Source organism: Pan troglodytes, chromosome 15 (genome assembly GCF_028858775.2).
Source record: "Pan troglodytes isolate AG18354 chromosome 15, NHGRI_mPanTro3-v2.0_pri, whole genome shotgun sequence".
Lineage (NCBI taxonomy): Eukaryota > Metazoa > Chordata > Mammalia > Primates > Hominidae > Pan > Pan troglodytes.
In genome coordinates, this window is record NC_072413.2 from 14,707,995 (window position 1) to 14,780,083 (window position 72,089).

General features: G+C 39.6%; 1 protein-coding gene and 1 gene segment (V, D, J or C); both read right to left on the bottom strand.

Moving 5' to 3' along the window:
• Nucleotides 1-424: 424 nt before the first annotated feature.
• Nucleotides 425-44,730, bottom strand: LOC134808429 (uncharacterized). The gene is made up of 4 exons (XM_063793956.1): nt 44,650-44,730; nt 43,319-43,691; nt 10,403-10,748; nt 425-2,029 (listed from the first exon to the last, which is right to left on the bottom strand). Exons 1-4 carry the CDS (start codon nt 44,728-44,730, stop codon nt 1,996-1,998), a joined length of 834 nt encoding a protein of 277 aa, XP_063650026.1. The 3' UTR covers nt 425-1,995.
• LOC129138280 (T cell receptor alpha variable 24-like) lies at nt 29,043-29,624 on the bottom strand. The segment is given in 2 exon segments: nt 29,043-29,401; nt 29,563-29,624. Coding segments are annotated over 2 exon segments (414 nt in total).
• Nucleotides 44,731-72,089: the final 27,359 nt, after the last annotated feature.

Sequence of the window (72,089 nt, forward strand, 5' to 3'; positions counted from 1 at the left end):
AGTAAGTTTTTGTGTATGGTGTTCAATTTTATTCTTCTGCTTGTGGTATTACAATATGCAAGATATGGAAAAGAAAGATTACTGACAAATAAATAAATTGTGGTATATTCATACAATTAAACATTACTCGGCCTTGAAAAAGAAGAATATCCCGCCATTTGTGACAACACAATTGAACTTGGAGGAGATTATGCTAGGTGAAATAAGCCAGTCACAGATGGACAAATAATGCATGATTACACTTATTTGAGGTATCTAAAATAGTCAAATTCATAGAAGCAGAGAATAAAATAATGGTTTCCAGGGACTGGGGGGAGGGAGAAATTGGGAGTTGTTGTTCAATGGTTTTAAAGTTTTAGTTATGTAAAAATAAGTTCTAAAGATCTGCTATACAACATAGTGTCCATAGTTAACAATACAGGCTTGAGCACTTGAAAATTTATTGAGGGTAAATCTCATGTTAATTTTTCTTACAACAATAGCAGCAGCAATAACAACAAAAACAAAGAGTCACAAGGAAACTTTTAGAGGTGACAAACATGTCTATTGCCTTGATTGTGATGATGGTTTCACGGTTGTATGCATATGTCCAAACTCATCAAATTGCATATATTAAATATGTATAGTTTTTGTATATAACTTATACCTCAATAAAGCTGACTGTAAAAGAGAAATGAAAACTAGTTTCTTGTATCTTATCATATATTTACTATTTCTGTTGTTCTTCCTTTGTATTTGAAGTTGCAAATTTTCCTCTGGTATCCTTTCCCTTCAGCCTGAATAACCTCCTTTAGGACTTCGTTTATAGCAGGTCTGCTCACAATGAATTCTCTCAGTTTTCCTTTCGAGAATGTCTTTACTATAATTTCTTTGTGATATTTTCACTGGTATAGAATTCAGGGTTGCCAAAGTTATTTTTTTGTTGGTGTTTTAAAAATGTAACGAGAGATAGATCACACATTCCTACAGGTCACTGTAAGTACTTTGATGTTACTCTAAGAGAAATGGGAAGCTATTGCAAGGATTGGAGTAGATGAGTGACCTATCTATATTTGAAAGATCTCATTGGCTGCTGTATTAAGAATGTTCTGTAGGAGGACAAGCAGGGAAACCATTTGGAAGGCTACTACGGTAATTCATTGAGATGAGGGTGGCTTGACCAAAGAGATAGCAGTGGTCAAACTATGGGTCAATCTTTTAGTTAGGGCCAACTGAATTTCTTGATGGATTCAATGTGAATAGTGAAAGAAAAAATAAGAGTCAAAAATAACTCTGAGGCTATGGGCAGAGATTCTGAAAGAATGAGATGCTGTCGATTGAAAAACAAAAGGTAATAGAAGCAGCATGTTGGCAGTGAGAAGGAGAGGATCAGGAGTCCAGTACTGGTCACACTAATTTAAAATCTTGCACATGTACCCTAAAACTTAAAGTATAATAAAAAAAAACTTGACGGTCTTCAGTGTGGTATTTCCAAGCAGAAGGAGAATAGTCATAGAAGTCTGTCTCTTCTACGTCTTGTCTGATGTGACCCAGTAGTAAAAGAAGGAACGTGTTGAAGTCTCTGTTTCTTCTCTGGAGTCAAGCACTCCTCATGGCTCTGTTCTTCCACCTTTCTCACTTTCATCAAATGAGAGACCTTGCTACAAATAGGTCAGGCTGTGCCCTCGAGTTCCTGAAAACCTCAGTGTCTCAGGAAGTTTGTGTTCAGCTCCTCCTGCAGTCCCAGGCACTGTGTCACCCACAGCACAGAAGTACTCAGCAGCATCGCTCACATGGGTTGATGGTTTCCTCAGGTAGAAGGAGGTTTCACTCTTCTTAAATTCAGCCTCAAAACCTTTGATGCCTTTAACCTGGGTGGTCTCTGTTAGGTCTTTGAGGAGAAGCTGGAGGCTTTGGCTAGAGTATTGGACATATCAGAAGAGAGAAGGAACTCCACTATAGGAATAGTTGCACTTCAGTTCCAGAGGGGCTTCTTCAGAGACAGTGATGTGGCCATCAAGCTGGGTCACCGACTGGGCTCTGGTTCCTCCTGCAACATCAACACTCTGTTATTGAGACCAGAACAGATCTACCTGTAATGAGACAGAGTCTCTATTTAGATTCCGATTGGAACAATGTTCCTTGTATGGAGACGGGAGCAGGGAAACAATATTATTATACTTACTCAGTGTGAAAAACATTCCAAGCAGCAGAATGACCACTAAGAGCATGGCTAGGCAGTGAGGAAGCTGAGAGCTCTATTCTAGAAGATCTCCTGAGTGGGAAGGAATGTGCCAGAGGATGGTGAGTCCTTATAATGAGGAAAATCTAGGATTCAAGAGTTCCCTGCTTAGGTAAGGCCTAGAGACCACTAGTAAGAGCTGCTCTCTTGACAACAACCACTCTGGTGTTGATCCTACTCAGAATGTGCACCTCAGTGAGCTGTGAGATAAAGCCGCTCAGGAAGGACACAACTCTTCTTAGCAGAGACATTTCCGGTCTGTGAGACATTGCCCTCTGGAGGTCAAATGTGGAAACACACTGAGTCTTTTGGGTTTGGACTCCATTTCCTTGGTTTGAATTTCTTAGCAGAATAATCTGATGACAGTGTTTTCAGGGGTCTGCTTATGAGGAAGCTATTTTAATCAATTAAAGTAAATAATATTATTTAATCCTATGAAGTAAATACTATTATCATCGTCATTTTATAAACGGGGAAACTAAAGCATGGAAGAAAAGATTCAATTTGTCCAAGTCGTAGTAAGTGATAGTGATGTAGGTGATCCCTAAAACCAGCCCAGCAGGTTTCCTGGCTTCACACAGGAAAGAATTCATGAGTGAGCTGACAGAACAAAGTGAAGGCAAGTGTATTGGAGCTACAGAGTACAGGAAAGTGGTTGCTCCATAGACAGAGTAATAGCAGCAGCAGTTACAGCCCTTGTGGATTGTTGGCTAGCTATATATATGGCTATTTTTTGATTATATTCTAAATAATAAATAAATTCATGAATTACCTGGAAAAGGAACCCTAAACTGAGGGTTCCTCCCCTTTTAAACCATATAAGGTAACTTCTGGGGATTGTCATGGCATTTGTAAACTGTCATGGTGGTGGTGGGAGTTTCACTTAGCATGCAGATGTATTATAATTAGTGTATAATGAGCAGTGGGGCCAATCAGAGGTCACTTGCATCTCCATCTTGGTTTTAGCTGGTTTTGGCCACTCTCTTTGCTGCATTCTGTTTTGATCAGCTCCTGTTTTGTTCAGCAGGGTCTTGTGACCAGTGCTCAGAAAACAAGTCTGGCTGATCTGCTATCTCAACAGAATTGGAGTTTGTCTCATCGATATGATTTAATAATCCACATTATTGACCACTGATAACTATTGCACATTTTACACTATAGCCCTTTACAGTTGATCTTATCTATACTGAACAGATGGGAAATCAAGTCCTTATGAAGTTAAATAATTTGTCCAAGGACATGCAAGGATTAGAATCCAATTCTTTTCCACTGCAAGCTCAGTTCCTTGCCCACTATGTTATCTGTGACGTAGTACTACCCTATAAGACTAGATGCAATTTTACCAAGTCAAATGCTTAGAGCAAAATTTAGAAGAGAATAGGGACTTAAAACAATCCTCAAGGAACCCAAACACTGACGGGATAGATAATGGAAAAAGTACTAAAGAAACCTTGAAGCTGGGTGTGGTGGCTCACGCCTGTAATTCCAGCCCTTTGGGAGGCTGAGACGGGAAGATCATCTGAGGCCAGGAAGTCAAGACCAGCCTGGTCAACATGGTGAAATCCCATCTCTACTAAAAATACAAATAATTAGCTGGGCATGGTGGCTTGTGCCTATAGTCCCAGTTACTTGGGAGGCTGGGATATGAGAATCGCTTGAATCTGGGAGGCGGAGGTTGTAGCGAGCCAACATCGTGCCACTACACTCCAGCCTGGGTGACAGAGTGAGACTCCATCTCAGAAAAAAAAAAAAAAGAAAAAGAAAAGGAAACCTCAAAGGGTATCCAGGGAGGTAAGTGGCAAATCAGAAATGGCTGGATTTCTAAAAGAGAAGGAAAAGGAATTCTAAAAAGAAATGAATGGCTAACAGAGTGAGTGGTAAATAAATGTCTATAAGATGATAACTTTTCAATGTCTATTGATTTTTTATTGATGCGTAATAATTGTACATATTTATGAAATGCATGTGACATTTTGATACATACATACAACATGTAATTATCAAATCATGGTAATTGAGTTAACCATTGCTTCAAACATTTATTATTTCCTTGTGTTGACAACATTCCAAATCTAGCTATTTTGAAATATACAATAAATTATTGATAACTATAGTCACCATACTGTGCTATTGAACTACTGATTTTTTTAACAACACAAAAATCATGATTTTGGTCTTTTCAGCAAAAGGTCAACTGCTGTGGGAAGAGGCACTGTGATGAGACAAGGAAGAAAAAATTTGAATATAGAAATCTCCTTCTAGAGATTGCTGGATCCTCTAAAGAGGAGAAAAGAGTCATGGTGTTAACTGGATGAGGATGTTGAAGAGGTAATGGTAGGGTTTATACAAATTAGGGTATATTTACATGCTTTTGGAAAGAATGTATAAACAATGGATCAAAGTTTTGAGGAGACAGATGGGATTGGAATGTGGATTATGGGTAGAAGGACAAAGTTTTGGTAGGAGGAAAAACAGTTATTTTCAATTTTATTGAAATGAAGGAGAAAAGGATTACAGTAGTTTAGATTTAAGTGATACTTTGGAGTGTGAAGGTAGAAAGTGAAACACGTATTACCTTCTAATGGGGTCTTTTTTCTTGTTATACACAGAGATTAAATGTCTCCCAAGAGAGTGAATGGAGGAGGATCTGGGTTAGGAAGTCTGAGGTATGTGAGAAGTTTTAGAAAATGGCAGTGAGATGTGATTACAGAGAAGAAGAATACTTTCCTGGAAACATTGTGGGCCTAGTTAGTTTTAAAGGTAACAACATTTATTTATTTATTTATTTATTTATTTATTTATTTATTTGAGACAGAGTCACACTCTGTTGTCTAGGCTGGAGTGCAGTGGCATGATCTCAGCTCACTGCAACCTCTGTCTTCCAGGTTCAAGCAATTCTCCTGCCTCAGCCTCCCGAATAGCTGGGATTACAGATGTGTGCCACCATGCCAGGCTAATTTTTTGTATTTTTAGTAGAGACAGGGTTTTGCTGTGTTGGCCTGGCTGGTCTCAAATTCCTGGCCTCAAGTGATCCACCCACCTTGGCCTCCCAAAGTGCTGGGATTACAGGCATGAGCCCCTGCTCCCAGCTGGTAACAGTATGTTTTAATGACACCCATCTGCGCATCGGTGTACTCTGATCAGACAAGATATGCATTACAATAAGGAATATACAGATTCATGATTGGGAATTAATTAGATCACTGCTATGATGCAGAATTGGGATGAGAATAATATAGTCAATGACTAAAGATTGAAAGCAACAGGTAATAGAGTATAAGCATTATAGGTAAGAAAATAAAAGATAAGAAGCTTCTGAGAAATAAGGTGAAAATAAAGGGGAACAAAGCTGGAGGCATCATACGCCCCACCTTCAAACTATACTACAAGGCTACAGTAACCAAAACAGCATGGCACTGGTACAAAAATATATACATAGACCAATGGAACAGAATAGGGAACTCAGGAATAAGGCTGCCCATCTACAACTATCTGATCTTTGACAAAGCTGACAAAAACAAGCAATGGGGAAAGGATTCCCTATTCAACAAATGGTGTTGGGATAACTGACTAGACAAATCAGAAGATTGAAATGGGACCCCTTCCTTACACTGTCTACAAAAACTAAGTCAAGATGGATTAAAGACTTAAATGTAAAACACAAAAGTATAAAAACCTTAGAAGACAACCTAGCAATACCATTCTGGACATAGAAAGGGGCAAAAATTTCATGACGAAGACACTAAATGCAATTGCAACAAAAGCAAAAATTGACAAATGGGATCTAATTAAACTAAACAGCTTCTAAACAGCAAAAGAAACTATCTACAGAGTGAACAGACAACCTACAGAATGGAAGAAAATTTTTGCGAACTATGTATCAGACAAAAGTCTAATATTCAGCATCTATAAGGAACTTAAACAAATTTACAAGAAGAAAAAACCCCAACAAAAAGTGAGCAAAGGACACGAACAGACACTTTTCAAAAGAAGTTATTATTGTTGGCTGCATGTATGTCTTACATGTATGTCTTATACATGCAGTCAACAATAATATGAAAAAAAGCTCAACTTCACTGATCGTTAGAGAAATGCAAATTAAAACCACAAAGAGATTCCATCTCACACCAGTCAGAATGGCTATGAGTAAAAAGTCAAAAAACAACAGATGCTAGCAGTGTTGCAGAGAAAAAGGAACACTTATATACTGTTGGTGGGAGCGTAAATTAGTTCAACCACTGTGGAAGACAGTATGCCAATTCCTTGAAGATTGAAAAACAGAAATACCATTTGACCCAGCAATACCATTTCTGGGTATATACCCAAAGGAATATAAGTCATTCTATCATAAAGACACATGGATGTGTATGTTCAGTGCAGCACTGTTCACAATAGCAAAGACATGGAATCGACCTAAATGCCCATCAAAGACTGGATAAAGAAAATGTGGTAATATATACACCATGGAATCCTACACAGCCATAAAAAGAAATGAGATTATGTCCTTTACTGGAACATGGGTGGAGCTGGAGGCCATTATTCTCAGCAAACTAACACAGGAACAGAAAACCAAATACTGCACATTCTCTTTTATAAGTGGGAATGAAGTGATGAGAACTCATGGACACAAAGAGGGAAAAACACACACTGGGGCCTACTTGAGGGTGGAGGGTGGGAGCAGGAATAGGATCAGGAAAAATAACAAATAAGTACTAGGTTTAATGCCTGGATGACAAAATAATCTGTATAAGAAACCCCCATGACACAGAATTACCTATATAACAAACCTGCACAAGTTTACCTGTATAACAAACCTATTTTAAGTTCAATACCCCTGAACTTAAAACAAAAGTTAAATAAAAAAAAAAAAAGAAAAGAAAGGTGTCAAGGGACTAAATGACCAAATATAGTCAAAGAACAATTACAGTAAGAGTAAATGAGGGTAAGAATCTCAGGGTGGGAGGTTTTAGACTGCAGGTAAGATTTCAGAGGTGGAGCAGAACATTATCATAAGACCTGTCTAGATGGTGGCTATGGGAGTTAATGGCTAAAGGGGATTCAAATTAATGGTCTTTAAAGTTGATGAGTTCGGGCTTCTCACTGAATGGCTCGTGTATCCTCATAGCGAATCTAACTCATGTCCCTAGTATTTTATTGCATCCTTAGTATTTGCCAGTAAAAATTTTCAATTATAAATAAATATATTTGTTCAGTAAATATTTTCTGAGTACTTACTATTTGCCAGGCACTGTCCTAGATACAGAGGATGCTTCAGTGAATAAAAACCAAAAATACAGGCTTCAAACTTTTGTATGTTCAAATACAGGAGAGTAGAGGATGGTGTTAAACAAAAGGTAAATGAGATTAAAGACTGTGTGAAAGAGAAAAGGAGTGTGAATAAAGTGACTGTAAGGACGTTGAAAGTGATATGTCAATCTTTGGAAACTGCTACCAGCACATCTCACTGCACTTTCTAAGATTTGTGTGTAGATATCTGTTCCCTTATCTTTCACTCATGGAATCAAAGCAATTTCCAAGTATGATCATCATAGCAATTTACATTTATCTACCCATTCTATGGACCAGAAAAATTCCTCAATCTGTGTGAAGTTTCCAAGAATAATTGGAAGCCACTCAGATCCAGGATCAAACTCCTCTTTCCTACTTCCTTTGCTTTGTGTTCTAATTTCTTCAATATCCATTCTGCTTGGGAAACGTATGGCTAATAAAGAGCTGAGGATGCATTAGAATTCTTCCACAATCAAAACACCCATTTTGACTGCTATTTGAATGTTTAGGGTACTAGCATTACCTTTCTATAAGATTAAGGACCATTGATTTTCTCAACTCATAACTCGCAATTTCTACCCTGACATTCCGGACCTTTTGCTCTAACATGTGTCTTAGATGGCTACTATAATCCATTCCACTGATGCTTTATTTGACTCATTATTTTGGGGTTTTCTTCTTATGATTGCTTCCAGTAAGATGAGGTTAAACAATGTGTGTTCAGATTTTAGTGTTAGACAATCTCAGGTTTAAAAATAAATTTAAAGTTGATGCTAACTTATTAATACTGTGAATATTAGCAGGTTTTTAAATCTCTTTGAGACTCAGTTTTCTAATCTGTATCATACACCTCAAAATAATTCTCAACCAAATGGTAATAAATATTAAAATATGTAATATACTTAGGGATTTCCTATAAAGATATTGACCTTCAAGGCCTAAAGGAAAGGAATACTTGATAGGTTAAAATATGTAAAAATTTAAAATTATATTAGAAATAAGCAATAAAAAGGTAATGTTAGAATAAAATATTCAAACAAATAATGTATTATTTAAGGCATGAAACTAATTCTTATGAAGAAAAAGAGAAAAGAAGACAACTAAATAGAAAAATATTCAAAAGGTAGGAATAAGCATATTGCCAAATGAAAAAGTGCCAATACATGTAGAAAAAAGTTGCTCAAAAACACTATGAATCAGGAAAATGACTATCTTTGGATTATTAAAAACTGGGCTGGGTGCGGCCGCTCATACCTATAATCCCAGCACTCTGAGAGGCCAAGGCTGGCAGATCTCTTGAGCTCAGGAGTTTGAGACCAGACTGGGCAACATGACAAGATCCTGTCTCTACAAAAAGTAGCCAGGAGTGATGGTGTGTACCTGTAGTCCCAGCTAGTCAGGAGGCTGAGGTGGGAGGATTGCTTGAGTTTTGGAGGTGAAGGTTGCAGTGAGCCGAGATCCGGCCACTGCACTCCACCCTGAGTGACAAGAGTGAGACCCAGACTCAAAATAAATAAATAGAATAATTAAGTAAAATAAAAATAAAAGCCGCTAGTAATTCTCAATTTTTATAAAAACGTAAAATGAGTTCTTTCACCTACTGTTGTTTGGAAGCTATTTAACACATTATATATATTATATTTATTAATTATATAATAGTTATAATGGATACATTATGTGTATAATAATACATATATATGTATTATATAGAGTGTAGTTACATCATTTGGAGGGCAAATTGCCACTTTCTCCAAAAATTTTAAATGCACCTTCCCTTTGACATAGTAATTTCAGTTTCAGAAATCTCATTAAAATAAACACTTCCACATACACACAAACTAAGGTGAATCTATAAAGATGTGGAACACAATGTTCTTTATGACAGTGAGGCAGTAGGAACAAATATGCATCAAGAGAAAAGCAATTATATGACGGAATGTCTCAAAGTACTAAGCACCAAAAAGAATAAAGTGAACTTCTCTATTGATATAGAAAGATCTCTAGGACAATTTATTAAATGAAAAATAAATGGCAAGTTAAAAAATCTAATAAATCCAATTTACATGACAAAACTGTGTGTGTGTATGTAAGTCTGTGTGTGATTGCATAAAGTTATATGCAAAGATAGATAACTGAAATTAAACTGGCTATCATGGTATACCTTAAACTGTCAAAGCTAGTGTTCTTTGAAAAGAGTGGTGTGAGATAGGGAAGAATGAGGAAATGCAGCTAAGTCTTCCACTTTTGCTTTATCTGAGTCATTTATGGTGAGATGGATTGGTGTGCTTCTTAGGAAATAAAACATGATGAAGACTATTTAAAGATTCAAGACTTCAAGAAAAATAAAAACAAATTAATATTCATTTGATTTTTGTTTCTTTCCAAAAAGAAAAACCTTCATCACAAATATGCATGCTCTAGTAACTGGTGTTACTGCACTAGTAAGAAAGAACATTTCAGATTTTTCTTGCAGAAACATCAACTTGTTTCTGGTAATTGGAACAACTATAACAGCATGCATTTCAAAGCTTGGACTTGCCCCTGGATCCAGACGAAAAAAGCCTTTGGGACAAGCAGAATTATTTTGATTGTCCTTATCCATTCATTTTTACTAACAAACTGAAATGAATTTTTTTTTGACATGAAGAAGAGTCTTGAAAATTTTTAACCCTCTTCATTTTATTGCTATGTTCAAATTATGATTCACAGCCTCTTTATCATTTTTCTCAGCCGCATCAACAATAAAGTTCTTATTCCTATCTTTTTACCCTTCATCGTATCTCCCTTATTTACTTTACCTATTTTCCTCCTTCTCTCCTTCCCTTCCTTTTCCTCTTTTCTTGTTACTTTTGGTCTCCTATAGACATTTTGTTCTAGGTGAAGGCTACCCACCTCCTCACTTGCCACCAGGGAGATATTGCACAGGTGCAGCCCCATCTGTCCCAGTGTGCGACTCTGACGATGAAATAGTACACAGCAGTGTCTCTCAGCGTAGCGTGGGGCAGGATCAAGGTGCTGGACTTTCTGTCTTCGGTGATGATCAGAGAGGCCATTTCGTTGGTTTCATTGTTTTTTAGACCATGAATGATATACTGTGGCCCTTGGGAGTGAATCTGTCGATACCAATACACATACTCATTTCCACTGATGGTAGAGTGATTACAAGGCAGGTTTGCAGCTCTTCCTTCAGCGCAATCCATGGAGGTGGGCTGGGTGGTCTTAGCATCTATTATAGTTCCTAAGGGGTCAAGAAAATCAGATTAGCTCCTGACTCTCAAACCAATGTAATTCTGTGGATCAAGGATACAACACTCCCTTAACACTCCAAAACTTTTATGTCCTGCGAGAACACAAAAAAATATCATTGGTGTTAATTATAAAGACCAAAGATACATGCCAATAATCAGAGACCCTCTAGGCTGTATTCCATGGGCGCTTGACTTAGTAAACCCATAGATTTCTTAAAACCGAATACTGCCAAGGGCACTTCTGGGATTATGGTTATGATCTAGCCTGGTATGTAGATGTACGTACTTCCTAGACAAATGCACAGAACAGTTCTCAGTCATATCTAGTATGCTGGATAAAGCACAGGGAGCATAGAGGGCAAACCACCCTTCGGGGTCCCTTGTCCTCAGAAGCCCTCCCTAGGTAGACACAGAGCACTTACCAAAGGTCAGAAACACAGTTACTCTTGCCACCAGCCTCATACTTCAAGGACAAATGAGGATTGTGGACCCAGAGTTCAGTTTTTGTGTCTGATTCTAGGTTTAAAGAATTTCCAGAGAACAGAAGCAACAGCTACTAGTAAAGACTTGCAAAGAGTGCAGCTCTCATTGTGTTGTTGTCAGGATCTTGTCAGCCAATGATAGAGCAGTTGCTTTTCTATGTCTTCCTCCCCAGGTTTAGTCATGTTCCTGAGAAGACGGTGAGGATATCAACCAGACATCCTCAACTCAGGGGGTGTCTACTGAAATCATTTATGAGGTTTAAAGTCTAAGAGGCTGGCACACAATGAGGAAAACTGATCATAAGGATGTATCTATCCAGACCTTTTCTTCCATCATTTCTTCCTCAATGTACCAAATAAAGTTTCCTCTGCTCCATGGAGCTTGTGGAAAGTGTCATTAAATCCCAGAAACCTATAGTGAGCTCTGTGTTGTAAGGAGTTGGAAATTCCCATCTACATTCTAGAAAACGGAAGTGAGGTTCAAAAGTAGGAAGTGATGTGCTCGGGGGGGGGGGGAATAAAAATTAATAACATTGACACTGAAAGCTAAGTCTCCCCAAACTCGGGTTTTCTATAGAGGTCCCTGGAATCATGTGTCGACTGTTGTCTAAGTAGCCATTTCTCAATACATCTGTTCTTGATATAGTGACTAATGACATAAATGGTGCTGGCTCTCATCCGCCTTAAACTCATGGCCTTCATGTTCATTTCCTAATTTCTATGCCCATGCTTATGCCTACTGTGTGCACCAAGGACACTGAGGCGGAAAGAAAAGAGACCAGGAAAAGCAAAGAAGGTTGGGGTGGTGGTGGTAAGAATAGGTAAAGGAAAGGAAGAAGAAGGTGTAAGGAATAGGGGAGGTAAGAGATGATTAGGGAAGTGAAACTTGGAGAAAGCAGTGTTAAGGGAGGCGCTCTGAAAAGACTTAGTCCATCAGTGTAAGGGCCCCAGAACTTTTGAAGCCATAACACACTTAATAAGAGATCATAAAGTACAATTTGTCTAAAGAGGATAAAAGTGTATCTTTTGTTTCCTGTTTTCTGTGGAACTTTAGTGGAAAACATAAGCTTAGCATCCCTTCTCCAAGAAAGAAACCTGAGTTTTAAGGTGAAGCAGCCCCCTCTTGTGACTGACTGAATGAACTGTGTAGCTATAGTCAGGCAAAAAGTCGGCCAGCAATCTTCTGACTCTTTTATCAGGTTTGAAGGTAGGTATCTTAGTTTTAATACCTCTGTACTCATCTTTGTTTTATCAGTCCTCTAGCACTCCAAGAAAGGTTTTAACTATTTTTTAAATTACTTTGTTATTTCAACAATATTCCCATTATAATTCTCAATTGCTGACTTGGAGTTAATTTTTCTTTTGTTTCTAATCTTCCCATAATTAAAGGATGGTTCAAAAGCCCATACTATTCAATGTTTATAAGAGATATTGGCGGCCGGGCATGGTGGCTCACGCCTGTAATCCCAGCACTTTGGGAGGCCAAGGAAGGCAGATCATGAGGTCAGGAGATCGAGACCTTCCTGGCTAACACGGTGAAACCCTGTCTCTACTAAAAATACAAAAAATTAGCCGGGCGTGGTGGCACGTGCCTGTTGTCCCAGCTACTTGGGAGGCTGAGGCAGGAGAATTGCTTGAACCCGGGAGGCGGAGGTTGCAGTGAGCTGAGATTGTGCGATTGCACTCCAGCCTGGGCGACAGAGCAAGACTCTGCCTCAAAAAAAAAAAAAAAAAAAAAAAAGAGATATTGGCACAGAATAAGCACTCAATAATTACTTGTTTCATGAACGAGTAGATGAGTCATAACTGACAAATTTACTGAGAGAACTTATGCAGAGCAAATCTTTAAATTATTCTCTGTGCACTCTTTCAGTTTTCTGGAATAGATTTTGAACAAAAGACTACAAAGGGGTAAACACAGGGTCAGATTTGTAGGCAAAAATTCAATGATAGACAATAAATTTCCCCAACATGGGTGTGAAAAATCAAGCTACAAAGATATGGAGTAAAAGTCATAGTAATAATATTCCATTCATTTAAAAAATATTCACTAAGAGCCTACTCTGTACCAGATCATAAAGATGTAAGGTAACAGGACAGTACTGCCGAAAATATAAGAAGAAACAAACAATTACTTAAAGTAGGGAGGACTATATCATGTTGTTACATTAACAAAGGCAGAAGAAAAGTAATTAATGCAATTTCCTTTTTTGCTTTTGGTTTGTTCGCCTTTATTTTTTGGAAGACAATTGAGGCCACTAACAGGTGACTTTTTAATGGTATTGAAAAACCATTAAGTATTTTGCATAGCTCTAAAGAATAAAAAATGTATTTGTCCAATCTATTGAGTATTCGCAGAGTATCTTACATTTTAGAAGATTACGTGATCTCTAAGATCATAATGGGTAAGGTTTTCTCCTCCTTTGCTTGATGAAAAACCAAAATAATGAGTTCAACTTATTTTAACTTCTTTATGATTTACCACCATAAAATATATACAAATCTATTATTTAAAGTTTAAATTTATCAAAACTTACACACACAAGAGAATTTGATACAAGACCAATACCCTCACTTGATGAATACTCTCAACAATCTAGAAATGTAGAAAAGAGTCCTTAATCTGATAAAAGGTATCTAAAAAATATCCAAGGCTAACATTGTAATTAATGGTAAAATACTAAACATTTTTTCTCTGAGGTTAGGAACAAGACACATTATCACACTTCCATGTATTATCGCATTGGAATAACTGGCATCAAGTCAGGAAAGAAAATAAAATGCATACATTTGGGAAAGGAATAAGTAAAATTCTTCTTCTGCATAGATAACATAATTTGAATATAAAAAAATTTAAAAGAATCTGTAAAGAAACTACTAGAACTAATGGATGAATTGCACAGTGATTGAATAAGAAAATTCCATTGTATTTCTAGATTCTAGCTAAAAGCAATTGGAAAATAAAATAAAAATGCCATTTACAATGAAATAAACAAATGAATTTAATTAAGGATATGAAAGTTCATTAAAATGAAAATTATAAAACATTAATAAAAGGAATTAGAGAGGACCTAAATAAATGGAGAGCTATATTTATAAATCTAAGGAATCCATATTTAAATTATCAGTTTTCTCAACCTGATCATAAACTCAGCAAATTTGAATCAAATTACTAGAAATTTGTTGTGGTAGAAGTTTGAGAATCTGTTTTGCAATTTCTATGGAAATTTAAATCCTATAGCAAGCTAGACAATCTTGAAGAAAAAGGTGGGGGATAGTTGGAGGAATTGCATTTCCAGATTTCAAGACTTATGTGAAACTTCAGTAATTAAGAGAAAATGGTCTATTGGTAGGAGAATTGTTAAAAAGATGATTTAACAGAATCATGTCCAGAAATAGATGAACACGTATGTAATCACTTGATTTTCTCCAAAGGTGCCAATGCAATTCAGTGGGGGAAGAAATGGTCTTTTCAATATAAATGCCAAAGTAACTGTTTAATGATATATATAAACACACACACACACACAGACACACACAGACACACACACACAGACACACACACACACAGACACACACACACACACACATTCCAGATGGGTCAGACATCTAAATGTGAAGGGTGAAACTATAAAGTTTTAAAAGAAGACACAGGAGAACAACTGTATTATATTAGAAGTGGACAGCAATACCTTTAAAAGTACACAAAAAACCCTAACCATAAAGAAAGAAAAATAAATTACAGTGGTGACTACAGTTGACCCTTGAACAAGTTTAACCTGTATGGGTCCACCTATATGCGAATTTTTTTTCAATAAATATATTGGAAAAATTTTTGGAGATTTGCAAAAAGTTGAAAAAAACTTGCAAACACACAACGTAGTCTAAAAATATCAATAAAATTAAGAAAAAGATATGTCATGAATGTGTAAAATGCATGTAAATACTAGTCTATTTTATCACTTACTACCATAAAACATACACAAATTTATTACAAAAATTTTAAATGTATCAGAACTTAAGCACATAAACACAGAGTGTATGTGGTGGCACTTGGAGTCCAGAGAAATGCAAACAAACTTAAAGATGCAGTATCAAATCAAAACTGCATAAAATTAACTATAGTACATACCATACTACTGTAATAATTTTGTAGCCACCTTCTGTTGCTGTTGCAGTGAGCTCAAGTTTGTGAATACCTACTTAAAATGCAATGCTAATTCTCTCCACATGAGCAGTTCATCTCTCTAGCCATTTGTGCATTGCAGTAAAAAGTCATCTCTCACAGATCTCCCATACTTTTCGCTGTGTTTAGTGCAATAGTGTAAACCTTGAATAACACCATGGAACCCATACAAAATTCCACTAGTGATGCTGGAAGTGCGCCCAAGAAGCAGAGAAAAGTCATGACTTTACAAGAAAAAACTTTATTGCTTGATATTAAGCTGCAGCTGCAGTTGGAGTTGCCTGCAATTTCAGACAGATGATTCATCTTGTGAACAGACTACATAAACTTACAGAACTGCTATATACAGTATGGTACTGTAAACATATTTTTTCTTTCTTATGATTCTCTTAATATCATTTACTTTTCTCTAGTTTACTTTATTGTAAGAATGTGGTATATAATACATATAACATATAAAATATGTGTTAACTGATTTTTTATGTTATCAGTAAGGCTTCTAGTCAACAGTAGGTTATCAGTAGTTAAGTTTTGGGGGAGCCAAAAGTTGTATACAAATTTTTGAATGCTTGGGGGTTGGTGCCCCAAACCCTCATGTTTTCAAGACTCATCTGTACATGGGGACCCAGAAGTCCAAACCCCACCTGGCAGTTTGACGATCCTCCCTGCCCTCTGATGTCAATGAGACTGAATGGGGACCCTGGATTCTATCTCTACCAGGTAGTAAGGTGGTGTTCCCCTTCCCCTGCTGGAGTGGCATCAGAGAAAAGGAGAAAAAACAAAAATTTTAAATAAGATCCAGAGTTTCAAACACAATACTCAAATGTTCAGATTTCAATAAAAAAAATCACTCAATATACTCAGAACCAAGAAGATCTCAAACAGAATTTTAAAGAGACAATCAATAGATGCCAACCCTGAGATGAAAGCGATGGTAAAATTACCTGACAAAGATATTAAAGCAGCCATGATGAAAATGTTTTGAAGGGCAACTACAGACATGCTGGAAACAAATAAAAAAACAGAAAGCTTCAGGTGGAAATAGAAATCTCAGCAAAGAAGTAAGATACATAAAAAAGAACCAAGATATAAAATGGAAATTTTAGAACTTAAAAATATAGCTGAAATAAAAAGTCCACCAGATGGGCTCAATAGCAAAATGGAGTGGACAGAGAAAATTATTAGTGAACTGGAAGGTAGAACAGAAGAAATTACTCAATCTGAATAACAAAGGGAAAATAGAATGATTAAAAAATGAACCAAGCCTCAGGGAATTGCAGGACTATAACAAAATATCTAACATTCCTTTCATCAGAGTACTAAAAAGGAAAAGGGGTAGGGCTGAAAAAGTATCAAAGAAGTAAAAGCCAAAAACTTCTCAAGTTTGGCAAGACACAAAATACAGCGGTATGCTGAGTTTAAAAAGTCAATTCCCAAAGGTCATTTATATAACATATATGGAATTACAAAATTATAGAAATGAAGGACAGATTAATAGTTCCTAGGGATGAAGGAGGGGATGGGAGCAGAGAGGAAATGAATATGGCCACAAAAGGACAACAGAAAGCATCCTCGCGGTGATAGAAATGTTCTGTGCCTTGACTGAGTCAACGTCAATATCCTGGTTGTGATATTGTACTATAGTTTTACACCACTGGAGTAAACTGAGTAAAGGATACATATGATCTGTCTTAATTTTTAAAAATATATGTGAATTTATAATAATCTCAAAATTAAAAAGTTTAAAAATACATGTCAACAATATTAAGTACTAGCAAGGTTATGGAGAATTGAAACTCCTTTCCATAATGATATAACCTCAAAAATGCCTTGGAAGTTTCTAATAAGGTTAAAGATACGCCTGTCCTATGACCCAGAGATTCTACTGCAACAATAAAAGTTATATAAGAAGGTTCAACAATTTCACATGTCCACAAAAAGACTTACATAAGAACATTTATAGCAGTTGTATTCATCATAGCCCCAAACTGGAAACAACACAAATTTCTATTACCAGAGAAGTAGATAAACAAGATGGCATATTCATACAATGGAACAGTATTCAACATAAGAAACATATAAAATGTAATGCATGATTTCATTAATATGAAATTCAAGAGAAAGCAAAACTAATCTAAGGCAATAGAAATCAAAATAGTGGTTATCTCTAGAGGTGGGTATTGATTGAAAAGAGGAATGAAATAATTTCTGGAGTGGTGGAAATATTCTGCATCTTGATTGGTGGAGGATTATTACACAGGTATGTGCATAACTAAAACGTTCACAAACATTTGATGAATGTTCGTGCACTTTACTATATGCATATTATACCTCAATACAAAAACCAAAGAGATACGCTGACAGAACTAAATATGGTGACAACACAAATTCTGTATCTTTCCTAATATTAAGACCATCTAGGTTTCCCAGACATTTCTTATCTACTTTGCTGAAAGTCTTTCAGGCTTTTGAATCAATTCAAATAAAGTAACCACAGGCTTGTCCTTTGCTGTTGGGCATCGGAAAGCACTCAAGTCTCCTAATAATTTTATTTATGTATCAACCTATATGTATGAATGTTTAAAAAAACATGAGTTCAACCCCACTGGGTCTGCATAGATTTCTCCCTTCATTATTTATTACTTTTCCCAACAGTGAGAAATCTGGCTCTCATGATCTATGATCTATTATATATTTTACCTATACACATTTGTTCAATCCAAATGCTCACATAAATTACTTTAAGAATTGCTAGCCTATACCCCTTGAGAAACACATTTATTAACTACAGAATGGTATTTGTGTGCCATTCTTTTGCCTTTAGTCTTACAATATCTATTCAAAATACTGTTTTCAAAAATTATTTAGGTTAGTTATTTTCTTCCACATTAAAGACAGTGTCACTGTGTTTACATTATTCACTATAATATTGTTGGAAGCATTTGTTACACTTTCTATTTCTTTTGGGGTTCCACTCACATTCTAATTATTAAAAAATTTATACACAGTAAGATTTACTTTTTGCGGTATACAGGTCTATGGTACAGTTCTCACCAACCCTTTGATCTGTTTCCTATCTTTATAGTTTTGCTTCTACCCATATGTATTAATAATATAAATAAACTCACACAATATGTAGTCCTTTGGACTTAGTTTCTTTTATTTACCAAGACACGTTGAAGATTCATCCATGTTGTTGCATGAGTCAATATTTCATTTTTTTTGTTGTTGCTGAGTAGTACTCAATCATATGGATGAACCACAGTGTGTTTAACCATTCTCCAGATGAAGGACATCTGATCGTTCCCAGGTTTTAGTAATTATGAATTAAGCTTCTGTAAACATTCACATGGAAATTTTTATGTGAACATAACTTTTATTTCTCTTGGCTAAATACGTAGGAGAGGGATTAATGAATCATATTGTAAGTGTAGTTTAACTTTATAAGAACTGCCAACCTGTTTTACAAAGTGCTGATCATTTCTCTTTCCTATCAGCAATGTATGAGAGTTCCAGCTGATGTGTAGCCTAACCAGTACTGATATTCTCATATATTTGAACTTTATCCATTCTTACAGGTGAGTAGATGTAAGTTACTTAATATCTTGAGGTTTCAATTTCTTTCTTTAAAAGTTTGAAATTATAATACCTGCTTCATAAAACAACATTATCCTTACCTGTTTTTAATCTTATCTCCTGTGGGTGAGCAAGAAAAGCAGAGATGTGGACTAATGCGCCCCATTGCTGTAAAGGATAGAGAATCACTCTAATCACTCTAGACAGCATGGAGATACAGATTGGATGTGACAAAAAAAAAGAAAGAAAAAAAGAAAGGAAGGAAGGAAGGAAAGAGAGATAAAAAGGAAGAAAGACATGATTAATGCCTTCTGAAGGAGGTCTTTTATTTTATTTTTATTTTTATTTTATTTTATATTTTGAGATGGAGTCTCACTCTGTCACCCAGGCTGGAGTGCAATGGTGCGATCTATGCTCACTGCAACCTTGAAGGAGGTCTTTTAAGCAGACTCTACTGATGTGTTTTTGTACAGTAGTTAGGTGTGGTCTTTGAGAAAACCTTCAAAAAAAAAAATCCTATGAAGAAAGATTTTGGAGGAAGTAGCCAAACACTTCAATTTGACACTAGAGTCAAATTGAAACTGTCAGTCCACCCCTTGTTTCTGTACATGGGGTCTCCCAGACAGAAAATATTGGAGAATCAAAGGATGACAGCCCCTCATGTGTGCTTAATAAAAGATACACTGGGAAGAAAAGAGAAACAATCAGTGAGGGAAACCAAGAAATATCAGACCATATTCTCCTTAAATTTGGTAAAGAATCAAAACGAGATCCTAATTATACTGGTAAGGTGGTGTTTGTGGTTTTTGTTTTTTGTTTTTTTACTTCTGATGTGAATCATCTCTGGCAGCTGTTTTGATGGATGAAATCACTCCCCTACTGGCTGTAAAGGTCACTTTTTGATCTTTCCAGAATTATTTATGAGGCCTTTTATAATTCATGTCTGTTTTCTAGTGCTTGTGATTTTGTTAATTAGTATTATTTTTTACTTTGGCATGATTGTAGCAGAAAAACACAGAAAACGTATGAAAGAAAAAAAGAGAAAGGAAGGAAAACTTCGTGGGAGAAAGACCCACCTTCCCCTCCCCTCCCCGGAAAAAAAGGTCAGTTTGAGAGGATCCGTGTGCAAAAGGGCCAAGGCTATGACAGAAGAGGAGAAAATAATTTTTACAATAATTTTAACATAACTGTTTTTGGCACAACTCTGAAATAGCCTTGGAAATGTTATAATGGATGAAAACAACTACTAAATAATTACGGTGCTCTTAGAAATTAACCTAAACGTGCGTGTGCTCCCATCCATATTTTTCTATATACATATGTTATTTTGTTTTATAAGTGGCATAGTACTATTTTGTATTTGACTTTGTTCATTTGATAAATTAACTTAATTCCTATGTTACGAAATTTTCATCACAATAATTTTATGGCTACAAAACTTTTTATTAAAAAGGTGCAAAAACTTTATTTGACCATTTAGCTGACCAATCTCAGTTGATTTTAATGTTTAAACTCTCCAATACAGTTGTATTTTTATCCTCTCTTTCCCATGATAAAAATCTTTGTAAGTACTGAGAAATAAAGTAATTAGTCAAATCAGTGAACACACTTTGAAATCTATGGCTAACTTTTCCCCGTAGTTAGACCAATGAACATGGCTACCGGAACTTGAATCATCAGCTGCATCTGGGCTTGGCGAATATAATTGCAGTTGGAAGAGTGAAAAAGAGACCATGCCTAAATCTCTTCATGGGTCACCTTCCAGTTTCGTCTAAACTCCTCATTTTAAAAAGAGCTCTTTTCACTCAGTTCTCTGGAAAGGTGGTTACCGCCTGCATAATCTTTATGCTATGTTGGACTGCATTGCATTGAAGCAGATGAGTTCTGCAGAGGTGACTCTTCAGGGAGTTGGTCGTAAACTTCTTTTAAGTTTTGTGTACATAATGAAAAATGTTTAATTTTCAAATCTTCAGCAATACAATTGAGCTAAAACCTTAAAGAAACTGCTTGGAAAACTCTGCTACCACCCAAACAGGGGTCCCAAACCCCTGGCGGCGGGGAATCTGTACCATTCTGTGGCCTGTTAGGAACCTGGCCGCAGAGCAGGAAGTGAGCGGCAGGTGAGCATTACTGCCAGAACTCCGCCTCCTGTGAGATCAGCAGTGGCATTAGATTCTCATAGGAGCCCGAACCCTATTGCGAACCGCGCATGCGAGGGATCTAGGCTGCTGGCTCCTTAAAATAATCTAACGAATGCCTGATAATCTGAGGTAAACAGTTTCATCCCAAAACCATCACCCCACCCTCTCCGTGGAAAAATTGTCTTCAACAAAACCGGTCCCTGGTGCCAAAAATGTTGGGGACCACTGCACTGAAAGATGACTTTTTATATAAATATCTGTATCACAATTTGTTAAAATCCACCGATTCTTCCTAAGACAATTAGAATTCTTTGAGACACCTGTATAGAAGAAAACCGGTAGTTAAGTTTTAGGAACTAAAACTGCTAAACTCTTCCAGGTCTTAACAGAGTGAATTTCTACATGCATTCCTACTGCCATGGGGAGGAGTTGCTCGAGATCCTCACAGACATTGTGACTTTGGCTTTCTCTGGCGCCTGCTGTTTGGGGAGAGTAGGATGATCTGCTCCTGAAGACCCAGGGCAAGATTTGGAGACAGGCAGCAGGTGCTTGGGGAGCACTGTGCCCTGCACAGAAGTAGGTTCCTACATCTGTAGTCTGGGTGGCTGTGATGTGCAGGGAGCTGTTCTTTTTTGCTTCTCCAAACTGAAATGTCAGTCTTTTCTGCTTCTTCACTTCTCCACTCTTCACTAACTGTATCAAAAAAACGGGATGTCCACCAGGCCTTTGCTTATACCACTGTATATTGCTTAAAGTAGTTGAGGAATTGCAGTACGTGGTGAAGTCCTCTCCTTCTTGTACATGCTGGTACTGAGGAATTTGCATTACCTGTTGTCCATTCACCTCTGTTTAGAAAGACAATGGGAAGCATCACATAAAATCAGATTAGATATTTAGCTCCTGAGCTACGCAGGTCTCTCTCACTCCTCTTTTCTTTTTTCCCCTTTCTGTCCATGTCTCCCTTCCCATCTCCCTCAACCTTTATCCATTCTGTCTCTTTCTCTCTGTTTCTCTCCCTTTGTCTTAACTCTTGTTTCTCAAACAGAAAGTCCATTCCCTGCCTGCAGATACTTCTCTATCCTGTTGGATTTATTCTCTGGAAGCAGTCAGGGACGTCTCAAACTCACGTGACAATTGCATCCATAAGACCAACATTGATATGATGAGTAGCATCTCCCTCTCCTTCCTCTTCATCCAACTGCTCCTAAATGGGTTGCCTGGTACAAGCTTCTTCCAGATCAATAGAAATAGTTGCGATCTATTTTGGAAAGTAGATGTGTGCATTTTGGAAAGAAAGGGAAAGAGGTGACTGCAAATTGAGAAAACCAATCACACTATTTTGCCCACCCTCTCAGAGTCTATGTTTGCCGATGCTGCCCCCCTGTGGCTGGACTCAAACATTGTTGATTTGACAACAGATTATTTTATTAATAAAGCTGCTTTCTAATTTAGGTGGTATGTATGTGTGTCAAGGATTGGAAGAAAAGAGTTTACTGATGGTGACATTGTTCAAGGAGGAATAATTTGCCTCTTAAAAATGGAGTCTGTGATTTAAAACTAGGGCATCCGAAGAAAAGAGAAAGTTCCATTTTGTCACTTCCATCGTCACTAAGAATCATGTTGTGCCATGTAGCACATGCTTATAAGTGCCTTAATGGGACATATTAGGTCACAGACTTTTTAATAAATGTGGGAGACACTTGTGATTTATTGTTAGACAACCCTTTACCTCAAAACAGAAGATAAGAAATACAAATTTCTCTTTTGTCACCTGGATTTCCCTGGTAAACTATCCAATTTAGAGATCATGTCTGCCATCCCACTATGTTACTTTTACACATGCCAGCGTGATGAGGGAAGACATTAATATAATTAGAAAAAAAGTCTTATCTAACAGATAATCAATTTCTATTGGAAAGCTTCCATAAACAAAAGACTTGGATAAAGTAGCTTTCTGTTCTGATCTGGCTGATAAACATCTACAGTATGTGGTGGGAAAGGTTGGAAGATAAAAACAGAAAGTAACTTAAAAAAACTGTGGACTCCCTCAGAACTTCAGTCACACTTATCACAGTGTTTATACCTGTATAGCTACTGATTATCTGAGTTAGCCTTTTTGTACCTTAAAGGTGTGTACTCTATCATCTTCAAGAAATGCACTGTCTTATGTGGTAGCTACTAGCCACACGAGGATACTTAAATTTAAATTAAATAAAATTTAAAATTTAGTTTCTCATGCACACTAGCCACATTTCAAGTGCTGAGTATCCGTATGTGGCTAGTGTTTATGCAGATGCAGAATATTTTTACTATCTTTGAAAATTCTATTGGACAGTACTGCTCTAGAATATAGGGTCTATGAAAACAATGAGTTTTGTCTCTTTGGTTTGCTAATGGATCACTAGTATACTCCTGATATGTGGTAAGCCCTCAATAAGTATTTGTCTATTATTCACCAACATGTCCTACTCTAATAGCGGGTAAATTGTGGATACTCAGGTGTTCATTAAATGATAAAAAAAAAACTGTGTGTTTGTATATATACTGTGTCACGATTTAAACTTAAAATATTCCAAAAAATATTAAAATATTAGAACCATATCAATACCATATTCAAATGGTATTGGTTGAAAATGTGCCCTTCTATAAAAACAATCAAGGTTTGGTTGTAGCTATTTAGAAATATTACCTTTAGGAGATACTACTTTCCTAGGGTTGCCGTAGCAAACAAATTTGGTGGCTTGACAAAAATTTATTTTCTTTATAGCCCTAGAGGCCAGAAGTCTGAAATTAAGGTGTCAGCAGGGCCATGTTCCCTCTGAACGTTCTAGGGGAGGATCCTTCCTCATCTCTTCCAGCCTCCGGTGGCTCCAGGCATCCCTTGGATGTGGCTGCATAATTGCAACCTCTACCGCTGTCTTTAGATGGCCTTCTCATCTGTGTGCTTCTTTTTTCTTTTTTTTTTTTTCTGAGACAGAGTCTCACTCTGTTACCCAGGCTGGAGTGCAGTGGCTCACAGCAACCTCCACCTCCCAGGTTCAAGCGATTCTCCTGCCTCAGCCTCCCGAGTAGCTGTGATTACAGGTGTGCATCACCATGCCTGGCTAATTTTTGTATTTTTAGTAAAGACAGGGTTTCACTATGTTGGCCAGGCTAGTCTTGAACTCCTGACCTCAGGTGATTCACCCACCTCAGCCTCCCAAAGTGCTGGGATTACAGGCATGAGCCAACATGCCCGGCCTCATCCGTGTGTTTCTTAAAAGAACAGTTGTCATTGGATTTAGGGCCTGCCTGAATAATCCAGGGTGATCTTAACTTGATATTCTTAACTCAATTACATTTGCAAAGACCCTTTTTCAAATAACACCACATTCACTATTTCTAGGGATTAGGACATGGACATATCTTCTGTCATCATTCAACCCACTACAAGAAATCTAATGTCTTTAAAGTGTTGCCATGTAAATGTATTAATGGCGGAAATCTCAACATTTTGTGTAGGGTAAAAAGTGAATCTAAATCTGAATTACTGCATGAAATGGAAACAGACCAAGAAGCAGTTTTAGGATGTGCTGAAAAATGGCAAATCTCGTGAATTAAGATACACTTTTGAAATGCATGCCACTGGGATGCTTTTTTTCCTCCTTAGGAATACTGGATTTGGATCTCAAAATGAAGACAAAGCTAACAATTTTAAGGCAATAAGGACTCCTTCCCCATTCAAGAAGAGCAAGGAGTGTGCAAGGAGCACCTGTGGGGGCTTTAGAAATCCTCCTCTTCATCCACGGCAGCAGTACTGGTGCAGTTTACGTAGGAGGCATAAACCAAGACAGAGGAATCTCGCCTGGGTCAAGCTTGCCCTTTCCCAACTCGCAGCATGGTCTGTCTTGTAGCCTCTGTCTAGATCTTATGGTTGGTAGTGGAAATTTACTAAAGGAAGAGAAGGGAAGCTGGACATGCATTGGTTCAAGGAGTAAAAGAAATCTCTGCACTCTTAGACGGAATCTCTGCATTTCCTAGTAGGAAACATTTCCATTGAATATAAACATATGATAGCTCTCAGTGGCAAATATTTTTGTCAAAACAATTGTAAGAGACGATCAGATTCAAAAATATTTATAATAAGATGTTACAAGTGTTATTCTATGAAATCTCAGATTCTATGAGATTCTATGAAATCTCAGATAAAAAACAAATAATGCCTGAATTGGGCCATAAAGGGTGAGTAGACCTGTGTGCATATTACAATGGGAAAAATATATTCTGGGAAAAGAGGTCAGATTTAGGAAGGCCCTTAATATTCACATAAAGGGTTAGAATTTACATATACATATATAATATATAAATATATATAATATAAAAATATATATATTACATATATGAGAGAAGGATGGAAGATTAAAATAGAAGATAAACAGGATTCCGTAGATGGCCTTGTATTTTTGTTTGTTTGTTTCTTTTTGAGATGGAGTCTTGCTTTGTCACCCAGGCTGAAGTGCAGTGGCAATCTCAGCTCACTGCAACCTCCGCCTCCTGGGTTCAAGCAATTCTCCTGTCCCAGCCTCTTGAGTAGCTGGGATTACAGGAGCATGCCACCATGCCCGGCAAATTTTTGTATTTTTAGTAGAGATGGGGTTTCGCCATGTTGGTCAGGCTGGTCTCGAACTCCTGACCTCAGGTGATCCGCCTGCCTCGGCCTCCCAAAGTGCTGGGATTACGGACATGAGCCACCACATCCGACCGGCCTTGTAGTTTCAATACAGAATTTCAACTTTACAACTTCTAGTGGTTCCTCATTACCCAAAGGGAGGAAGGAAATGATCTTATTAGATACATTTTATAATAACTCTAGTTGCCATGTAGCAGTTAGATTCAAAGAGTTGAGAAAAGAGGCAGGAAGACAATTAGGAAGCCATTGCAATCATCCAGGTGAGAGGTGCTGAATGCCTAAATTAGGAAAGCAGTAAGCAATATAGAAATAGAGAAACAGATACAAGCAGTATTTGGAAGTTCAAATTGACATGACCTTGATAATTACTGGATTATCAAGGTCATGTGTTATGCTTCATTAGCACTCTGATATCTATCTGGCATAGGAATATGTTTACTTAGTTAGCTCTTGTGGGAGTTAGTATCCAAAGATGCCCCCAAAATCCTGCTTCTGATATTCATGCCCTTGTGTATTTCCCTTCTATGTTGACTCTGGGTTGGCTCCGTGACTCAATTTTAATTATATTTACAGAGGCCCCTTTTCCAAGTAATGTCACATTCATGGTTCTTATGTATGCATGAGAATGCAGTAGAAATAATATTGTGGCAGTTCTGACCTAAACATTAAAAAGGCCTGGCACCTTCCACTTTTGTAATATTGGAAGCCCTGAGCCACCAGATAAGTTGTACCCTAGAGATATCTTGAGGAGAGACCACATGCAAAGGCCATGTGTAATGAAAGCCCTGAGAATAGTTGGGATGAGAGACGAGCCCAGCTTTCCACATTCCCACCAAGGCTCCAGGTATGGAAGTGAGCTCCAGGGGTTCTAGTCAGGCAAGCCCCCAGAGGACCCTAGCTGCAGTCAGCATCACAAGGAGCAGAAGTATCTTGAGATAGTAAAATGGCACTTGCTTAAGTGAGTTGTACAACAGTTTGTTATTCAGCAAGCCACAAAAGCTCTGGAGTCCAATGAAAAATAGTCTTTTTGAGAACTTGTGAGAAATCAACAATAAAAATGTATGCTTCCTCTGGCTGATTTCTGCTAGTCTCTAATAGCTTGACCTGAAACATCTGCCTGTTTCACCAAACTTCTTTTCAAAAGCCATCCTTGTGCTTCTGCACTGGCACAGAAGACCTGGTGGCAATGATCAGAGGTAACAAGAGCTCTGTGCAGCCACAGTACAGGAGCAGGTGGCTGATTGCTCAGGTTGGGGCCCTGCAATCAACAGAGATCTGTGTTTCTTATTTAACATGATTTTTATATTTCACTCACTCTTCTCTTTCCATGTGTCTAAACTAACAAAATTTACAAGAACATGCCTGTCTGTGTCTCTATAAATAATCAGAATTTGACACATTATTTTCAATTTCAGATCAGTTTTAGAATCCAAAGACACTGAAAATTTTGGTCCATATTTACTTGGTTACATACAGCTTTCATAAAGATAGGGATATTTTTGTAAGGACCGTGCACCACAGATTTACATTTTTCTTGATTGTGTGTGTAGGAAGATCTCTGCCTCATTGTGGCTTAAGGCAGGCAGAGTTCTCAAGGAAGTTGGAGTCATGGGCTGGTTTCAAGCAGCGTCATTCCACACTGAAGTGTTGTATGAATGTAATTAATTTCTATGTGTGCCTTGACATGCGGGAGACTGTGAGGCATTGTGTTGCAGCCACTCACAAATGAGTCAGATGTTCATCTTTTATTTTACTCATGCCTTTTGATTCTACCAATTCAGAGTTAGTTCAAGCCTCAAGATCATTGCTGGAAAAATTAGAAATTCTTCCATTGATCTTTATGCCAATAATGGAGAGCTGGTTTGGGAATTTGACTAGCAGCTGGAACAGTGATCAGTCTTCTTTTGTGTAGTTCTTCTCCACCGACACTAGGGTACAATGAACCATAGCTTCTCCGCACTCAGTCCTGTGCTATACCCTTCTGATTCCATATATGTTCAAATAATATTACAAATTTAGCCACTTCTGATCTGGTAGTCAAATAGATTCATTACTACCTTGTGAATAAATTTTGAAAAAGTATTTCTCTCTCTATATATATATATCTCTCTAAATGGGTCCAGTCAGAGATTTGTATACACTCCATTATTATTTTTAAAATGTACCAGCTTTTTTCCCTAAATATGTGATAATAACAATAATATTTTTAAAAACATAAATCCACAAAAGAGAGAGAAAATGCAATAGCAGCATAATTTAGGTAACTGGACAGGAGCTGGATAAATAATTGTTAATGTAGATGTTTAGAGAAAGTTGAAATTCTAGCTTTTAGATGAGGAGGCCCAGAAGCAACTTACTTCATCTTAACAGCCCCCAAGAACGCTTAGAATTAGATGCCTCTAGAGTACAAGTGGGACCTTAAACTGGTAGGTTGTTTGGAAATCTGCAAAAGGAGGAGAGCACCAAACACTCAGCCTACTTAATATACCTGGAAATTACAAATGAAGAGACTTTGATAATAGAGTTCAGTTAGTCATCCAATATCACAATCACAGTACAAGCTGGGGTATAGACCACGTAAAATAGTGAAGGTCCTTCATCAGTGCTCCTTTATGATATTATCAGTGATATTTAAAAATGAAAATAGCCACATGTGAGAAGAAATAAAAATACAAATGTTCATGTGGGGGAAAAGTTGAACTAAAGCAAAACCAAAATCCCCAGTGGATTAAAGGAGGCAGCATCACCTGTTCTGGTATTAAACATGCATACTTCCAGGCCAGGTGTGTGAGGGAGGGGCATGCTGACATGCTCCTTTTGTGCTGTGATAAAGTATAATAGAAGAATTCGTTTTCAGGACATAGCAACAATGAGGGGGTAAATATCGCCTTTGTTTATCCAGATTGTTTTAGATAGATTTGAATAACTATTGGGTTCTTTCAGAATCATGCCAAAAGAGCAGGCAATGGGTCTGACTCCATGATGTGGTTAATGTGCTGTTGGGAGCTGGGGTTAGTATTGTTTAGTAACGGCCCAGTTACCAGGTCATGTGTTATGCTTCATTAGCACTCTGACATCTATCTGTCATAAGGAATATGTTTACTTAATTTGCTCTTGTGGTAGTTAGTTATGATCACTAGCATGCTTATTTTTCTATGTTTGCACAATCCTCTTAAAAAAAAACTGTAATTCAACGAACTTGTCTTTTCCATCCTACTCATGGTTCTTTGTCAATGCTGGTAACAGTGCAACACCAGACACAGGTTTGCGTATGGGCTGCAGGTGCCTGAACAGCACTGTGTAAAGGCACAGAGGTATGTGGCTGAGTCTTCAGGCTGGGATCCTTTGATGTACAAATAGCTGTAACCCTCCTTGGTATTAAGAGTGGCACTTATTCGTCCTTTCTTCTTTTCATCCCCATTTAAAGTCATTACAAACAAGGCCTCGGGGCTTTTTGCAGTTTCCCATCTGTACCAGTGTAAGGCATAAAAATTGCTGGAAGGGAAGCTGCAGGTGAAATTGGTGCTGTCTCCCTCCTGAACATGCAGTGACTGAGGACTTTGTTCCACGTTCAGTATGCTGCTCACGCCTGTTTTTTTTAAAAAGAGTCAGACATAGAAATTGGTCTCTCTACAGAGTTGGCATTTTCTTCACACATCCCCAAATAAAACCTAGAGTGTCTGACTGCATCCTCCTCCTTCCTCATCATCACCCCAGACTAAGAATGTCTCCTGTAACCCCTGGACTTACAGTCAAGATGAAGCCAGAGGATTAGTAATGGGGCTGCCAAAGGATTCTTCTCCATGTTTCCTGCTCACATACCCACAGCAGAGAAACGTTTTGCAGCCAAAATCTGTGGAAATATTCTGCTTCAGAAAACAGGATTCTGCATCTGGTTGCCTAGCCAATCAGAGACCAGCTCCCATAAATGTCCTAGAAACGCTCTGCCCTATGTTCAGTTTCCTGTGGTTCACAAAGAGGGGTCGAAGTAACTGCTTTCTTCAGGCCAACTTCATAAACTTTGAGGAAATCCCCCATGAGTGTGGAACACAACGAGAATTGACACCCTTTCAGAAGTGCACTGCCTAACTGTGGACTGCTATTATTCAAATTTAGAGGGAGTTACAGGTGGGATGGCATTTGTGGCAGGAAAAGCACTTTTCTTTGAATCTTCAAACGTTAAAAAACAACTTTTGAATCCCCCTCAAATTATAAATGTGCACACATCTAAATTACCTTTTTCTTTATGCACATTAATAAGAAAGTCATGCAATAGAGACATTACTGTTTCCAATTTACAAACAAAAAATAACCCAAAGCTCAAGGAGATTAAATAATTCACTCAAGGTCAATTACCTAAGTGGCATATTAAGAATTAGAACATATATCTGTCTAGCTCTAGACTTTATAATATTTGGAATCTGATATGCCACCTACATTTGTGATGCACCATGAATGTTTTACATGTTACATATGTTCTAAAAATAATGGAAGTCTAATTTGTGGATATTCTTTATTAAGGCTAAAAAAATGAGAACAACCCAAATGTCCATCAGCTGGTGAATGAATAAACAAAATGCAGTATGTTCATACAAGATGTGAATAATATTGGGCAACAAAAATAAATAAATAATAAATTAAATAAGCAAAAATGAAATAAATAAAATAAAACATAATATATGCTACAACACAGATGAGCCTCAAAAATACTATTTTAAGAAAAAGAATCCAGCCACAAAAGATTACATATTGAGTGATTCCATTTATATGAAATGTTCAGAAAAGGAAGATCTATAAAGATATAAGCCGGTTGCCTGGGGCCAGGGTTGGATTAGAGATTAACTATAAGTTTGGCATGAAGGATCTTTCTAGAGTGTTGAAAAGGATTTACAAATAGATTATGGTAATAGTTTCATAAATCAGTTATTAATTAAAAATCACTGAACCATACATTTAAAATGGATGAATTTATGGAATGTAAACATACTCCAATAAAGTTGTTTAAAAGTAAATAAGAATTATGCTGTCTTGCTTCTGTCACAGTCCAGATATAATGTTAGTTTGATTCAATATGCAAGTATTTTTTAAGCAGTAATTTTTGTGCTTTGAATTTCCCTAGGAGCTCTGAGGAATTAAAAATTACAAAGCTACAGCCTCATCTAGGGGAGAGGAAAAGAAAGAAAAAAAGATTACAAAGCAACATTCCCTAGTCCCTGTGAGCCCAAAATATAATTGGAGAAATAAGATATATCCAAGGGAAATTTAATAATATAAGATAGCATTAATTAATTTTTTTCAGAATATAAATTTAACCTCTAGGTATTTAGTGTATGAAGTGCCTTTAAAACCTTTCCAGTGAACAACTGAAGTAAGCAAAGGAAACAGCATGGGGTATGTACTAAAATCAGGGGACAGCACTTTCCACATATATTTAAATCACGTTCTAAAAAATTAGAACAGGATTAGAAAGTATCTCAATGGTTAACTTCTAGCTTTCCTTCCCAGGAAAGGAGATAAAGGTATGGGTAGTAAAGGAAATCCTGGAAGCCTCAATAATGACTCCTAGTTCAGAAGCATGAGGACTAGGGTTAGGGATGGCTGCTAGACAAACAAGCCATTCTTTTTTTTAAATTATACTTTAAGTCCCAGGGTACATGTTCAGAACGTGCAGCTTTGTTACATAGGTATACACATGCCCTGGTGGTTTGCTGCACCCACCGACCTGTCACCTACGTTAGGTATTTCTCCTAATGTTGTCCCTCCCCTAGTCCCCCATCCCCTGACAGACCCTCGTGTGCGATATTCCCCTCCCTGTGTCCATGTGTTCTCATTGTTCAACTCCCACTTATGAGTGAGAACATGCAGTGTTTGGTTTTCTGGTCTTGTGATAGCTTGCTGAGAATGATGGTTTCCAGCTTCATTCATGTCCCTGCCAAGGACATAAACTCATCCTTCTTATGGCTGCATAGTATTCCATGGTGTATATGTGCCACATTTTCTTAATCCAGTCTATCACTGATGGGCATTTGGCTTGGTTCCAAGTCTTTGCTGTAGTAGTTTCTTTTCTGTAGTTTCTTCTCCAGATGAATGGAGAAGATCATAGCATTCAGGTAACTTCATCATACGAGAGTGAAGTCATGGCCACAATCACTCAGAAAGCCTACATGCTGTGGAGCTCATTTCTGGTGAGAACACCGATCCACTGATAAATTCACCCACATGTTGGAGGAGCAGTGTCCAGATCAAGAAGATATACCTCTAACAGCAGGGAGAATTCCTCTATCTATAATAGTAGGACAGAATCCTACAAGGTATAGCCACACATTTGACCTGAAGTAAAGGCCAAGCCTGTTGGCAACTAAATACAGCCTTACAGAGAAAGTAAACAACGAGATTCTCTTTCTGGAAGAGTGCATGATCCTAGTTTCCTTCCTCCTCACTTTGGCCACAGGACAACTCAACTAGTAATATCAATCTTTATCATTCTTAACAGCCTAATATATCAGGGAGGATTCTAAATGTACCCACCCTGATAGTGAAGGGAAAGAAGGTCAATTTGCTTTCTCTGTTTTGAGCAAACAGTGGGCCTGTATATCAACTCTTATGCAAGGAGTGTGTGTGTCTGTGTGTGTGTGTGTATGTGTGCACACAGAATTTTTTAAAACATAAAAATATATACATATACATGAGTCCTCTGAAAAACTTTTGCAATATAAGAGATAAGATGCATGCACTACAGAGAAAAATGCCTCAGAATTTTTTCCACCTCATCTCCACAGTGAGTAAAGTGAGGGATTTATAGATAAAATTTTTAGTAAGATTATTTATTAATTCCCCCCAAAGTGCAAAAATAAACCAATGTAGATAAACCAAAGCTAGTATTCAACTATTTAGCATTTATATATTTAAATATTACATTAAGAAACTTACAGGATAGAAATCTTGACAATTCTGGATAAATAACACAAAGATTAATCCAGCTTAAACTTTTATATTAATATTTGAATTGCAAGGACTCTGGACATAACTTTACCTTTTGTGCATTCATTCAACAAACATGTATTGATTGTGTCTCCTGTGTGCTAGGCATTGTTCCAGGCATGGAGAACATGGTGGTGAAGAGATAGAAAAGGGACTAGAGTGCAATGAGAAGAAATTAAATAAATGAGTTTTTACAAAATAAGATAATTCTATACGGTGATAAGCTCTATAAAGACAATATAACACTGTAATGAGATAGAGAGTTATTCTTGGGGTGAGAAAATGTATCTGCTCTACATAAGGCATGGAGGGAAGGCTCAACTCTGACAGTTTGTGATGCTAGGCAAGACATTTAATTTCTCTCATATTCAATTTCCTTTTCTGTAAGTAACCAGTAGCTTTTTGTTGGTACTGGGCTAAGCATTGGCATTTGTCATTTTATTTCTCAAAATAACCCTTTGTAGTAAGTACTATCAATATCCACATTGTAGGGATAAGGAAACTGAAGCATAAAAGTTATTAAGTAATTTGCTCAAGATAATTCAACCAATGAGTGGTAGGTCCAGAAATGCAATCCAAGCCTATATAATGGTTATGCCATTACATTATAAGTAATGGAAAAAGCAGAAATTACTTTTACACCAACCGAATAAATCACCTAGTACAATAACTTCTGTATCTTAGGCACTCAACCAGATGCATTCAATATAGAAAATTTGGGGGGTTGGGAGACTCTATCCGAAATTGCAGTGCAATCTATCTACAAGATAAAATTCAGTATTTTTCCGAGAGGCATTTTGTAATTTGCATAGCACATTTTATGTACTGTAATACATATCCATGTTCTATCATGTTTCTTACTGTTAGTGGGAAATCAGTGGCATTATGATGCTGTATTGGGAGGTTGGGCGGCATATAATAACATGGAGAGACTATGCTACACTGTGTTCCCTACAATGGCTTACTTTTCTCCATCATTGACTCTTCTTATCACTTCTTAGGATATTTCTATACTACAGTAAGGGACAGAGCAGTAGACGAACTCTCACTTAATAGAGAAAAACTTCCCACCTTGTGCAATAATGCCAACATTTGTTTCCAAGGTATTCCATTAGCCTAAATCATCCCATATATTATATTTGCCATTTTGAAATCAATCACCCTCACATATTCAGGGAAAAATATTTTTAAAATAAAATTTTAAAAAATCCCAGCCAGTCCTGCTGAATCCTGTCTCACATGATTACAACAATGGGAAGGTTACTGACATTGGTTCAGAAATGTTAGCTCCTGTTGCAACCAGGCTTCACCACAGCTTAGCCCGTGAACACTGGAGGGCAGCAGGGAGGCCAGCATAAACCTCACCAAATAGTTCAGCGGGACACCAGGTGGCAGTGCTTCAGAACTTGGTGCTTTAGTTCTCAACACGTGGAATATGCTAGAGCCTGATTCTCAAAGAAGGAAAATACAATAGAAAGATTTTGATAAAGGCTTCACAAGGTGGTGACTTTTGTGTAAAGACGTAGAGGAGTTCAGGTACACCATGAAGTTTTGTGGGGGTATAGCATTGCAGGCAGAGTGGGCAAAGGCCTTGATATGGAAGCCCGCTTGGAGTGTTTAAGGAAAAGTATCTCATCTTTCCCTCTAGCCTCTTGTGCTTCATAGCACACTACTGTAGAAGAGACTCACTGATACATTCAGCACTCTTAAATACTTAGGCGGTGATTTCCTCCATCTGTTGATCCTGAGGCAATTTGTGCCTAGGTTTGGCATCTTGTCATCCTCACTGAGAAAGCCAATGCTGCTGCTTTGGGGCTATTTGCTTCTCCATAGTCCAAACTTTGATTTTTTAGGAGCCCTCTAAGATGTTACACCCTGGCTGACTTTAGTTAGAGATGCTTTTCAAAGTTAGGGAAAGTTGTGTCTCATTTCCCAAATATAAAAAATTGGAAGACTAAAACCTATCTTGTAGGGTGTATGATGCTTAAATTAGGTAATGAATTTGAAATGTATAAATAGTGCTTGACATATAGTACGGCCAATGAATACCAACTTTCTCTTTTCCTAGTAAAACCTGCTTTCCTTCAGTGTTCCAGTCTTTAGCCTGTTACTGCTTTTTCTTCTTCCACTGAACATGGTTCAATGATGGACATGTTAAAAGAAAAACTTTAGACGAATTAAATTTTACAGAGTTTAATTGAGCAAAGAACGATTAGAGATTCAGGCAGCCCCCCACCAGACCAGAACAGGTTCAGAGAGACTCTGGCACTGCCACATGGTCAAAGAATATTTATGGACAGAGAAAGTAAAGTGACTTATAGAAAAAGGAAGTAAGGTACAGAAACAGATGGATTGGTTAAAGCTTGGCATTTGCCTTATTTGAACATGTTTGAACAGTTGGCCACCTATGGCCGAAACTTAGGGATTGGTGGAGAGCAGACTGTAGCCTGTCTATGCATCCTGTTAGGTTACAGGGCACTATGTATGGAGAAACCTTTGCCCTGAGTTTAAAATAAATAAGGAGGCAGCTTTAGGCTAAACTTAATTTAACAGAAGTTTCTAGAAAACCTACTTGGCCATCCCTTCCCCTGGAAGTAGTCACTATTTTTCATTATCCTCTTGTGGTCATTTCCTCCTGGCTACATTAATAAAATTGGGGTGCTGAAAGGGCACAGGGGGATCACTCAATGGGGTTTCATTTTCATTTTCTTAATGAGTAATTATATTAAGTGCTTTTTGCATATGCTTATTACTATTAGATATCATATTTCTGAAGTGTCTCTTCAAGTTTTGGCCATTTGTATTGTTTTCTCATGGCTTATTGACTTGTACAAGTTTTTTATATATTCTGCATTTGAATCTTTTTCAGAAATATGCCAATGCAAATATAATTTCCCAATCTGTGCACTGACTTTCTACCTTTTTAACAATGATTTTTGACAAAGGGTTTAAAATTAGACTTTCATGTTCATAGGAAGCTAACTAGAGAGTTTTGTTTGTTTGTTTGTTTGTTTGTTTGTTTTATAAGTAGTCTAAAAATACTTTTTCCTCTTTGGCTTCTGTTGATTTTGATGAGAATTCAGCAATCATTCTTAAAGACATTTCCCAGAACATGATATATCAACTTTCTCTGGCTGCTGGCAAGTTTTGCTTTGTTTTAGTCCACTTAGACATTCTGAATATGGACTTTCCTTCCACATCTGCACTGCTTCTGGCAAAACCACAGTGGTGGACTTAGAGAATTCCTTACTCAACTTTATGGCATTCTGTATAACATTGCTCCTGACCAAGGAGCTTGATTTATAGAAAGTCAAGTGTACCAGTGAGTTGAGGTGCTTGCTGAAAACAGATTATGAAACGGGTAATGGAAGAGGTAGTTATAGAAACCAGCTACAATCATGTGACCATTTGTGGGAAAAAAGACTATACTGTTATAAACATTTCTTTTTCATTGTCATATGAAAATATTAAAATACACGTCAACCATTTTTTACTCTCCTCCCATTTGCCTATACATAATAGTGAAAGATATGTTAATAAGTTACTCTTATAGCTTGTTGTATCTCAGAAGCTAAACTACAGGATATCAATGGGAGAGTGTGACTCAGCTAGAAGAGGAAAGAACATCACCCAAAGATGAATAAATACTTTGTATTCTCTTTGGGGGAGAGGGTTAGGGTATGTGTGGTTGAATGAAGAACTGTGGCATCATATTGGCAGGAAGTATGCTTTTTAAAATTGCCTTTATTTGAAAGCTAAGTGCTATTAAAAGAGGTGCATATGGATGTGAAGTTTACAAGGTGGGGGTATTGTGGTAACTTCGTACTGTCTCATCGTAACTACCTGGAAATATATTTCTAAGAAAATCCTTCCCTATATTGTTCTCGATTAAGTTGAAAAAAATTGTGCAAGGCAGGTGCCAGGCTCCAGGCACTGTGGCAACTCACATATGTTGCTACTGATCTGCTAACTCATCTTATTGTTGATTCACAACTCCCCCACTCCCCCCAGATCTCCTCTTTCAGCTTCTCTTTTTCTTGGGCCAAGTACCCAGGGAGCATGATAACAAATAACACCATTTCTTCTGAAGGTCACCAACACTATGAGATTGAAGGAGGTAAGAGACAGACAAGTTTTAGTTTGTCCTCGTGGGTTCCACCTGTCACCATGGGTTCCAAAATGTCTTTACAAATCACAGCTTTTGCATGCTCTTGTCCATGTTCAACTCTCCTTCCCAAATGTGAGTCTAGCTGACCTAGAGTAAATTCAGGCTCAATACTAGATGCAAAGACAACAGCTTTGCATAGGAGTAAGAGCAGATTATGGCATTGTATCACATAGAAATCTGGCATGCTTATCACGACTTTGTTTTACACATGAAAAACATACCCAGCCACAGAATTTAACAAGTGAGACTGAATACTTTGGATTAATGGGATAGAAATGTGGTATCAGGAGAATTCTAGGACACATGATCTAAGAAGTACTATTCTATTTGTGAAGCCAATAGGACTGAATGTCCTGATCCTCTTCAGCCTAGTACATAAAACTCAGTGTCAGATTTTGAAAAGATTATATTTTATTCCTGTTACAATTTCATAACAACATAAACAACTAAGTAACTTCCGAGAGCCACCAGTTCCAGCAATTGCATGAGGTCTAATCCTTATAATTAATCTTATTCTACATCTTTCACGATGGTTCTGCTTCCCTGATTGTACCCTAACTGACATAAAGCCTAAGAGGAAAGGGCTAAGGAAATGATTTTTATGGTGATTCAAGATAACTAGACCCAGATTTCTGCTGTGAGCATCGTTAAGTGAAACTGCCACTTTAAGTTATTATGTGGAAGTCTTTCCAACTTTAGACGACTTTACACATTTTCTGTATGATCTATTTTAAGTAAAAATTGAAGTATTAGAAGAAAGTTGCTCTGAACACCTGTTTCCAAATGAGATAGAAGGAGGTTTTACTTGGAATTAAATCATCTGATCCAGACCACAGATTAAATCCACAGACCACAGTCACTACCCTCTCCTGCCTGAGATCTGCAGGTGTGCATTTCAGATTGGCTCCTGTAGCAAAGGATGGGGAGTAGAGGGGTTCTCTTATTGAGCCCTAGGGTTTTTGTTTTGCTTTTACTATCACTTCAAACACTGTGAGTTCCCAAAGAGCACAAAAGTACTTTGCTGAATCTTCTAGCTGTAAGGCTGAAATGGTTAAGGCGACGGATTTCGCTGCTTTCTTGAAGTTGACAGAATAGCGACCACTTTTTGCATTCTGTTCACCAGAACCCTGGCGAATAAGGAAAATCATCTCTTTGCTGGGAAGTTGCTTGTACCAAAAAATATAATATGACCACCAACTTGCTTCATACAGGCAGTTCAGGGTGACTGCTTTCCTCACTGGCATGGATACTGATGACTGGGCTTGAGTAACCTTCTGGGCCACACTGGATCTTGTGGAAAAATATCAGAAAACAGAGCTGATCCTTTGATATAGTGAATAAAATATCGTAAGAGCTAGACTAATTTAGGACCCAGAGACAAACCAAACTAAAATCATAATATGCTCGCTTTTTTACAATTTCTCCTTTCCTCCTCAAGTCAATGAGAAATACCATACGCCTGTTTGGAATCCTTCCACCCTTAACATTTTTACCCACACTTGGAACCATCCATACCAGAGTAGCTGAAGGCCACAAATACACACAGCAGGCTGGAGAACAGCATGTGGCATGTAGCTCTTTGCACAAATGTGAGTTGTGCTGCCTGAAGCTCAAAGTTCAGTGCCTACGAGGGCCCTGCGGTGTGTATATGTAGTTCCTGGGTTCTGATGCTATCTCCCCAAACAGGAAATTGAGTCTCATGTTCATAGACTACATGGCTATGCACAGATGAGGAAAAATGTCTGGCTCACCCCTGAAACTTTACTTTGTCTAGTTGTCTTTCCCTAGTCATTAGGATAGACAGAACCTAGAAAAGGGATATAAGAAAAGCAATTTGTATTGAGGGGAACTGCAGTTGAACCAGTTGACATACATTGATATTATTTATTTAGCATATATTTACTTTTTGCCATCAGAAACTAATTAAATTTAAAAGAAAAATACTCAGATATTTGACTTTCTCTGTGAAAGGCAGTCCTATTCTAAACAATTACTGCATCTCTTTCTTCCTCCTTACTGAGGTCTAGGGCCCTAGTTAAGTTCTATAATAAGTAAAGCTACTTCAAAATCAAATGATAAAAATCAGTCCTTCTCGACTTTCAGAAGCTGCTCAGTTTTTTATCTCTTTATGAAATTATAACGGCAATAAAATGTAATCATTTCAAAATCTGACACTAAGTTTTATTTACTAGACTGAGGAGGATCAGGATATTCAGTCCTGTTGCCTTCACAAGTAGAATTACACTTCTTAGATCATGTGTCCTAGAATTGTCCTGATATCACATTTTCTATCCCATTGATCCAAAGTATTCAGTCTCACTTGTTACATTCTGTGGCTGGGCATTTTTTTAATTTTTAATGATAAGCATAAGACATTGTTTGTCATGATAAGCATACAAGATCTCCTGTGATGCAAATGATACAATGCTATAATATACTCCCACAGAACGTGTTATCTGAAGGTTGCAAGAACTTTGTGCATGTCAATACCACAGAAGTTGGTGGCTGAATTTTTTGTATGCTGTTATGTGATTGTACAGAATTTAGATGTTAACCTTCCAAGTGATTTCATTGTCTTTTTTAAATTTTTAAATAGAAAAATTTTTATTTTAGAGTTGGGGTCTCTCTTTGTCACCCAGACTGAAGTGCAGTGGCACAATCAGAACTCACTGCAGCCTGGAACTCCTAGGCTCAAGTAATTGTGTCACCGCAGCCTCCCAAATGGCTAGGACTCCAGTTGCGAGCTACCAGGCCTGGCTAAATTTTTATTTTACTTTGTAGAGATGGAGTCTTTCTACGTTGCCCAGACTGGTCTCAAACTCCTGGCCTCAAGTGACCTTATCTTGGCTTCCCAAAGTGCTGGGATTATATGTGTGAACCCAGCCCCTAGTTTCACTAACTTAATGGACAAATTAATGTAAAGGGACCAAGAGATAGCTAAGAAAGAAAGTGCAGACAAGGTCTCTAAAACATTTCCAGTTCTTTTATAAAGGTCAAAATAGCATATCACTGAGTGGTGCAGGGAATAGTTTCTCATTGTTTGAGACATCTACTCCTTAGTCCCGTTTCACCTCTGAGTGCTGAGAGGTAGCCATGCTCTGGTTTGCAATTATTTGTACCTAAGTAGATGGAGACCATGAATACCCACAGTAGACTGGGAAGCAGTATGATGGCAGGATTTCCTTCCTGCTGAAATAGCCCTGCTCTGTACCCTGACAGTACAGGTGCAGGGTCCCTCAGTTCTGTATGGAAGCTGCCTCTGAAATGTGGTTTCTGGGTGGGTCAAGTGTGAATGTGCTATGATAATCCCTAGGCTGGGAAATTGGTTCTATCCTAAACATCGTTTTGCCCTTTCTTATAATTTAATTAACAAATGACAAAGGATTATATCTGGTAAAGGACATGCATGAAACAATATTGAAGGAATTCTTAAAAGGAGATTAGTCATTTAAAATTTCCAAGTTTAGGAAATTGATCTGTGATAAATCTGAGGGGCTTATCTGAAACCAATTTATTATGAATCATGGCTTTGATTACAAATATACATTCATATTTTGATTGTTCACTTGCTACCAACCTGAGTCAAAGGTGAAGCTACTCACCAATCCTTGGCTTTGACACAGGAGACAAACCAGAAGTCATCACCTCCCGTCCTTCCTACTTACCCATCAAACCAATGGAATTGGAACTTCACAATGGCAAAGCAACAGCTCAGACAAATGAGATTTTAAAAAAAAGACTCCCAGGTTCTGTATTTTCTCCAGTTGTGTGTTCTACTGTCAATAGTAACGGCAAAGGCCTATTATTTCTACTATAACTCTTTGCTTAATTTTATTAGAAGTTCTAGGATGGGAGAATCCATGGGCCCTCTGAATTCAAATCTTTAGCTATGCTGTTGCCATCAGTGCATGTGTACTGTTTGGTGCAATTCTATACTTTTTAATAGTTATCAGGAAGACAAGGCTGGATCCTGGGTCCTGTTTGGGGCGGCGTGGGAGAGGGGGCCGCGGGTGTCTCGTCCTGTCCCAGGCCCAAACCCCCAGGGGTCCTGTCCTCAGGACCTGCTTGAGCCGACTTCAACCGAGGGACGGGGAGCTTCAGGACGCATGCTGTGTTCTCCGGACTCCCGTTGAGATCCCATTTTGACCCTCTCCGAGTGAGATAGGATGGGCTCACCATATCTGGTGAGGCCAGCAGGGCCTGGCTGCAGCACAGAATGATCCCATAGGTCTCAAGGCCTAGTGTCAGCTGCGAATTCACTCATCAATCAGCCCTCTGCCTCCCTCCTCCTTTGAAAGAGCAGTGGCCTGCCCGGCTTGTAAAAGCCCTGGGGTTCCGGAAAGCCGACCGCGCTTTACAGGACACCTGCAATGAGGAACAGAGGTGAATCCGAGGGGGAGACCATGTGACCACGCATGGCACTGGCCAATCCCACAGCAGTTGGTGTTAATGTGTGTCACCGGAGGCATACGGGGCGACGGCGAAACAAAGGGTGGTGTCCAGGTATCTGCCGGTGGAAAGGGGAAACGGGAGACCTTTCCAACAATGCCAGGGAAAATCAAAGAACACCTGGGACCCAGGGGTTGGCCGGGCCGCCTGTGCCTCACCCAAACCACGTTTTCAAATGCCTACCAGAGGAGCAAAGAGGTTTCTGCAAAATTCGCAACACTCCCAATCCTGCACTGACCTGGTAGCCCTGACGCAACTTCGGCTGGCACAAACCCACAGAGAGTGGGAAAGAAACACACAGACTGTGAGACAGAGAGAGAAGAGAAAATGGGAGACACACACACAGACACATAGACACACACAAAACAACACACACACACACACATAGAGTCATACAGCAGAGGCATTGAAACACACACCCCCAGGCAACCCCTGAGGCTGCGGGGTCCTGCTCTGGAGGAGAACGGTCCTCGGGTGAGAGAGCAGCCCAGGGGCGTGCATGCCGACCCGTCCTCGAGATCACGGATGGCGGCACGAATTTTGGGGAGACTCACCCCAACCAACACCGTCAGTGAAGGCCTGAGGCTGGTATCCCGTGCTGCTTCCCCCTTCTCCGCCTGGGGTTTCATCATCATGGTCGGCCCATTGCGACTCCTGGCATCCGGAGACGTTCCCTTCGAACCGGGGAGAGGTGAGGTCTTAGCCTCAGAGCCTGGACACCCAAGCAATGCCACGGAGGGCTCCTACTCTGCCAAGCCTCGAGGCATGGTTTCTAAGACAACCGTGGGAACCACTGTGATGGGAGAAACCGCTCGCGCCTCGCGCATGCGCATTGGCTGAGCCAACTCGCGCTCCACTCCTGACATATAGGCTGCGTCCCCTTTAAATATCGCCACCGCCGCGCGGCTGCCGTGATGCTCCTGCTGCCGCCGCGGCGGCGGCTGGATCCTGGGTCCTGTTTGGGGCGGCGTGGGAGAGGGGGCCACGTGTGTCTCGTTCTGTCCCAGGTCCAAACCCCCAGGGGTCCTGTCCTCAGGACCTGCTTCAGCCGACTTCCACAGAGGTAGGGGGAGCTTCAGGACGCCGGCTGTGTTCTCCGGACTCCCCTTGAGATCAGATTTTGGCCCTCCCCGAGTGAGACAGGATGGGCTCACCACATCTGGTCTGGCCGGCAGGGCCTGGCTGCAGCACAGAATGATCCCATAGGTCTCAAGTTCTAGTATCAGCTGAAAATTCACACATCCATCAGCCCACTGCCTCCCTCTTCCTTTGAAAGAGCAATGGCCTGCCCGGCTTGTAAAAGCCCTGGGGTTCCGGAAAGCCGACCGCGCTTTCCAGGACACCTGCAATGAGGAACGGAGACGAATCCGAGGGGGTGACCATGTGACCACACGTGGTACTGGCCAATCCCACAGCAGTTGGTGTTAATGTGTGTCACCGGAGGCATACGGGGCGACGGCAAAACAAAGGGTGGTGTCCAGGTATGTGCCCTTGGAAGGGGGAAACGGGTGACTTTTCCATCAATGCCAAGGAAAAGCAAAGAACACCTGGGACCCAGGGGTTGGGGGTGCCGCCTGTGCCTGACCCAAGCCACGTTTTCAAATGGCTACCAGAGGAGCAAAGAGGTTTCTGCAAAATTCGCAACACTCCCAATCCTCCACCGACCTGGTAGACCTGACGTAACTTCGACTGGCACAAACCAACAGACAGTGGGAAAGAAACACACAGAGACTGAGAGGCAGAGAGAGAAGAGAGAATGGGAGACACACACACAGACACCTGCACACACAAACACACACACACAAACACACACATAGAGTCATACAGCAGAGGAGAGTAGCCCAGGGGCATGCAGATCGACTTCTGGTCGAGATCACGGAGGGCGCCACGAGTTTTGGGGAGACTCACCCCAACCAACACCGTCCGTGAAGGCCTGAGGCTGGTATCCCGTGCTGCTTCCCCAGTCTCCGCCTGGGGTTTCATCATGATGGTCGGCCCTTTGCGACTCCTGGCATCCGGAGACGTTCCCTTCGACCCCGTGGAGAGGTGAGGCCTTAGCCTCAGAGCCTAGACACCCAAGTACTGCCACTGAGGGCCCCTGCTCTGCCAAGCCTCGGGGCCTGGTTTCTAAGACAACCGTGGGAACCACTGTTACCGGAGAAAACGCTCGCGCCACGCGCATGCGCATTGGCTGAGCCCATTCGTGCTCCAGTCCTGACAGATAGCCTCTGTCCCCTTTAAGTACCGCCACCGCCGCGCGGCGGTGGCTGGATCCTGGGTCCTGTTTGGGGCGGCGTGGGAGAGGGGCCCGTGGGTGTCTCGTCCTGTCCAAGGCCCAAACCCCCAGGGGTCCTGTCCTAAGGAGCTGCTTGAGCCCACTTCCACCGAGGGAAGGGGAGCTTCAGGACGCCTGCTGTGTTCTCCAGACTCCCATTGAGATCCGATTTTGGCCCTCTCCGAGTGAGACAGGATGGGCTCACCACATCTGGTGAGGCCGGCAGGGCCTGGCTGCAGCACAGAATGATCCCATAGGTCTCAAGGCCTAGTGTCAGCTGCAAATTCACTCATCCATCAGCCCTCTGCCTCCCTCCTCCTTTGAAAGAGCAGTGGCCTGCCCGGCTTGTAAAAGCCCTGGGGTTCCGGAAAGCCGACCGCGCTTTCCAGGACACCTGCAATGAGGAACACAGGCGAATCCCAGGGGGAGACCATGTGACCACGCGTGGCACTGGCCAATCCCACAGCAGTTGGTGTTAATGTTTGTCACCGGAGGCATACGGGGCGATTGCGAAACAAAGGGTGGTGTCCAGGTATGTGCCGGTGGAAGGGTTAAACGGCTGACATTTCCATCAGTGCCAAGGAAAATCAAAGAACACCTGGGACCCGGGGGTTGGGGGGGCCGCCTGTGCCTGACCCAAGCCACGTTTTCAAATGCCTACCAGAGGAGCAAAGAGGTTTCTGCAAAATTCGCAACACCCCCAATCCTCCACTGACCTGGTAGCCCTGACGCAACTTCGGCTGCCACAAACCCACAGACAGTGGGAAAGAAACACACAGAGACTGAGAGGCAGAGAGAGAAGAGAGAATGTGAGACACTCACACAGACACCTACACACACACACACACACACACACACACACACACACACACAGAGTCATACAGCAGAGGAGAGCAGCCCAGGGGCACGCAGGCCGACTGGTCATCGAGATCACGGACGGCGGCACGAATTTGGGGAGACTCACCCCAATCAACACCGTCCGTGCAGGCGTGAGGCTAGTATCCCGTGCTGCTTCCCCCGTCTCCGCCTGGGGTTTCATCATCATGGTCGGCCCTTTGCGACTCCTGGCATCCGGAGACGTTCCCTTCGACCCCGTGGAGAGGTGAGGCCTTAGTCCCAGAGCCTCGAAACCCAAGCACTGCCACGGAGGGCTCCTGCTCTGCCAAGCCTCGGGGCCTGCTTTCTAAGACAACCGTGAGAACCACTGTGACGGGAGAAACCGTTCGCGCCTCGCGCATGCGCATTGGCTGAGCCGATTCGCGCTCCACTCCTGACAGATAGGCTGCGTCCCCTTTAAATATCGCCACCGCCGCGCGGCGGCCGTGATGCTCCTGCTGCCGCCGCGGCGGCGGCTGGATCCTGGGTCCTGTTTGGGGCGGCGTGGGAGAGGGGGCCGCGGGTGTCTCGTCCTGTCCCAGGCCCAAACTCCCAGGGGTCCTGTCCTCAGAAGCTGCTTGAGCCCACTTCCACCAAGGGTGGGGGAGCTTCAGGACGCCTGCTGTGTTCTCCGGACTCCCGTTGAGATCCGATTTGGGCCCTCTTCAAGTGAGACAGGATGGGCTCACCACATCTGGTCAGGCCGGCAGGGCCTGGCTGCAGCACAGAATGATCCCATAGGTCTCAAGGCCTAGTGTCAGCTGCAAATTCACTCATCCATCAGCCCTCTGCCTCCCTCCTCCTTTGAAAGAGCAGTGGCCTGCCCGGCTTGTAAAAGCCCTGGGGTTCCGGAAAGCCGACCGCGCTTTCCAGGACACCTGCAATGAGGAACACAGGCGAATCCAAGGGGGAGACCATGTGACCACGCATGGCACTGGCCAATCCCACAGCAGTTGGTGTTAATGTGTGTCACCGGAGGCATACGGGGCGATTGCGAAACAAAGGGTGGTGTCCAGGTATGTGAAGGTGGAAGGGTTAAACGGCTGACCTTTCCATCAATGCCAAGGAAAATCAAAGAACACCTGGGACCCAGGGGTTGGGGGGGCCGCCTGTGCCTGACCCAAGCCACGTTTCCAAATGCCTACCAGAGGAGCAAAGATCGTTCTGCAAAATTCGCAACACCCCCATCCTCGATTGACCTGGTAGCCCTGACGCAACTTCGGCTGGCACAAACCCACAGACAGTGGGAAAGAAACACACAGAGACTGAGAGGCAGAGAGAGAAGAGAAAATGGGAGACACACACACAGACACACACACACACGCAGAGTCATGCAGCAGAGGCATTGAAACACACACCCCTAGGCACCCCATGAGTCTGCGGAGTTCTGCTCTGGAAGAGAAAGACCCTCGGGTGAGAGAGCAGCCCAGGGGCATGCAGGCCGACCTGTCCTCGAGATCACGGATGGCGGCACGACTTTTCTGGAGACTCACCCCTACCAACACCGTCCGGGCAGGCCTGAGCCTGGGATCCCGTGCTACTTCCCCAATCCCCGCCTGGGGTTTCGTCATCATGGTTGGCACTTTGCGACTCATGGCATCCGGAGACGTTCCTGTGGACCCCGTGGAGAGTTCAGGGCGGAGACTCAGAGCCCCGACACCCATGCACTGCCCCAGAAGGCTGCTGCTTTGCCAAGCCTAGGGGACTGGTTTCTAAGACAACCCTGGGAACCACTGTGATGGGGGAAGCCGCTTGCGCCTCGCGCATGCGTATTGGCTGGGCTGACTCGTGCTCTGCTCCTGTCAGTCAGGCTGTGTCCCCTTTAAATACCGCCACCGCCGCACTGTGGCAGCGAGGTTCCTCCTGCCGCCGCGTGGCGGCGGCTGGATCCGGGGTCCTGTTTGGGGCGGCGTGGGAGAGGGGCCCGCGAGTGTCTTGTCCTGTCTCAGGGCCAAACCCCCAGGAGTCCTGTCCTCAGAACCTCCTTTAGCCGACTTCCACCGAGGGAGGGGGAGCTTCAGGATGCCTGCTGTGTTCTCCGGACTCCCGTTGAGATCCGATTTTGGACCCCTCCGAGTGGGATAGGATGGGCTCACCACATCTGGTGAGGCAGGCAGGGCCTCTCTGCAGCACAGAATGATCCCCTAGGTCTCAAGGCCTACTTCTACTGTTGTACATAATGTATATAATTGACTTTTATTCTCTCGACAAAATTTCCTAAAAATACATCCAAATGATTGCGTTAATTAATATTTTGTTCCTTTGATGACTGAATAGTATTTCATGGTTTCTGGTATAAATTCACCACAAATTAAACATTCACCTGGGCTTATTGACCTTTTCAACTGTAACAAATTAAGCTGTTGTAGACATTCATGAACAAGTTTTTGTGGGAACACAAGTTTCATTACTCCAAATTAAACACCCACAACTGCAATTGCTGGGATCTATGGTCTATGCATATCTGGTTTTTATTTTACTTTGAAAATTTTTTAATTATTTTCTTAAAAATTTTTGGGTACATTGAGTGCCCACAGAAGCTAGTAAGGATACTGGGGCATTGGAGAGGAGGTAGAGAAGGTTAATCAGCAGAAAAAAAATGTGGAAAGAATGAATAACATGTCTGTCTTTTTCCAAAACTGTCAACTATTTTTCAGAGTGGCTCTATTATTTTACTTTTCCACTAGCAAGGTATGAGTGATCCTATTTTTTACATCCTGAATGGCTTTTGCTATTTTCACAATTTTTAAAAGACATTTTGATAGGTGTGTAGAAATATCTCACTATGGTTTTGTTTGACATGTCCATGATGATTAATAATATTGAACATGTTTCATGGATTATTTGACATCTGAATATTTTTCTTGTTAAAACGTCCATTGATGTCTTTTGTCCATTACCTAATTGGATCGTTTGCATTTTTTAAAAAAAGTTGCTGTTGAGTTTTGTGTCATCTCTATTTATTTTTGTCGGTTTTGATAGATGTTTATCAATTGATTGATTTTTTCAATAAACCAGCTTTTTGTTTCACATTTTTTTCTGTTTTCAATTTCATGAATTTTTGTTATTGTCATGATTATTTTTCTTCTTCTGCCTGCTTTCAGTTTACTCTGTTCTTTTTCTAGTTTCTTGAGATACAAGTGTATGTTATTGATTTGAGATCTTTTCTCATTTTAATGAAGCATTTAGTACTATAAATTTCTTTCCCACCACAGCCTTGGCTGTATTTCCTATATTTTGATATGTTGTATTTTTCTTTCATTTGTTTAAATATATTTTTGGATTTTTATTTAAGACTTTATATTGAATCCATAGATCATTTGGAACTGTGTTGTATAGTTGAAATGCATTTAAACATTTTCCTGCTGTCTTTCTGTTACTGACTTTTATTTTAATTCCACTATGGTCAGAGAACATACTCTATATGACATAAATTCTTTTAAATGTATCAGGGTTTGTTTTATGGTGCAAGAAATCATCTAGTATTTTAGTTAATATTTCATGAGCTCCTGAAAAACTGTATATTCTGCTGTTTTGTGTGGACTGATTCTATATTTAGATATATATATATATATAATTGACATATATATTTATCTATATATGTGTGTCTGTGTGTGTGTGTGTGTGTGTTTGTGTGTGTGAATAAAATCTTGTTGGTTGATTGTGCTGTACAGATCTTCTACATGCTTGCTGATTGTTAAATTTTTGTCCAATAATTCTATCAATTGCTGAGATAAGGCCGTTAAAACCCACAACTATAATTTATTATTTTTTAGTTCTATAATTTTTCTCTTCATGTTGTTTAAGACTTTGTTATTTGGTGCATATATATTTGGAATTGTTATGTTTACTGGTGAATTGATCCATTTATAATTAGTGTTGCAGTCTCCTCACTCCTTAATTTAGTGAGGTCCAAGATCTTGTCCCACAACCAAGAGAATAAGGCACACAAATACCAGAGAGTGAGTAAGGCAAATTAGCATTCATTAAGCAACAGAAAAGCTCTCAGCAGCAAGAGGGGACCCAAACAAGCGTTGCCAGAAATGGGGCTGAGTTCTGATTCTTTTATGTGACAGAAACAAGGAAGTCCTTTGTGGGTCCTGCCTTAATGGAAGGGGTAAAATTCCCTGCTGGGAGTGTTCTGTCTGTGCATACCTAGGGTTGGCAGTAATGACTCCATCTTGATTATTAGGCATAAGTGCCTAAGCAAAATTCATGGGGACACCAAAACTGCAATGCTAATGATATTACAATTATCTCTGGATCAAGTTAAGGGCATTTAGTTGATTTATTGAAACATAATTGGGACAGTCCCTTCTGAGAGACATCTTGGTGTAAAAGGAAGTTGTTAACCACATTTCCACATTCTAGCTACACCACAAAGGTAGTGCAGGTTCATTCCCATGGGCACTGTCTTTCTCCCAAGACCCTTCCTCTCTATCTGCCTAGCCAGCCTCTGACTGCCTCCTCTGTGGTTAGTAATGTTCTTTGTAAGATTTTTTGAATCTAACTTCTAGATTATCAGATATTAATATAGCCACTTTTGCCCTTTTATTGATAAATATTTCCATGGTATGTATTTTTATATTATTTTACTTGCAACCTACTGATACTATTGAATTAAAGTGTATTTCTTACTATAGCAATAGTTAAGGTTGCATTTTTTTATTTATTCAGCTAATTTCTCTTTTGATTGGTGTATTTATGTCACTTATATTTAATGTAATTATTAATGTACTAAAACCTAAGCATTTCATTTTATTATTTACTACATATTCATTTGTTTTGTTCTCATTTTTCAGTTTTCCTTTTTTTTTGGACTTACTCTGTGCTACTCGAGTTTTAATGTTGCTTTACTTACAATGTTTGAATACATCTACAATATACACTCTTTGCTTTGGAAATTTGTATATACTTTTTATGCTACTCTTCATATTTTAATACCTGATTTAATATCCAATTTATAAAACAATATATAAATACCAATGGTTTTACCCTTTTGATTAAAGCAAGGAAGCTCAGCTTATATTTATTTTCCTTTATCTTCTATACTTTTAAGTATCACTTCCTTTAGTATCAAGTGGAGTTATAATTTTTGTTTCTATCATCAACTATGATTTATAATACTCACTAGGAAAACACATCTATTGGATGTATTCATATTTCTGCTAATTCTATTAATATATCTTCCTTCTTTCTTGATGTTCAAAATTCCTTTTTTTCTTTATTTTGTTTGAATAACAGTTTTAATAAACATTTAATGGTAAGCTTGCTAACAACAAATTTTTAAACAGTTCAAAAAATATAATTTTCCTTTACTCCAGAAGCATAGTTACAACATCTGTAGCATTCAGAGTTGGCAGCTCTTTTCTTTCACTACCTGAAAAATATTGTGTAACTTGTTTCTGACCTCCATTGTTTCAGATGAAAAAACGTATTTTCATTTACATTCGTTTTCCTCTATAGGTGATGTTTCACCTATAGGTGACTGTTTCTATCTGGCTGCTTTTAAGACTTTGTCTTTAGTTTTGTCAAGGACCTACATTGGGGAAAGGACACAATCTCCAATACATGCTTCTGGAAAAATTGGATATCCATATGCAGAAGAATGAAACTAAACTCCTATCACTCACCTTATACAAAAATAAACTCAAAATGGATTAAAAATTTAAGTGTAAGACATGAAAAATTAGACTACCATACACTGTTGGTGGTAAGTTAAATTATTTCACTTATTATGAAAAACTGTATAGTGGTTTCTCAAAACAAAAATAGAGACACCATATGATCTAGTGATCCCACTACTAGGTGTTTATCCAAAGGAAAGGAAATCATTACACTTAAGAGGCATCTGCACCTCCATATTTATTGCAGCTGTCTTCACAATAACCAAGATATGGAATTAAGCTAAATATCCATCAATGGATGGATAGATAAAAAATGTGGTATATACATATATCAAATTTGTATATACATTCATATATATATGTATTATATATATGAATACTATTCTGCCATAAAAAGAATGAAATTCTGTCATTTGCAGAATGATGGATAAGACTAGCGAACATTATGTTAAGTGGAATAAGTCAGACACAGAAAAATTAATACTGTCTGTCCTTACCCATATGCAGGAGCTAAACAAATTTGAGCTCATTAAAGTAAATGGTAGAATTGTGGTTATTAGATGTTGGGAAGGATGTGGGAGGGGAGGTTGGTTAATGGACACAAAATTATAGCTATATGGGAGGAATAAGTTCTGTTGTAGTGCTCTACAGCTGGTTGCATGGAAATAACTATAATTTATGGTATATTTTCAAAAAGCTAGAAGAGAGGATTTTGAATGTTGTCAACACAAAAGTATGATAAATGTTTGAGGTGTTTGAAATGCTAATTACCCTGATTTGATCATTATGCATTGTACACCTGTATCAAAATATCACTCTGTTTCCATAAATATGTATAATTATTGCATGCCAACTAACAATAAAAGGACAAGATAAAGATTCAAAAAATAGGAAGAAATATCATTTTTCAGATACAATTTCTTCTCGGTGTGCCCATGTTGTTTCATGATTACAAAGCGTTCTTCTAAGTGCTTGTAAAGTATTGTTTTCATGCTTCTTAAAATTGCTTCCAGAAGTAATGTCAAACTCATTCACCTATAGTTTATGAGATCTATCTTCCTTTAAAAAACTAGTACACTGCCCATTTCTTGTCTTCTAAAACTTTTACTATTCTCCATAATCCTCAAAGATATATAGAGCAACTTAAAAATCTCTTTCCTAAACTTTCTTATTGTTTTGGAGTGAGTTCTACTCCAATACTAGGGCCCAGAGCTCATAGTGCCTCTTCGTTAATCTTGAGATTTAATTAAAAGCAATGTTGAGTCTTCTCTTTTGGATCTAAAGATCTATTTGATGAGAAAGACTGAAGAAAAATAAAGATAAGGGTATTTCCTCCATGTTTTCATGGCACAAAATCTTTGTTTGCTAACTGTGATAAGCAGAATAATGCCCCCCCACCCCCCACAAGACTGTCCCTGTCCTATTCTCCATGTCAGGAAGGATATGCTATGTTATATAAGAATATATGATGTTACAATGCAAGAAAGTATTAAGGTTGCACATGACATTAAGCTTGCTAAACAGCAGAACTTAAAATAAGAGATCATACTTAATTATCTAGGGGGGGCCAATTTAATCACAAGGATCCTTTAAATGTCGAAGAGTGTGGTAGAAAATATTTAAAGATACTACATTGTTAATTGTACTGGAGGAAAGAACCAAGAGACAAGGAATGGGGAAGTGGACAAGAGACAAGAAATGAAGACAGCCCCTAGAAGCTGGAAAAGGCAAGAACATGTATTCTCCTTTAGAGTCCCCAGAAGGAAAGCAGTGCTGCTGACACCTTGATTTTAGCCTAATGAAAACCGTTTAAGACTTCTGACCTTTATAATTTTAAAATGATAGATTTATGTTTCTAAGCTACCAAATAAAAATATTTTGTCTTTAGTTTTTAAAAGTTTAATCAAAATGTTTCTTGAAATGTGTTTATTCCGTGTAGGGTATGTTAGGCTTCTTGAATCTATACATTTGTGTCTTCTGCAAATTTGAGGTTTTTTTGAAGCACTATTTCTTCAAGTATTCTTTCAGCCTCATTTTACTTCTTTTCTGGTACACGTAATAAAAATGTTGGATCTTTTGTTGTTGCCTCACATATACCTACATCTGTGTTCATTTTATGTATCAGTCTATTTTATTTATGTTTTTCAAATTGGTTAAATTCTACTATTCTGCCCTCACATTCACTGATTTTACCTTCTCGCATCTCAATGGCACTATTGACTCCATCCAACACATTTTTCATTTCTGTTACCGTGTTTGTTTGCTTTTATAATTTACATTTAGTTCTTTTTGTTGTTGTTTTTTTACAACTCAAGTTTGGTTAATATTTTGCGATTTTGTTATATATTTTAAGATAATTTCTATTTGATGTTGAAACATTTTTGCTAGATATTTTAAAATCATATTCAGATGATTCCAACATCTGATGCGTTTTGGTGTTGGTGTCAGTTAACTGTCTTTTTTCACTCAAATTGTTATTTTCTTGGTTCTTTGTATGATCGGTGATTTGTAATTATATTCTGGACATTTTGTCTATCATGGCAGAAAATTCTGAGCTCTATTTAAACTGCTCCTTTTGGCAGGCAGTCACACTGTTTAGCTTTAGCATGTACATCCTGGGTGTGGGGCAGGTACACTGTGTACTATTTACTAGCTTGTCTGAGTTCGGTTAAACAGAACACACTCATATGCAACAAATTACATAAAGCAGATGTATCATTTACAGACAAACAGCAAGAGACAACAGGTACCTATGTGAGCCGGTCCATTATGAGCCAGTAGCTCAAGGCTCAACAAAGTTGCCTGAAGTGGATGGAGTGCATGTGAAGTGCCTGAGGTGGATGCAGTGATTGTGCATGCCCCACTTGTACCACAGTTGAGGGGCCCCACAAGACAGCTTGCCCTAGGTTATACACCTCAGGACCAATGGGAAACTATGGCCTAAAGTTTTGAAGAACATTCTCTGTCAAGGGAGAGAGTAACAAGGCCTAGGCTGTTTCAGGCAGTTCTTCCCTGTCTCAGGATATTGCATTCTCAGCATATACTACAGTTGCTCTTGACAACTGCAAGCAAGAAAGAGGGGATAATTGGGTCAGTCTAAGGACACCTGGAAAGTTGACCTGCAGTCTCCTGCTCCAACCAAGATATTTCCCTTAGAAAAGCTGGTGTATTTCATATGCCCATTGACCTCTCCAGATCTAGAGGTGGAGGTTTGTCTTGTCAGATCAATGTAACACCTTGGCTGACTCTGTCTCAGTGAAACATCATTGAGTCATAGCCAGAATACATTTTACTAGTCCCAGGAGGACTACTACCACTAGCAGCACAGCCAGACCTCTCTGCAGTAGTAATCTAGCCCTGGGTCTCAAAGATCTAGGTAAGAGTTTGCCATAGAGGTTAAAGAAGGATTCTTCAGGTGGCCCCACTGTCTACAACCAATGGGTCAGCTTCTGGATCTCCTCTACCTATGTTTCTACAATACCTAAGATGTTTATCCCAATACAGTAAGAGGTGTTGGCAATTGTATACACTTCTCCAAGTTGAGCTAAAAGAAAGTCTGGAGGGCCAAATGTGGTGGCTCATGCCTGTAATCCCAGCACTTTGGGAGGCCAAGATAGGTGGATCACCTGAGGTCAGGAGTTCGAGACCAGTCAGACAAACATGCAGAATCCCTGTCTCTACAAAAAACAAATACAAAATTAGCCAGGAGTGGTGGTGCACACCTATAATACCAGCTACTCTGGAGTCTGAGGCAAGAGAATCACTTAGACCCGGGAGGCAGAGGTTGCAGTGAGCTGACATCATACCACTGCACTCCAGCATGGGCAACGAGAGTGAAACTCCATCTCAAACAAAAAAGTCTGGAACAATTCTGTTGTTTAAAATAACTTTCTGGGTGGATCTGGGAGATGTTTCCTTGGCTTCTAAGACAGTGGCAATGGAGGAGGCAATATTTGCCATGGTTTGGGGCAGGTTTCTTTTCATTTTTTATGAGCAATAACTCCTATGAATGGTACCAAAGATCTCATAAAAGACATAAACCCAAAGTCAGTTACACATCCAGTCAGGTCTTTGGTAAGTCTGGTATACAGCATTAGGCTCCTGAGTCAATGGAGCACTTCATTTTGGGGGTGAATTCTAGGAGCATCCCTAGCACACTCAATGGGGCAGGACCTGTAAGTTTTCCAGGCATGACTTTGCCCACCCCGCATTTGAGTCACCCCAGATTGCCCACAGATAAAGATGTAGCCCTCTGGCACACACAGACCCCCTGTGCTAGTATTATTTATGAGGATGAAGGTATTGGCACTCACTAGCTAAGTCTCATTGATGGCAGTAGTTGCCTGAGTTTTCCTCATACAGTTTACCCCATACAATCCTGAAGCCTCTACGCAGAGGGCTAGCACTCTCTGATACTTGTTCTCTTCATCATCATGAACACACATCTTTGTAATTAAAGGAGCCTGGTGCATCAAAGCACCTGCCCACCAAAGATTCGTTAGTTGTGGTCATGACATTTTTCCACAAAGTTATTTAAGTTAAAAGATAGCACCTTTGAATTCTTCCTATGTGGCATGTGCTAGGTCCTCACTCAGTAAGCTAGGACTTAGGGTCCATTACTGTACTCTGTGGCATTAGGAGTGCTGGAGTAGTTAACCACTGGCAAGATGAAAGGATCATTCTAGTCAATGAGAGAACGAGGTCGTGGATGGAGCATCCAGCACTTTGTCAGGTTACCCATGGTGTAACCATGGCACTTTGGAAGAGGCCACTAAGGCATTATGCTCACAGGCCTATAATGCCCCATCCTTGTGGAAAAGCAGACTGACAGTTTAATGCCCACCTCTCACCCTTTCCAGGGTCTCAGATGTTCTCTACCTATTGGATAAGAATTAGGCTGAGTTGGTATAGCAACCCGGTCTGTCTGTTTTAGTCCCAAGCTACTTCTGCAGACACCCATTGCCCTTGTTGCTTGACTCAAACCTTTCTGCCTCAATCATCCACTCCAGTACAAAGTTGGCATATCTCATAACATCATCCACCCAAATGGAAGGATCAGAGGTATCCAGCATCATTAGAGGGATTCTAGCAGTCTGTCATTCCTTAGTCCTGTCCTCCACCCCTGTGGAATCCCCTTATAGGGGAGGTACCCAAGGGAAGTATAAACTCCAGATTAGAGACAGGGTGGCCTCTCTGGGGTACTATGGCACCCTGAACTGCAATTCATCCCCAGGACATGTACTCTATAGGGGAAAAGGAAAAAGAATGGTTGAGAACACAGACTGAGACTTCACAGGCACAGACAGCCTAGTCAGGTGGGTTTCTCATCCACCTCCAACCCAACCGAGCTCAGTGTCCCTCAATATGCACTGCAGTGCTGTTTCCTTTGCATTGGTGCATAGTGTTTAGTGTTCCTATTGCCCTAGTCAGATGGGCTACCCCCTCACTAGCAGGACATCTTGATGTTCTTTCTTCAGTTGCTCTGTGAGTTCTATTATTCAATAACTCTATTGGCCTGAGGATGACAATGTATTTAAAAAGCCCACCTTTTTTCACTAATGTGTACCCATTATCTAGTTGCTTGAATAGCAAAAAATATTCCTTGGTCCAGGTAAAATCCCATGGGCTATGTAAAAGGATGGCATAAATTCCTCTCAAGTGTGGCTATAGTTGCCTCAGCACCCATATGATTGACATATATTTGTCTTTTTCAGACAACAAGCTGTTTTTCTTAGTCCTTGTCCTCACATGGAGATCCTCTAACAGTCCAATCCTTCCATTGTCATTGTCCTGATCAGATGGCTAGGCTTTTGGCAATGGCCCATAAGTCACTGAAAATATAGCAAGATATGCGATAGAGGTAGCCTGCATGGCCATCACCACTGCATTTAGTTTGGCCCATTGGGTAGAATGCCCATGTCCAGTCTCAGTCAAAAGATAGCCATCCACTGGCTGAATGGTGGTCCAGTGCATGTCGTCTGGCAGAGCTATCAGTAAACCATGCCTGTCAGGCCTCTGAGCCCAAGCTAAGCCATCATATCCCCTGTGACCTGCACGTATACATCCAGGTGGCCTGAAGCAAGTGAAGAATCACAAAAGAAGTGAAAATGGCTGGTTCCTGCCTTAACTGATGACATTACTTTGTGAAATTCCTTCTCCTGGCTCAGAAGCTCCCCAACTGAGCACCTTGTGACCCCCACCCCTGTCTGCCAGAGAATAACCCCCTTTGACTGCAATTTTCCACTACCTACCCAAATCCTATAAAACGGCCCCACCCCATCTTCCTTCACTGACTCTCTTTTTGGACTCAGCCTGCCTGCACCCAGGTGAAATAAACAGTCTTGTTGCTCACAAAAAGGCTGTTTGGTGGTCTCTTCACACTGATGAACTGATGCATGACAATGCCATGCTGTCCGTAAGCATGTCTCTGGGTCCTGGGCCCCAGGTCACTACAGGAGAATCCAATGGATTCTTACAGGTTGCTTAAAAGGGATAGTTTGTTGTAATCCTGAATTAATAAAGTAATGTCCTGTTATCCACTTACCATGTAGTACTGCTTTTGTTAAATAATCCACTGGGGCTTGGGTAGTTTAGGTGGCAGACAGGATATGCCCCACTGTTATGGCTTGAATTCTGAGTTGTCAAAGAGTATGTCCCCTCAGGTAATGGTGATTTTTGTGCTACAAGAAGTTGGGGGGTCAATGCCAATAATGCACTCACAAGTGAGAACCATGGTCACTGACTTCCAATATGGACCAAAGCCATATCACAGGTAGATAAGCACTACTGGTCAATGCATTCATTCTAAAACCTTCCAATGTCACCAGTTTTTCTCCCTAACAGGACCTGGAAATATTATGTGGACTCCTGTATCAAAAAAAAAAAAAGTCTGAATTTCTTTCTTTTCTCCTCTTACCTTGACAGAAATGTAAGGCCTTTGGCCTCCATTTGGGGACCCTGAGACCTTGGTCCCATTTCTGACTCTGCCATTCAGCCCAAGACATTGGATTTGCAATGTCCTTTCATCAAAGAAACATACCTGGCCTTTCTCTATATCTGTCCTTTAGATAATGAGTCTCCCTTTCTGTGAAGGCCTTTATCACATGTATTGATTCCTTCTCAGATGCCTCAAGGAAGATCTGAGGACCCCTTTCTTCTTTCCCTCTCAGGTGCCTTAGTGTCTGGCTGAGTACACACTTCCCTCATTCTCTGCCCCCATGAATGACAGGGTAATTAAATAAATATCCCCAACCAAGGGACCTATGCTCCCCTATTTCCTCATTGCCTTTTGTTTGCCTTGATCCATGCAGCCATCTCATTCACATCTGTGGGAAGTGGCAGATCTATATCCCACTTATCACCCTTCCTTCCTCTGAAAATATTCAATCCCCATGCCCCCAGGCTGCCGTATTTCCCCTGGGCTGGGTACTAGGAAGTATCACCCCTCCTGCTTCTCAAATAAGCTATGATTACATTAGATGGGGCCCTGCTTGCTGGACACATTTTGTGTATTAGGTTTGCTGTGTGCTGCTTACCAGCTTGTCTGAGTGCAGGAGACAGAATACACTCATATGCAACAAGCTACACAAAGCAGATTTGTGACTTACAGGTAGGCAGCAAGGGACAAAAGAATGCTAGGATCTATGATGAGCTGGTTCCTGAAGACTCAAGAAAGATGTCTAGGGCACATTGAGTCTCAGCTGTGCATTCCCCACTTGCACCACAGCTGAGGGGCTCTTTTTTTTTTTTTTTTTTTTTTGAGATGGAGCTTGGTTCTTGTTGCCCAGGCTGGAGTGCAATGGCACGGTCTTGGCTCACTGCAACCTCTGCCTCCTGGGTTCAAGCGATTCTCATGCCTCAGCCTCCCAAGTAGCTGGGATTACAGGCGCCTGCCACCACGCTAAGTTTTTTGTATTTTTAGTAGAGACGGGGTTTCACTATGTTGGCCAGGCTGGTCTCCAATTCCTGACCTCAGGTGATCCACCCACCTTGGCCTCCTAAAGTGCTGGGATTACAAGGCATGAGCCATCACGCCCAGCCAGGACTCTTTAAGACAGCCTGTTCAGGGTTATATACCTCAGAGCCAATGTGAAACATTGACTTAAATCTTTGAGGGACATCCTGCTTCCAGAGGAAAGAGCAACAGGCCCAGCTAGTCCAGTCAGCCCCTCCTTATCTCACCATAATATATTCCCAGCATAATCTACAGTAATTATTAAGACCTACAAGGAAGAAAGGGAAGAGAACTGGGTCAATCCAAGGCCACATGGAGAACTGTCCTGCACTGGCCAATTGTTTTGGCTGTAGTTTCAATACCAACTTAATGTTTAGAGCTTTTGCATTGTGATTTCAGACTCTTTGATTAATATGGTGCTGCTGGGAATTCCACTGCTCCCTGTTAGTGCTGCCTATGGCAGTGGAAGCAGTTTCTCCAGGTTAGGCTACCAGGTGTCTGAGGTATGTTGTGAGGGGTGTGGTAGAATCCCCCAACCAATGTCCCCTGGCTACTCTGGGGTCATTGGGAAGAGAGTCTTAGGCCTGCAGGGACAAAGCAGCTTCTTAAGCCAGGCCACTTTCTCTACTAGGTCCCTCTTCCTGGTTCTATTTTCCCACCTTTGTGCTTCCTGGTAGAAAAGGAAGCCTCAAGCTGTACTGGGAAGGAGAGCACCTCTCTTAGCGTTTCTCCTAGCTGCTTCTCCTGGATGGTGGTGGGTGTCTCAAGCTAGCGGCTCCTGATTGATCCAAGGGAGGAAGGAGCTTACTTGAGGTATCTTCTGTTGCTAGATTGGGGGATTAGGAAAAATAAGTCTGAAGGCCTTCCTCTGTCCAGTGAGGATACACAAGATGCCTTGCTGTTGTGCTGTTTCACCATTCCTTGCATATCAAACTAACTCTTCTTCTGTTTACCTCCATCTCTTAGAGCTTTTTCATGTTAGTCATATGTGTCATTTTCAAAATATATAGTTGTGCATAACAAAAAGAGGCGGGAAAAACATGGATCTGTGCCATATTGTCTGAATCCGAAGTTCCTTGCATACTTTATACTAAATAAGCTTTATCTGTGAGCTATATTACTAGTATTTTCTTTGCCTATAATTGTTTCAGGTGTCACATTTAAGAGTTTGCTTGATTATGATATTTAAATATTGCAGAATGTATTTGCAGAATATATTTGCAGAATAACAATATTCTGCAAATAATGCCCTTGATATTCAAATTGAAAATCACTTTCCGTAATAGATCAAGGAAATTAGAACCTAATGATTTAATGGTGTACACAATTGCAGCATTAGTTTTCTATTCAAAGCAACATAAAATAAATGACAAATTGAAAGAAAAATAGGACTTTATTTACTCTATTCAAATATTAAAATAAGTAATAATATGTCTATTGAAATGTCATAATCAGGATATCATTTATTCCAATTAATTGATTAAATAAGTAATCAGTTAAATGTCATAGATTTTATTTTTATTTTTATAGAGAGAAGATGTGATTCTGTCACCAGGCTGGAGTACAGTAGCTGGATCATAACTCACTATAACCTCAAAAAAGCCTCCCAAGTATCTGGGATTACAGGTGTGAGCCACCACGATAGGCTAATTAAATTTTTTAATTTTCTATAGAGATGAGGCTCTCCCTGTTACCCAGGCTTGTCTTGAACTCCTGGGCTCAAGGGATCCTCCCACCACAGCCTCCCAAAGTGACAGGTATAAGCCATCATGCCTGGCCCTAGAATTTTTAAATTAATGGTGGTTGATACACATATTTACATTGTATTTTAGCCAGATTTACTGAGGTATAATTTACTTATGCAAAATTTACTTATTTATTTATTTATTTATTTATTTTTTGAGACGGAGTCTCGCTCTGTTCCTCAGGCTGGAGTGCAGCAGCGCAATCTCGGCTCACTGCAAGCTCCGCCTCCTGGGTTCACGCCATTCTCCTGCCTCAGCCTCCTGAGTAGCTGGGACTACAGGCACCTGCCACCACGGCCGGCTAATTTTCTTTTTGCATTTTGAGTAGAGACGGGGTTTCACCATGTTAACCACGATGGTCTCAACCTCCTGACCTCGTGATCCGCCCGCCTCGGCCTCCCAAAGTGCTGGGATTACAGGTGTGAGCCACTGTGCCCGGCCGAATATTTCCATTATAGCATATACTCGAATGCGTCTTAAAGTATTTATAAAGGTAATAGTCATTGTATTTACTTATATGACTTTTTAATTAGATTATAAAATCCAGTTACCTTTTAGTATGCTCAAAATTGTGTCAAATAATTCTTGAGTTAATTATGCATTATAAATTATTGTCTCAATAAAATTTCATGTACACTTTCACTCTGTAAAGCTGGAATGCATGTGGAGTTGCTTCAATTTTTCTTTTTTTTTGTTTGTTTGTTTGTTTGTTTTTTTGAGACAGAGTCTTGCTCTGTCACCCAGGCTGGAGTGCAGTGGTGGGATCTCGGCTCACTACAAGCTCCGCCTCCTGGGTTCATGCCATTCTCCTGCCTCAGCCTCCCGAGTAGCTGGGACTACAGGCGCCTGCCATCGCGCCCAGCTAATTTTTTGTATTTTTAGTAGAGACGGGGTTTCAACGTGGTCTCGATCTCCTGACCTCGTGATCCACCTGCCTCGGCCTCCCAAAGTGCTGGGATTACAGGCGTGAGCCACCGCGCCCGGCCTCAATTTTTCAATTGTATTTTCACTTTTCTCTTTTTATGCCTACCTAAATTTGTTCCTATAATTGAATTTATCATTTAGGAGTGAACATTTGTTTAAGAAAATGTAATCTTTTTCATCAGCATACTCAATATTTCAATTTTCCATTATAGATTATAAGAATAAATCTTTAGGTAATATAGGCAAACAAAATTTAATATATAGAATTAGTTTCTTAGATGATTGGAGAGTTGGTGGAGCAGGTCTTGGGCTGATCTTCTAAATGATTGCTAGAACTCCTCCAGAAAAACGACAGAGCTGGGACTGTTGCTCCTTTTGCCATGACTGAGAAGCTGGGGAATCAGGATCTCCTGTGCAACCACTGGCACTAAAATTATGCTAACTTTGCTATTTGTTTTTTTCCCAGTTTCAAAGTTTATCTTATTAACTTAAAATTTAAACAAAATTGTTAGTCTAAACATCATTAAATGTACTCATGGGAAACATATTTACATAGAGAATAATAAAATAATTTTTTGTAACTTGAGGCACATTGTCCATTTTACAAATGTACTTTTAGAAAAACTGCTTTGAGAAACAATATTTTTTCTGTCATCCTTCATAAAAGCTAGACACACATTTCTAATGCAAATTTCTTTTTTTTTCTACATTGATGTGGAAGCTGGGAAGCTCGAATGTTTACATTTTAATTTAACAATACAAAGAAAAATTTCATCTGTTTCTCTCTACATTGTTGGCCTTAGACTTACTGTAGCAGCCTCCATTCATATCTCTTACAGGGGTACCTTATAGTTTCATATCAGGTCATTCCTGTTCCTCTTTCCTTTTGTGATGCACCTCTTCTTGCTAAAGATTTTGGTCACTATCTTTTGTTTTGTGTTTACTTATTTCACCTTGTATATAAGTTCTGTTCTACACAACATTTCTGATTTACATGGCAGGAAATGTGTGAAACAGTTTGCCACCTTCCTGACTGATCTGGGCCTAAACTGTGCCCCTATACTGTGAATAAACAGTTGCATTCTCTAACACATATTTTATTTGATCCAAACAATACATTAGTCCAACTACCAAACATACATCTTAGATCCTCTGTAGCTATAACATTTTCAACAGTCATATTTATGGAATCCATCTCCCTCTGTTATGTTTTTATTGTTATCCAAATAGAGGAGATAGATATAAATGAACTCACTCTGGTCAGCCAGGGACCACACAGTGGCTTAAAATATCTTAATCCAGGTATCTGCAGACTAACCCTAACCTAACAGTGAGTTGCAACCTTTGTTTTTTTTTCGTTTTTTTTGTTTTTTTTGTTTTTCTCTAAGCATTAAAATATTTCAGTCATAGCTGCTTGCTTCTTGATCATAGGATCTCAGCCATGGTTCATATTTGAATAACACAGAATGTTGGCCACAGAACTAAGGACTGGACATTTGGTCCTTTGTGACTGTCGTTAGAGGAAAGTAAATGGTTTTGTTACACTGCTTGTCAGGAAAAAGAATAGGAAGGCACCTTCTATCTCAGGCTCTTTTCCTTAAAGAAGGTAGGTTTAATGTAAAACCTGAATTGTGAGTAAGCCTGGGGATATCATTTTTAGCTGTTCCAAATTGAGCAAGTACTTAGTCAAACTACCAGAGTTTTGGAATATGCCTGAGTAAGCCAGTCTGAAATAGCCGATGGTCCAGCTTAAGACTATTCAATATCCATGCACCTGCCTTTTCTAAAGCTTAAACTTCAAAAGAGTAACAGTAACAAGTACATGATCCTGTCAAATATAATTCAAATATATGTTGCACAAATTAAAATGCAGTGGTCCTATCCAAAATAGGTATCCATGTTATTCACTCCTCTTCAGATTGAGTCTCAACTATGTCTTAATATCCTGAAATAAGAGAATAAATTATGAAGTTATTCAAACCAGCCTACCCTAAAAATGGTGGGAAAAATGGAAGATAAAATAAGACAAACAATTATATACATGACAATGCAGAAGAGAAGAAAACCCAAGAATGTATTACATACTTAATTTTATAACTGATCATGGAACTGTGGATGGTATTTGTACCATTCTTTTTATATTATTCATTCCACACTTCTCTATAGTATCCTAAATTATCCAAGTTTCCACAGCAAGAGCCCACTCTTCATGAACAGTGCCCTTAGTTGTTTTGTCAAATTGGAGTTGTTTTAATCTTCCATTAATATTTACCACTTGACAGAAAATCCAAAAGGCATTTGAGGAGTCCAACTCCAGGCAGAAACCCTATGTGTAATCTTTCAGGCCTAACCATAGGCCATGACAATGGCTTTACCTGGCAGGCCTCACTAGAGAAAGATACTCTCCCTATACCAGAATTGGCAAACAGCCAGTGCATTACAATGTCTAATGGGAGCGGCAGTCTAGGACTCATTCCCCACTAGCCAACCATCCTCCTGTGCATGTCTGCCATTCAAGTCTCAGGCACCCCCATCTGAGCTATCCTTATTAGGGACCCTCAATAGAAAACCTTTGCAGAGAACTCCTTATGATAGGAGGAGAGGGATAAGGGAGAGGAGAAAGGGGAAACCTTGAAAACATTATTCTCTATTCTGAATCAGAACTCAGTATTTTCCCATTCTTAGCCCTTCCTCCTCTTTCTGTCCCAAGGACCTAGGTCCATAAGATGAAAGGAGCTTTTTGTTCATGGCTCCTTGGTCAAAAGATCCTTGCTGAGAAAATTCCCACATCTGCATTTGTGCTGATCTACATGACCTTGGCCTGGAGCTGTTTCATGGGACAAAATGGAACATTGGAGGAGCTAGCAATCTTTCCTCTTTAGTTTCTTGCTTAAACTATCTCAGTTAGTAAAGATTTGACTGTTACTGTCATTTTGGCTTATTGTTTTAATTTGCTATTTCAACTCCATGGCAGCTTAGCTCTTGACAGCATTCTGGAAAGTACATAGGATTCTAGACATTTTTACTGCTTTTGTTATATGAATTACATGTCTTCATAATAAGGAATTAAGGCTGGGAGTGGTCACTTGTAATCACAACACTTTGGGAGGCCAAGGCGGGTGGATCAACTGAGGTCAGGAGTTTGAGACCAGCCTGGCCAATGTGGTGAGTGAAATCCCATCTCTACTAAAAACGCAAAAATTAGCCAGGCATGGTAAAGTGCTCCTGTAGTCCCAGCTACTCGGGAGGCTGAGGCGGGAGAATCACTTGAACCCGGGAGGCGAAGGTTGCAGTGAGCCGAGATGATAGTGCCATTTCACTCCAGCCTGGACGACAGAGCAAGACTCTGTCTCAATAACAATAATAAGAATAATAAGGATTTAATATCCAAACCATTCTTGTAACATATTTAATATTGCCATTCAGTGGTAAATAAAAATAATATACAATCATGCCCTGCCTAATAACAACATTTCGGTCAATGATGAACTACCTACAGAACAGTGGTCCCATAAGATTATAATGAGCCAAACAATTCATATATATATATGGAGAGAAGAGAGAGAGAAAGAGTTAACCATTAAACAGCCTCAGACAGGTCCTTGAGGAGGTATTCTATAAGGAAGCATTGTTATCATAGAAGATGAAAGTTCCACCCATGTTATTGCCCTGGAAGACCTTCCAGTGGGACAAGATATAAAGGCAGAAGACAGTAATATTGATAATCCTGACCCTGTGTAGGCCTCAGCTACTGTATGTGTTTGTGTCTTATTAATAAAATGTTTTAAAAGTAAATAATATAAATTTAAAAACTTTATTTTTCTTTTTTTATTTTATTATTATTATACTTTAAGTTTTAGGGTACATGTGCACAATGTGCAGGTTAGTTACATATGTATACATGTGCCATGCTGGTGTGCTGCACTCATTAACTCGTCATTTAGCATTAGGTATATCTCCTAAAACTATCCCTCCCCCCCTCACCCCACCCCACAACAGTCCCCAGAGTGTGATGTTCCTCTTCCTGTGTCCATGTGTTCTCATTGTTCAATCCCCACCTATGAGTGAGAATATGTGGTGTTTGGTTTTTTGTTCTTGCGATAGTTTACTGAGAATGATGATTTCCAATTTCATCCACATCCCTACAAAGGACATGAATTCATCATTTTTTATGGCTGCATAGTATTCCATGGTGTATATGTGCCACATTTTCTTAATCCAGTCTATCATTGTTGGACATTTGGGTTGGTTCCAAGTCTTTGCTATTATGAATAGTGCCACAATAAACATACGTGTGTGTGTGTCTTTATAGCAGCATGATTTATAATCCTTTGGGTATATACCCAGTAATGGGATGGCTGGGTCAAACGGTATTTCTAGTTCTAGATCCCTGAGGAATCGCCACACTGACTTCCACAATGGTTGAACTGGTTTACAGTTCCACCAACAGTGTAAAAGTGTTCCTATTTCTCCATATCCTCTCCAGCACCTGTTGTTTCCTGACTTTTTAGTGATTGCCATTCTAACTGGTGTGAGATGGTATCTCATTGTGGTTTTGATTTGCATTTCTCTGATAGCCAGTGATGGTGAGCAATTTTTCATGTGTTTTTTGGCTGCATAAATGTCTTCTTTTGAGAAGTGTCTATTCATGTTCTTCACCCACTTTTTGATGGGGTTGTTTGTTTTTTTCTTGTAAATTTGTTTGAGTTCATTGTAGATTCTGGATATTAGCCCTTTGTCAGATGAGTAGGTTGCAAAAATTTTCTCCCATTTTGTAGGTTGCCTGTTCACTCTGATGGTAGTTTCTTTTGCTGGGCAGAAACTCTTTCGTTTAATTAGATCCCATTTGTCAATTTTGGCTTTTGTTGCCATTGCTTTTGGTGTTTTAGACATGAAGTCCTTGCCCATACCTATGTCTTGAATGGTAATGCCTAGGTTTTCTTCTAGGGTTTTTATGGTTTTAGGTCTAAGGTTTAAGTCTTTAATCCATCTTGAATTAATTGTTGTATAAGGTGTAAGGAAGGGATCCAGTTTCAGCTTTCTACATATGGCTCGCCAGTTTTCCCAGCACCATTTATTAAATAGGGAATCCTTTCCCCATTGCTTGTTTTTCTCAGGTTTGTCAAAGATCAGATAGTTGTAAATATGTGGCATTACTTCTGAGGGCTCTGTTCTGTTCCATTGTAGAAAAAAGCTTATATAATAAGGGTATAAAGAAAGAAAATATTTTTTGTACAGATGTTCAATGTGTTTGTGTTTTAAACTAAGTGTTATTGCAAGAGTCAAGAAAATTATAAAGTAAAAAAGATACAGTAAGCTAAGGTTATTTTATTATTAGAGAAAAAATAGTTTTTAGAAATGTAATTTAGCCTAAGTGTACAGTGTTTATTAAGTCTACAGTAGTGTTCAGTAATGTCTAAAGACTTTGCTTTCTCTCACCACTCACTCACTGACTCATCCAGAGCAACTTCTAGGCCTGCAAGTGCCATTTATAGTAACCATCCTATACAGGTGTACAACTTTTTATTTTTTATACCATATCTTTTTATTGTATGTTTTCTATGTTTAGATATAAAGATGTTTATCATTGTGTTTCAATTGGCTACATTATTTAATATAGTAACCGGACGTAAGGGCTTGTAGCCTAAAAGCAATAACTTCTACCTTATTGCTGAAGTGTGTAGTAGGCTACACCATCTAGGTTTGTAAAAGGACACTATGATGTTCACCTAGGGAACACATTTCTCAGAATGAATTCTCATCATTAATCAACTCAAGACTGTACTTATAAGTGAATCCACTGTCATTACTATAGTTCAGGTCACCTTACGTTTCTTCTTGGACTTGCCAATGAACTGTGGAATTAAGAAGCTCTCTGCCTACAGTCTTGTTTATCTATTGTAATCTGTTTCTTGTAGTCCCTATTTTAGATCTCATTAATGTCTTGTCACTTCCATTAGAATAAATTATAAACACTTTGGATGGCCTGAAGACATTTGTAATTTATCCTAAACTCATCTCTACTCTCATCGCTTGACATCTCCCACTTCTACCCACACATATATATTTAAGCCCATGTAATTACTGCAATTACCCCAAATTCTGTACTTCTCACCAGTGTCTTGCAAAACCCACTCCATCTAACTAATAAGACTTTTCATTTAACTCTCCAGTTGTAATTGATATTCTAGTTTCAAACTCTATTTTCTGTGTGAAGGCTGTACTGATATCCCAATTTTGTTTCTTCAGTGTGAGCATTGGCAGCCTGTGGCCTATGGTTTTGGTACAGCCTGCAAGGTAATAATGGTTTTTAGAGATTTAAATGATTGAAACAATTTTTTAAAATAATATTTTGTAGCATATAACAATTGCCTAAAGTAAAAACTGTAGTGTTTTCATAAATAACAAGGTTTTTTTTGGACCCAAGATCATTCACTTACATGTGGTCTATAGATGTTTTCATGCTATTATGTCAGAGTTGAGTGGTTGCAACAGAAACTGTATGATTGTCAAAGCCTAATATACTTAAAATCTGACCCCTTGTAGAAAAAGCCAACACTTGATCTAAAGTTTTCTGTAAAGATACATCTACATTATGTTTATCGTAATTTATATTTATTTGTCTGCCTACTGGTTGCAGTTTTGAAAAACTATAATCTTCCAGAAAACAGAAACTATAATATTTTTAATTAGACCTCAAGCAAAATTATTTTAAAATGCGGTCTCAATTTTTAAGAAAGTGGGGAAGAATGCTTTTTTTTCTTTTGTTAAACTTCTTTGCTTCCAGTCCAAGAAGTGACTGTCATTTATTTTTATCTTATTGCTTCCTTTCTCATATTAGCTTTATAAAAAGTAATGAAATAATATTCAGGTTTCTTAGTAGAGTCATGTTGTAAACATAAGCTTTTTTTTTCTAGCCACTCTCAAAAAATGGAAAGCCTCTGCTTTATGAGTCACCTAATTAATGACATTGAATTATCTAGTAAGTGGACTCTTCAGGTTAATTAAATATCTTCATTAACTTTTTCACTGCTTTTAAAAATAACATTTACACATTTATGCAAATAGGTTCATCATGTGTCCTTAATCAGTTATTTTGCTTTGGTGCAGAGTTAATAATTCCAATATTTGTTCAAACTGAAGAAAATCCAGGACTCAAAAAAGAAAGGATATTTTTATTCAGGTTTTGAGAAAATCACAAGTAAAACCCCCAGTTTATTTATCAATAATTGTATGTTACATACATTTCCATATTTACAATTTTGATAAAATAGTTATAATTAATATTTATCTTTAATAATTTAAATATTAATTAGTTATTATGTATTTATTGGCTCATATTATTTAAATTATATATATTTATATAATTTGCAGTCTGACAATGCAATAGAAAAAAAAAAAAACATTTTCTGTGAAGAAATTCAAGCCAGCTGCAGAAATGTGCATAAGTAACAAGAAGCCAAATCCTAATCATGAAGACAATGGGAAAAATGTCTCTAGGCCATGTCCTAGGTCTTCACAGCAGCCCCTCCCATCACAGACCCAGAGGCCTAGGAGGAAAAAATGTTTTCTGGGGACAGGCCCAGGGCTCCTCTCTGTGTGCAGTCTAGGGACTTGGTGCCCTACATCCCAGACACTTCAGCTGTGACTAAAAGGGACCAAGGTACAGCTTGGGCCATGGTGTCAGAGGTCACAAGTCCCAAGCCTTGGCAGCATCCATGTGGAGTTGAGCCTGCATGTGCACAGAAGTCAAGAAGCAAGGCTTGGGAGCCTCAGCCTAGATTTCAGAGGATGTATGGAAACACCTGGATGTCCAGGAAGAAGTTTGCTGTGTGTGTGTGTTGGGGGGGTGATCATGGAGAGCCTCTGCTAAGGAAGTGGGGAAGGGAAATGTGGGGTTGGAGCCCCACACAGAGTCCCCACTGAGGCGCTGCCTGTGTGAGAAGAGGACCACTCAGAGCTTGCATATGCACCTGAAAAAACCTCAGATGCTCAACACCAGCCTGTGGAAGCAGCTAGGTGGGAACTGTACCTTTCAAAGCAACAGGGGCAGAGCTGCCCAAGGCCATGGGAGCCCACCTCTTGCATCAGCATGACCTGGATGTTAGACATGGAGTCAAAGGAGATCATTTTGAAGCATTAAGATTCAACTGCCTTGCTGGAGTTTGGACTTGCATGGGGCCTGTAACCCCTTTGTTTTGGCCAATTTGTCCTGTTTGGAATGGGTATAGTTACCCAATGCCTGTACCCCCATAGTATCAAGAAACTAACTAACTTTCTTTTGATTTTACAGGCTTATAGGTGGAAGGGACTTGTCTTGTCTCAGATGAGACTTTGGACTGTGGACTTCTGAGTTAATGCTGAAATGAGTTAAGACTTGAGGAACTGTTGGGAAGGTATGATTGGTTTTGAAACTTGAGGACACAACATTTAGAGGGGACACAGGCAAAATAATATGGTTTGTCTCTGTGTCCCCACCCAAATCTCGTCTTGAATTGTAGCTCCCATAATTGCCATGTGTTATGGAAGGACCTAGTGGGAGATAATTGAATCATGGAGGCAGTTTCCCCTATACTGTCCTTGTGGTAGTCAATAAGTCTCACACGACCTGATGGTTTTATAAGGGGTTTCTGCTTTTGCTTGGTTCCCATTCTCTCTCTTGCCTGTTGCCATGTAAGACATGACTTTTGCCTTCTACTATGATTGTGAGGTCTCCCCAGTCATGTGGAACTGTGAGTTCATTAAGCCTCTTTTTCTTTATAATTTACCCAATCTCAGGTATGTCTTTATCAGCAGTGTGAAAACAGACTAATACACTGTCTTAACATTTTTTCTATTGTTTTGACCTTGGAAACTGATGATTATTTGTCTTCAAGATGATCTTTTTGTGGAGTATCTTACTGAAGTTCTCTGTATTTCTTGAATTTGAATGTTGACCTCTCTATCTAGGTTAGGGAAGTTCTCATGGATGATATTTTGATCCACGAGATCAAAAATATCAAAAGTCAACTTTTGCTAAGTTGACTCCATTTTCTCTATCCTTTTTAGGTACACCAGTTGTAGATTCAGTCTCTACATAATCCCATATTTCTCAGAGGTTTTGTTCATTCTTTTTCATTCTTTTTTTCTATTCTTATCTGCCTGTCTTATTTCAGAAAGCCATTCTTTAAGCTCTTAGATTGTTTCCTCCACGTGATCTATTCTGCTGTTAATACTTATGATTACATTGTGAAATTCTTGTAGTGTTTTTCAGCTCTATCAGGTTGGTTATGTTCTCTATACTGGCATTTTGTCTGCCAGGTCATGCAATGTTTTATTGTGATTTTTAGCTCTGTTGTATTGGCTTACAACATACTCCTATAGCTCAATGAATTTCATTACTGTTTATATTCTGAATGCTATTTCTGCCATTGCAGCCTCAACACTGTTCTGAACCCTGGCTGGAGAGATGACGCAGTTATGTGGAGTTAGGAAGTTACTCTGGCTTTTTGAGTTTTCAGTATTCTTGCACTGATTCTTTCTCATCTTTGTGCACTTGCCTAACTTCAGTCTTTGAGATTGCTTACCTTTGGATGGTATTTTGTTTTCTTTCATCCTATTTGATGATGTTGAAGATTTGTTTGTGTTATAAGGTAGATTCAGCTGACTGGCTTCATTTCTGGGAGATTTTATGGCACCAACACTCAGCTCCCAACTTCTGGACTGTGTGCTCTAACTCTGGGGGACTTGTATTAGGCCCCAGCTTTGTTCTCCTGTGTAGGGTCCATCCCACAGACTCTGGCTGAGCGACAAATGAAAAAAGTGTTCAGACACAGTTATTTTGCCTGAGAATGCAGCTAGGGGACTGCACTGCTTAGCATCGCCAATGAGAGTACAGTCCCACTAAGCCAGAGACCTTTGTATTAATTTAGTACAGATTTGAAGACAAAGGCCTGGAGCAAACATAATTTGTGGGAAATTAACATTGTTGACCCCTGAGTAGAGAGCAGTCTTGCACATGAATGATCAAAGGTTGGTTTCCTGAGACATAAGGAAACCAATTTTTCTAGATATGTTTCTTTACATTCCCTTGTTATCTAACCTTTGCCCTTAAGAGAATTTAGCTGCCTTCAGCTAAATTATTCTCCAAAGTTTTTGGCCTTCCAAGAAGGTTTGCATCTTTCCCTATAATTTTTCTTACATCTTCTCCCATCACCCTTGAGGCTGGAAATTAAAGAAAGAAAAGTAAAATTAAAATGAGAAAGAAACAATCTTTCTGTATTAGGCTGACTCATCCCAAAGGCAGTAACAGGCAAAGCCCAGACCCAGGCAAAGTCTCGATAGCATTATCTAAGAAGCCGGGGCTCAAAGAATGTGCTCTGGAGAGTCTCCCAGAGCTCCCTCAACATAGGGAGAAGAAAAACAAATTTTCCTTTCTCTTTTGATTCTGTTATTCATCTAAGCAGCACAGTGAAGATCATGAGACACCTGAGCAGGCCTGGATTGCAGTCCCCTAGATGCCATAGCATAGGTTATGAGATAAGCCCATGCAAAGCACTGGAACAAGCCTAGATAACAGCTATCTGGGCTGCATAGCAAGAGTCATATGTAAGCCTGAGTTGTGAACTTGTTGTAGTATGATTGACTGCCTTTGTTCTTCTGTATCCTTGATTTTGAATCATTATACTTTGCACCACTGTAAGCTTGTTTCAAGTTAGAACACCTCCTTTTAGAAGTGTGCATAAAAGGCAAGTGTTCTCTTTGTTCATGGTCCAGTCTTTGGATATTAATCTGCTGGTTCTGAGTGCACTCAATAAAAATCCTTCTGTTTCACCTAACCAATATCTCCAGTCTCCTGATTCCCACAACAACCTGATCGATCTCTTACACTGTGGCTCCTCGAGATTTGGAGTCCACTGTGCTGGGGATAGCAAACTGCAGTACCTGCAGCAAAGTACTAGTGGATATAGGGGTGTCTGCCTCTCTGCAGGTGTTCACCACAGTATTGGAGGCAAGGCAGCTGTTGGGGGAGCAAGGGCCTTCTGCTGGAGACAGAGTGCACTGCTGCACTGTAGGTGGTGATGGCTTGGGGTGGGGTGCTGGCCAGTGGAGGTCTTGGAGCCTTATCTGTGGTCTGCAAGCAGGAGCAATTGCTCAGGTTGTGGGGGGGATCCCCTGCTCTGTGTGCAGCACAGCACAAGGGCAGGGCACTGGTATAGATGGGGCTTGATGACTCTGTGCCCAACAAGGATCCATCTGCAGTGGTGGTTGGTGGGGCTTATGGGGGGCACACTGCATT

What these genes read in the sequence shown, in the direction of transcription:
- LOC134808429 (XM_063793956.1), bottom strand. Translation starts at nt 44,730, where the DNA reads ATGATGATGAAACCCCAGGCGGAGACGGGGGAAGCAGCACGGGATACT. An exon ending in CACGGACGGTGTTGATTGGG is followed by an intron (nt 43,692 to 44,649) that starts GTGAGTCTCCCC and finishes CGCCCCAAACAG; the next exon opens with GACCCAGGATCCAGCCACCG. An exon ending in CCCTGGTGGCAAGTGAGGAG is followed by an intron (nt 2,030 to 10,402) that starts GTGGGTAGCCTT and finishes TTGATGTTGCAG; the next exon opens with GAGGAACCAGAGCCCAGTCG.